The 72,089-nt window shown below is 36.9% G+C and overlaps 3 protein-coding genes across 5 annotated transcripts; 2 read left to right on the top strand and 1 right to left on the bottom strand.

Annotated features, from left to right (window-relative positions):
* Positions 1-18,789: 18,789 nt before the first annotated feature.
* On the bottom strand, positions 18,790-24,419 carry TFPI2 (tissue factor pathway inhibitor 2). The gene is made up of 5 exons (XM_004045757.5): positions 24,028-24,419; positions 23,574-23,756; positions 22,467-22,655; positions 20,659-20,829; positions 18,790-20,294 (listed from the first exon to the last, which is right to left on the bottom strand). Exons 1-5 carry the CDS (start codon positions 24,113-24,115, stop codon positions 20,218-20,220), a joined length of 708 nt encoding a protein of 235 aa, XP_004045805.1. The 5' UTR covers positions 24,116-24,419; the 3' UTR covers positions 18,790-20,217.
* Positions 24,420-30,738: 6,319 nt separating this feature from the next.
* Positions 30,739-44,728, top strand: GNGT1 (G protein subunit gamma transducin 1). Of its 3 annotated transcripts, none has more exons than XM_055392206.2 (3): positions 30,739-30,755; positions 40,177-40,280; positions 44,255-44,383. In XM_055392206.2, the coding sequence occupies exons 2-3, from the start codon at positions 40,185-40,187 to the stop codon at positions 44,381-44,383; spliced, it is 225 nt and encodes a 74-aa protein (XP_055248181.1). In that variant the 5' UTR covers positions 30,739-30,755; positions 40,177-40,184. The 3 variants fall into 3 exon arrangements, with proteins under 3 accessions (XP_055248181.1, XP_063564366.1, XP_063564367.1); XM_063708296.1 differs by lacking the exon at positions 30,739-30,755 and adding an exon at positions 40,005-40,082 and having other exon boundaries at positions 44,255-44,728; XM_063708297.1 differs by lacking the exon at positions 30,739-30,755 and adding an exon at positions 40,005-40,082 and having other exon boundaries at positions 40,174-40,280; positions 44,255-44,728.
* A 10,393-nt stretch (positions 44,729-55,121) lies between these two features.
* Positions 55,122-59,982, top strand: GNG11 (G protein subunit gamma 11). Its single transcript, XM_004045761.4, has 2 exons — positions 55,122-55,675; positions 59,559-59,982. Exons 1-2 carry the CDS (start codon positions 55,580-55,582, stop codon positions 59,682-59,684), a joined length of 222 nt encoding a protein of 73 aa, XP_004045809.2. The 5' UTR covers positions 55,122-55,579; the 3' UTR covers positions 59,685-59,982.
* Positions 59,983-72,089: the final 12,107 nt, after the last annotated feature.

Here is a 72,089-nt window from a genome sequence, read left to right as displayed (position 1 = left end):
TTGGATTACAAGCATGAGCCACCATACCTAGCTAATTTTTTTAAAAATTTTTTGTAGAGATGGGGTCTGGCTATGTTGCCTATGACCAGGCTGGTCTCGAACTCCTGGGCTCAGGCAATCTACCCACCTCGGCCTCCCAAAGTAATAGGATTACAGGCGTGAGCCACCATGCCCAGCCCCATTCATTTATTAAAGGCCGTCTTGATTGCTTCCAATGTTTGGCAAATATAAGGAAATCTATTATAAAGATTTGTGTGGTGTTTATTTCATGACATAGTTTTCGACTCATTGGGTAAATATCTAGGAGCATAAATGCTAGATTATATAGTTAAACTATATTTCAGTTTGTATGGCTGGACATCTAGGATTTTTTAATCTCTCAAACTAGTCCATGCTCAGTCTCCAGCAATTAATCAATTACCGTTTAAGTGCTGGCTTCAGATGTGGACTTCTGCTCCTTGGCCTTTGCTCCTGGGAAACTGTGATTCTGAGTATCCGCCTTTCTTTTCAGTTGTCAAGGTGGCAATTTCCCCTATAACCTCAATTCTCTGCTCTAAGAAGAGTTGTTGATTTTCAGTTGTTCTTTTGTATTTTTATTTTTTCATCCTATTGTGAAGACAGATGAAATAACTTTCATGTTCTTTGTCAGAATGGAAGCTAGAAGTATCTTCTTTTTTATAAATATATGTATTTCACTGTGTTCTATAATCTTTGCTTTTTATTTCAGCTCTCTGGTATTTCAGAGATTTTCTATTTTTTTCTGCTGGGTATTTTGTAATTTCACTTTTATAAAGTGCTCTTGGTGCTCTCTTTCCTTAGGTTCTATGTAGCTGTTCCCTACTATGGGCTACAATAAAATTAACTCCTATCTTCTACCCCCTGCTAGTAGCTTACTGCATACTTTTATGTACTTGTATTTGTGAATGTGTTGAAATTCCAAGGACTTCATTTGTCAGCCTTAGGTGATATTCTTTGACTCCCAGCTATCACAGAAGATTCTGCCCTTTGTCTTCTCTTTCCTTTGCCTCCTGATTTTTGTTAGTCGTTTCATTTCTACATGAACTGAACATGTAATAAATCATTCCATTCTCTTATTCTTACCTTTTCTTTGAGTCTTACTTTTACATTTTAGTTTCATTTTTTTTTTTAGTCTTACTTTTCCATTTTACGGTTAATAACATGCATAGCTTCAACAATCCTTATTCTCAAGTCTCTCAGTCAGGACTTCATTGGCTGCAGATTCTCCTCTAGCACTGCATCCATTCAACTGAAGATTTCTGATTTAATGGCATAACAATTGTGGCAAATATACTTTTATTATCCTTGGAATATCTTCACATCTGTACATTTGTCGTTTTACATTGACTGTATTTGTCTTCATTCTGATGTTGTTAATCTTGCGAGAAGTTTATCAGTTTTACTAATATTTTCAATTAACCAGGGTTGGTTGGTTGGTTGGTTGGTTGGTTGGTTGGTTGGTTTGGCATTGTTTTTCTCTTCATTTTATCTTTGTTTCTACTTCATTAATTCTTGTATTGTTTTTTCAGCTTTATTCCGTTGTTCTGACTCTAGTTTCTTCATATAAAAATTGATTAAAATGTCAGGTCTGCAATGCATTTAGTCCTCCTGGCTGGAGGGGGAGACACCGCCATAAAAAAAAGAAGGTAGTCTTATCTCTCCTTGTAAATATACAAGTGACAGACTTGTATATTGTATACAGACTTGTCACTTGTATACAAGTGACAGACTTCATACCAAACTAAATGGTTTTGTAGAAAGAAAGGCCTTATCTACAAAAGGCTCAGCAAGGTGTCCTTGGTTGTTTAGAATTGCTTAAAGAAACTTGAAATCTATAGATTTATAGGATGTGAAAGCTTGGGGAATATCATGTAAGCTACAACCATATGAGTATAAAGCAGAGATGGTTTATGACTTAAATAACTCCTTTAGTGTAGGTATTCTGGGCCAGAGAACTTTGGATGCAGAAAAAAAAAAAAAAAAAAAAAAAAGCTGGTAGCGGTGGCTCACACCTGTAATCCCAGCACTTTGGGAGGCCAAGGTGCGCAGATCACTTGAGGCCAGGATTTGAGATCAGCCTGGCCAACCCAGCAAAACCCCTTCTCTACTAAAAATACAAAAATTAGCCATGCATGGTGGTGCACACCTGCAATCCCAGCTACTAGAGAGGCTGAGGAGGAGCATCACTTGAACCTGGGAGACAGATGTTGCAGTGAGCCGAGATCACTCCACTGCACTCCAGCCTGGGCGACAGAGGGAGACTCTGTCTCAAAATAAATAAATAAATAAATATTAATAAGTAAAGAAATAATAAAAGACTCAGAATGCCCAGCTAAGTGTTCTCGACCTCTCCATTATTTGACTGTATTCTTTATTTGTATTCTTGATATGATTAATAAAGCTTTATCTCTTATTCGTGGGAATCTTATTTGACAATCCAATTCTTTTTTAAAATAATCTCAATTCTTAGATCCTTAACTTATTAAAGTTAAGCCTTTCATATTTTCTAATATACGCATTAAACGCTAACAGTTTTTCTCTAAGTACCTTCTTAGCTGCCTTCTACAAGTTTTGATAAGTAATATTTTCATTGTTATTCCGTTCAAAATATTTTCTAATTTCCAAGAATTTCTTTCTGACCCATGAGTGTTTTTCTAAATTCCCAAACAAAAATGATTTTCTAGTTACCTTCTTATTGCTGATAATAAACCTAATTGCATTGCTGTCAAAGAATGTAACTTTTGTGATACCAATATTTTCAAATTGGTCCAGTCTTGCTTTATGGTTAGCTGATAATTTTTTTTTTTCTTTTTGAGATGGAGTCTTACTCTGTCGCCCAGGCTGAAGTGCAGTGGCATGATCTTGGCTCACTGCAACCTTTGCCTCCAGGGTTCAAGCGATTCTCCTGCCTCAGCCTCCTGAGTAGCTGGGATTACAGGCACATGCCACCACGCCCAGCTAATTTTTTGTATTTTTATTAGAGATGGGGTTTCACCATGTTGGTTAGGCTGGTCTGGAACTCCTGACCTCGTGATCTGCCTGCCTTGGCCTCCCAAAGTGCTGGAATTACAGGCGTGAGCCAGCGCCTGGCCTAGGTGATAATTTTATTAATATTCAATGTATATTTTAGAGCAGAGATCAGCCAACTATGGCCCACAGTCTAAATCTAGCCAGACACCTGCTTCTGTAAATAAAGTTTTATTGAAACAGAGCCACATACATTTATTTATGTATGGTTTTATTGCGGGATCTGGCCAGCAGCCCACAATGCAACGGGGCTCTCTCTTTGCTCCTAGGCGGATCAGCAGGTTGAGAAATAATAGACACACACAAGATAGTGAAAGCTGGGTACAGGGGGGTCACCGCCTTCTGGTCCCACGGTGCCAACAATGCACTGGATATACCAGCATTTATTATTAAGTTTAGTGAGGGCGGGGGTAGGTTAGTGAGGGATTTAGGGTCATTTGATTATGAGGTGAGATGGTCATATGGGGATGAAGTAATTCTTTAACATAACATTTGTATGTAGAAGTACAGTACATTTGTATGTAGTACAGTATACAGAGATAAGAATTTACAATGTAGTGTGTGCGTCAGTAATTTCTAACAGAGCCTTAGAACAGAAACACAGTCTATCCATAACCTATGATTAGCAAGATATTAATCAGCAGTAACAACTGCAACAAAAGCTGGTTACAAACAATCCACGGAAACAGGACGTGAAGCTAGACAACTGGTTAGACCAGAAATTCTCAGAAGGGAGTATGCCTTAAACCTAAAGAGGCCTAGAAGAGCCGTGGCAAGATGAGGGCGTTTATAGCCCTATCTTATCCATATGGACAGGCACCCCCCATGCATCCATTTATAGGCTTTCCACAAGGGTCGCATTCCATTCCCAGAGCTATGAACATCTGCTTTTCTGGGATAGGAATCTTGGTGATGTGAAACCTCCCTGACTGCACGTCCATTCATAGGCTCTCTGCAGGTGGAAGCACATCACGCACTGTTGGCTCGTTCTGGCAGTCCAACCTGGCATTGTCTTTACACAATCCTGCATGCAATTTTGTATTTACAATAATCAGGAGCATTTCATCTTTTATTCCATAGCAATAGTTTCAGGGGGTCTCCCTACATGGTCTGTGGCTGCTTTTACACTACAATGGTAGGATTGAGCAACCTATCAGAGACTGCATGTCCTGGAAAGCCTTTATCATCTGGTTTTTGCAGAGAAAGTGTGCTGAGTAATCCCAGCACTTTGGGAGGCCGAGGCGGGCTGATCACGAGGTCAGGAGATCGAGACCATCCTAGCTAACATGGTGAAACCCCGCCTGTACTAAAAATACAAAAAATTAGCTGGGCGTGGTGGTGGGCACCAGTAGTCCCAGCTACTCAGGAGGCTGAGGCAGGAGAGTGGCCAGAACTCGGGAGGCGGAGCTCGCAGTCAGCAGAGATCGCACCCCTGCACTCCAGCCTGGGCGACAGAGCGAGACTCTGTCTCAAAAAAACAAAAAAGAAAGTCTGCTGAGTCTTACTTTAGAAGAACATGTATTCTACTGTTTGGGGACAATGTTCTATGTATCCATTGGATAAAACTTCTATTAACTTTGAGTTATTTAAATAGTCAACATGCTCTTAGGGATTTTTTTTTTCTGTCTTGATTTATCAATTACTGAGAGAAGTGTATCAAGATTTATTGCTATGGTGGTATATTTGTTAACTTAGCCTTACAATTCTATTAGTTTTGCTAGAGATAGATCCATAGATAGATTAAAAATCTGTTCTTAGGTGGATAGAAATTCAGAATAGTTACATTTTCCTGGTGACTTTATTTTGCAAATTTGAATATTAAATGGAATTCTATCTATATTAGTGGCCTTTTAATGGTTGGCATTTGCCAACTTTTTGGTTTAGTATTTGCCTGCTATATATTTAATTACTTTTATTGTCAATTTTTTTTTGTTTTTTGTTTTACATATATCTCTGTTGAACAGCAAAGAGCTAGGGTTTATTATTTATTCCAGAAAAATAATATGTGTATTTAGAATTTCTTCCATGGGCATTTAATATAGTTGCTATTATATTTAAATTTATTTCTATAAGCTTATATTGTGCTTTCTGTTTGTCCTGGCTTTTGTATCTATTGACTCTTTTATTTCTCCTTTCTTGCCCTCTTTTGAATTGATTATATTCTAATTTTATTTTTCATCTTTAATAATTTAGAAATGACATGATATATACTTACTTTTAGTAATTATATTTAACCTAACAAAATCAAGTATCAATAAATATAATTGCTCTCCTAGAATCTCTCATGACAATCAGTTTCTTTTCCACTTAAACATTATTTTTCAATTTTAGTTCTATCATAATTTAACCTTCCTCCATAAAATTGGTATTATTGCTTATTACATGAGTTTATTTGATTTTAACCACATATTTTCACTTTTTTAGCTCGTTTATTATTACATTTCAAACTTTCAGTTGAGGCCACTTCAACTAAGAGAAAAACCAAGAGAACTTAAATAAACAAGATGGTGAATTTAAAAAGAATAAAATTTTAAATCTGCTTATAACAAAACTTAAAAACAGTAGAATTATGTTTAAGCATTTGTTTGTTTAAAAGTCTAATAAAATAGACAAAGCTATTATCCAGAATAAAATTATGAAAAATTCGATTTAAAAGGTATGACATAATTTGAAAGTCTACTGATCTACTTTACAGAAAAAAAAAAAATTGATCACCAAAATCTACTGTAGAAGATATAGCAAAACCAAGTATATAAAGACCCATAAATAAAATGGAAGAAGTTAGCACAAAACTTTCTCTAAAATAGTACTATACTGAGCAAATCTAATATGTGAGTTATTAAAATCCACCAAAAATCAAATAAATAATTCTTAGTGTATTATACAATCCCAGAGCATAGAAAAAGATGGAATGTTTAGAATATATATATTTTTTTTGTCTAGCAATGGGCTAAAGCCAAAATTTGACAGAGCATTGAAAAGAGAAAAACTGAGATTCTAGGCCATATTTATTTAAAAATTAACAAATTCAACTCAGCACTATACTAAAAGTTCTAACCTCCATATAAAATTTACCTGAGGAATTTATAGATAAATCCATATTGAGATATCTATTAGTTGATTTGTCATTCAAAAGGTAAAAAAACAATCACATTTATATGCTGAAAATCTATCTAAATTCATGAGCTATTCTTGATTTAAGGAAAAACCTCCTAGCAAATTAGGAACATTATTATACATCATTGATCTGATAAGTAATTTTTATTTTAAACTTGTGACCAATGGCATAGTTAACTATAAGACATAAAAAGTATTTTTCTAAAAGTCAAGAATAAACAAAAATACTTTCCCCATTATTATGTATCATTATTTCTGGAAATTCCAGCCAATGTGACAAGACAAAGAAAAAAGAATAAGGAGTTGAGATATTGCCAACAGGAGATACAATTGTTATTTGCAAAATTTGCAACTCTGCCTATGGAAACACTAAGAAAAAACTGAAAGAGAAATATAACTTATAAGAAAAGTTTACTATTTGGCTAATCAGAAGATAATTAGGCCAAAAACATAGCTTTCTTATTTCATAGCAATCACCAGTTAGAGTGTATAGTTTACAAAACAGTTCTATTAACAAAAACAATAAAACATTAAACTAATGAAAGTTATATCTTAAATATTAAATATTTGAATAAAAAGTAATGTACCCAGGTGATATGATTTGGCTGTGTCCCCACTCAAATCTCATCTTGAATTCTAGCTCCCATAATTACCATGTGTTGTGGGAAGGACCCAATGGGAGATAATTGAATCATGAGGGCAGTTTCCCCCATACTGTTCTCATGGTAATGAATAAGTCTCACAAGATCTGATGGTTTTATAAGGGGAAACCCCTTTCATCTCACTCTCATTGTCTCTTGCCTGCCACCAAGTAAGATGTGCCTTTCACTTTCACCATGATTGTGAGGCCTCCCCAGCCATGTGGAACTGTGAGTTCATTAAACCTCTTTTTCTTTATAAATTATCCAGTCTCTGATATGTCTTTGTCAGCAACCTGAAAATGGACTAATACAGTAAATTGGTAGCAGTAGTGAGGAACTTCCGTAAAGATACCCAAAAATGTGGAAGTGAATTTGGAACTGGGTAACAGGCAGAGGTTAGAACAGTTTGTAAGGCTCAGAAGAAGACAGAAAAATGTGGGAAAGTTTGGAACTTCCTGGAGACGGAGGGCTCAGAAGACAGGAAGATGTAGAAAAGTTTGAAACTTTCTAGAGCTGTGTTTGGCTTTGACCAAAATGCTGATAATGATATGGACAATAAAATCCAAGCTGAGGTGGTCTCAGATGGAGATGAGGAACTCATTAGGAACTAGAGTAAAGGTCTTTGCTATGCAAAGAGACTGGTAGTATTTTGCCCCTGCCCTAGAGATCTATGGAACTTTGAACTTGAGATGATTTGAGGTATCTGGTGGAAGAAATTTCTAAGAACCAAAGCATTCAAGAGGTGACAAAGCATAAAAGTTTGGCAAGTTTGCAGCCTGATGATGCAATAGAAAAGAAAAATCAATTTTCTGTGGAGAAATTCAGGCTGGCTGCAGAAGTTTGCATAAGAAATGAGAAGCCAAATGCTAATCACCAAGACAAAAGGGAAAATGTCTCCAGGGCATGTCAGAAACCTTCAAGGCAACCGCTCCCATCATAGGCCCAGAGGCCTAGAAGGAAAATAATGGTCTCATAGGCCAGGCCCAGGGCCCCCCTGCTGTGTACAGCCTAGGGACTTGGTGCCCTGTATCCCAGCAGCTCTAGCCATGGCTAAAAGGGACAAGGTACAGCTCAGGCCATGGCTTCAGAGGGTGTAAGCCCTAAGCCTTGGCAGCTTCCATGGGGTGTTGAGCCTGTGGGTACAAAGAAGTCAAGAATTGAGGTTTGGGAAGCTCCATCTAGATGTGTGGAAATGCCTGGATGTCCAGGCAGAAGTTTGCTACAGGGGTGGGGCCCTCGTGGAGAACCTCTGCTAGGGTAGTGCAATTATCTCCCAGTTGGAGATAATTGAATCATGGGGGCAGTTTCCATATCCTGTTCTCATGGTAGTGAATAAGTGTCATAAGATCTGATGATTTTATAGAGGTAAACCCCTTTCACTTGACTCTCATTGTCTCTCTTACCTGCCGCCATGTAAGATATGCCTTTCACCTTCCACCATGATTGCAAGGCCTCCCCAGCCATGTGGAACTGTGAATCCATTAAACCTCTTTTGCTTTATAAGTTACCCAGTCTTGGGTATGTCTTTATCAGCAGTGTGAAAATGGACTAATACACCAGGAAAGATGTGGTTCTGAGAATGTGTCCTACCAGAAATGTTCATTTATGTTTTACCCCTTTCTTCACCTTTAAGACAGTAAAGAGAATTTGTGTTTGAAGAATGCAGGTAGGTATTCCAGTTGCCAGTCCTGGAAAGGAATAAGAACCATGGATTTACTGCAACCATCCTTATAATGTTGGGCCTAACCCCACTGCAGGGAAAGACTGTCAGCCTTTTATTTCCACAAGGCTTAACAAATAAAACATGGAATCCTGGGAAATTACTGACACAGGCAAAAGGGCAAGGGTTATAGGTGTTGTGATCAAAACATGACTCCTCTCAGACTTAGCACCTCCAAGACATATCTCAGAAGATGGTGGCTGTGAGTGAGTTGATAAGGCTCAGATGTGTCTGAATGAGGAACATCTTGGCAGCAAAATGCCAGGGAGAATATGGATTCAAGGTGGGCCTACATTCCTCTGAAGGACCAGCTGATTTAGAGAAGTGGCTTAGCAAAACAACCCTATCACAGCACAGAGGAGTAAAACTTCCCACAGGTGAAGGTAATTACTTGATAGTACATCCTATTTCATGAAAGAATAAAGAGGTACTATTGACAGAGAGAAGAGTTCTCCTTATCTCTAAAGCTGGATGTTCAGAGCTTTCATTTGTAATCAAAGATGTCTCCTAGCTCAAAGTAAACTATCCAAGTGAAGCAAAAGCATTATCCTACATTGGTACTAAACCTTCCATTGGTCTTAGAATGGCAGAATACAAAAGTTTGTAATTTGATAAATAATAAATAATGTGATAAAATAGAGAAGACAGAAATATAACCCTAACTATATCCTTTGTATTATTAATTTCTTATGTTAATGATCACTTTGTGAAGGAAAACATAGATATTATACACATCCATTTAGTGGGATGGTATTGTTTTTAACTTGAAAACAGATCATAAAGTAAACCTGAATGAATGTTTGCATATGGTTAAGAAATTACTCTTAAAGAGAAATAAAACACTGTAATATTGCAAAAATCAATACAAATCCTAGAAAAAGAAAGTCAATAAATAACCATTTGCTTATTTTTCAAAAAGGGAAAATACCTGTCATTAGCAGTTAAATGTTTGTTTTAACATTTGTTAGGACTATTAACTTAATAATTTTGAAATATCCTTATTTTAAACATAATTGCCTCCTTGGAGCATAACACTTAAGCTTAAGGTTAAACTACCATGATTATTAATTATGAGAAATGACATTTTCCCACAAAAGTCAGATTCAGAAAAAAATACTTTACCACATTTTATTATAGACAGAAATATTGTTAAAAAGTGATAAATTGCTTACTCACTTAAAACTGTAGACTGTATTCGAAACACATTTGTTTTTACTATGTAATAATTAAACTGGTGATATACTAACATTTATCTAGCTTTAATGAACTCAATAAATAAAAAAGGACTGAGACTATATTTTTAAAATGAAAACCTATAGCTAAGAACTCTACATGAAAAAAGAATTTGTATTTTACAAGTAAAAATAAAGTTATCCTAAAAGATTATTATTTTTTTTTTTTGAGACAGAGTCTCGCTGTTTCGCCCAGGCTGGACTGCAGTGGCGCTATCTCGGCTTACTGGAAGCTCCGCCTCCCGGGTTCACGCCATTCTCCTGCCTCAGCCTCCCGAGTAGCTGGGACTACAGGTGCCCGCCACCGCCCCCGGCTAATTTTTTTTTTTGTATTTTTAGTAGAGAAGGGGTTTCACCGTGTTAGGCAGGATGGTCTCCATCTCCTGACCTCATGATCCGCCTGCCTCGGCCTCCCAAAGTGCTGGGATTACAGGCTTGAGCCACCGTGCCCGGCTGAAAGATTAATTTTAATATGCAATGCATAATATCAATTTGTCATGAGAATTATAGTACAGTGATTCAGATAAAAAATTCCCAGGAGAGGATGGCTAAGAACAGAAGGCAGACCTCTTCATTATCAAATATCAAAAGAGCTGGCTAAGCAAACGATGCAAGATTAATATGAGATTAACCTCCATTTTAGACTTAGAGGGAAGCAGGTGGCCTCTGTTGAAAAACTCTAGTCTAGAACCATATCAGTTTGTGTCTTAGCATCAAATAACAGGTATGATACAGTTACAAATGCATGTATAGGTTAAGGAGCCTGGGTTCTAAAGGTAGTGTCAACATATAATTTCTATTTTGTATGCCTTAAGGGATATGAATGTAAAAATCAGATTAGGCTACAAAAAGAGAAAAATCAATCCATGGTCTTTAAAACTTCAAAGAAAATTTTAACACATTGTTTGAGACTTCCAATTTCCCTAAGAAAATAATGGATATATACAGTAATAATAATCTTTTCACGTAACTTTCCAAACCATACAGATTCATCAGGAGATCTTAATAAAACCACCCATAAGTTACTTATAGAGCAAAACTAAGAAAAAGAGGAAACACAGACTTCTATTTACACATAACTGAGGAAATAATATAAAAATTATGTGAAAAAGAAGAGAATGCAGTAGGGTCCCGGACTTGGTGAAACACAGATAATGTTACCCCAAGGAAAACACTCTTTTTCTTTGGTGTTTTCTTTGGGATAAGACAAGACCTTACTCCAACTAAGGTGTGTGGCCTGGTGGACCAAAGCAATGGCTATTGAGGAATTGGGGGAAATGGGAGAGGCATGAAAATTGCAGGACCAGAGAGGTGGCAACCTTGTGAGAAGGCATTGCTTAGGGTGGAGTGTGAGGCAACCTAAAAAAAGTAGATATCCCTTGGAAAGAGACTTGATAGTGAATGGAAAGAAGAAATAAAGTGGTGAAAAGTAAGGATCTCATAGAAAGTTAAAAAAGGAAATAATAGAAGTGGAAGACACATCAACTCGTAAAAAAGGCATCATTTATTAAAGGCATTGTACTTCCATGCACCCTCAGAAGAGAGTGCTCTTGAACTAAGCAACCTAGCAAGCTGCCGAAACCCCTCATAATGCACCACAGGAATGCTTGTTGTTGCTAATCCTGGAAAATCCAAGACACTTTAGAATGGACAGAAAGTCAGGCAACATTTACGTATAACTAGTGTAAGAAAAAGAAAGTGAAACTCAATTGTTTAATTTGATGAAAATAGTCCTAAAATATGCAACAGAGAAAAATGTTGATGCAACATTCAAATATAAAGTCTGTAATCTTTAACAAGCACTGGCAGATATATACATATTTGGATACATGTATATATATTTTAAATAACAAGTATAAAATTGAACTTAACATGTATAAATAATAAATATATATTCCAATGAAAGCAATATCATTTCTTTTCAATAGGACATGAAAATTTATCTTACATTAAGTCACAAAGAAAATCTCAATAACAACTTGAATGTAGAAATAATGTAAGATCATTTATTCATAAATTATTTATGTATAATTTTTATATAAAAATGATTTTATGTATAAATGTTATATATAAATGATTTTATACATAAATGAAAATAACATAGAAAACTTCTTTGATAGTTCAATAAAAAGAAAAATATAACAAATAGTAAAAACATAATGATAAAAGTTGCAGTTCACTTTGAATACATCTAACAATGTTATATATGAGTATAGATTCAATATACTTAAAATGTAACCAACAAAATCTAGCAATGCATTTATAAAATAATATACAAATAGGTCATATCATTCAAATACAAGAATGGTATAATATCAGAAGAACTTTTACATATTTTTCCACAGATTGTCTTATAAAAACTGTCTGACCATCTTGATTTCTTTTACAGATAGATCATTATTGATGTAAATAAATGCAACTGATTTTTGATGTTGATTTTGTGTCCTGCTACTTTACTGAATTCGATCATTAGTTCTAACAATTTTTGTGACATTTTAAGGATTTTCTACACAGAGGATCATATCATCTGCAAACAAAGATAATTTTGCTTCCTTTCGCATTTGGATGGCTTCTATTTATTTTTCTTATCTGATTGTCCTTGCTAGTATTTCCAGCAATTTTAATAGAACTGTTGACTAGAAGTGCAGAGGGTAGGCATCTTTGTACCTTGCCTTGTACTGTATCTTAGAGGAAAACCTTTCCATCTTTTAGCATCAAATAACAGGTAAGATACAGTTACAAATGCATGTATAGGTTAAGGAGCCTGGGCTCTAAAGGTAGTGTCAACATATAATTTCTATTGTGTATGCCTTAACAGATATGAATATAAAAATCAGATTAGGCTACAAAAAGAGAAAAATCGATCCAAGGTCTTTAAAACTTCAAAGAAAATTATGTTGGCAGTTGGCTTTTTATAAACGGCTTTAGTTATGTTGAGGAAATTTCTTCTATATGTATTTTGTTGAGAGTTTGTATCATGAAAAGATGTTGAACTTTGTTGAGTATTTTTCTGCATCTATTGAGATAATCATATAATTTTTACATTTTATTCCCTTAATATACGGTATTACCTTAATTTGTGTATGTTGGCACAGGTACATATAAAGACAATAAAGGATTTTTATTACTATAAATACAGTTAGTAAATCTATTAATGAAGGCAAGAACAACAAAGTTGGAGGCATCACACGTTCTTATTTCAAATTATACAACAAAGCAATAGTAATCAAAACAGTATGGCATAGGCATGAAACACACACATAGACCAGTGGAACAGAATAGACAGCCCAGAAATAAACCCAAGCACATGTGGTCAACTAATTTCCAACAAGGCCACCAAGAAGAAATGATGAGGAAAGATTAGTTTTTTTCAATAAATGGAGTTGAGAAAACTGGATATCCATACATCAGAATCAACTCAAAATGGATTAAATACCTAAACATAAGGCCAGAAACAAACAAACAAAAAACTCCTAGAAGAAAACATAGGGGAAAATCTTGTTGATATTGGCCTTGGCAATAATTTCCTGAACATCAACCCAAAAGATTAAACAACAAAAGCAAAAATAAATAGGTGGTGATACATCAAACTAAAAGGTTTTTGCACAGCAAAGGAAGCAATCAACAAAATGAAAAGTAAGCCTACAGATGGGAAGAAAATATTTGTGAAATATATACCTCATGGGGTTAATATCCAAAATATGTAACAACTCAAATCTATAGTAAAAATGAAAACCAAATAACCTAGTAAAAAATGGGCAAAAGAGCTAAACAGACATTTTTCCAAAGAAGACATAAAAATAGACAAAAAGAATATAAAAATGTGCTTAACATCATTAACTATGGAGGGAAATGCAAATCAAAACCACTATAAGATATCAATTCTGCTGTGCAGAAGCTCTTTAGCACTATTCACAATAGCAAAGACATGGAATCAACCTAAATGCCCATCAGTGATAGACTGGATAAAGAAAATATGGTACATATACACCATGGAATACCATGCAGCCATAAAAAAAGGATGAGATCATGTCCTTTCCAGGGACATGGATGAAGCTGGAGGCCATTATCCTTAGCAAACTAACACAGAAACAGAAACCCGAATACCACATGTTCTCACTTATAAGTGGGAGATAAATGATGAGAATGCATAGACACATAGAGGGAACAACACATACTGGGGCCTTTTGGAGGATGTAGGGCGGAGGAAGGGGAGGATCAGGAAAAATAACTAATGGGTACTATGCTTAATACCTGGGTGATTAAATAATCTGTACTACAAACCCCCATGACACAAGTTTACCCATGTAACAAACCTGCACTTGTACCCCTGGACTTTAAAAAAAATTTAATTAAAAAATAATAATAATAAATAAAGATATCACTTTATGCTTGTTAGGATGGCTATTATCAAAAAGTCAAGAGGTGTTTGGAAGGATGTGAAGAAATGGGAACCTTGTATACTGTTGGGAATTTAAATTGGTACAGACACAGTAGAAAATAATATGGATGTTCCTCAAAAAAATGAAAATAGAACCACCATATGACCAAGCAATCTCTCTTCTGGGGATATACACAAAAGACATGAAGTCAGTACTTCAGAAAGATACCTGCACTCCCATGTTCACTGCATTATTCACAATAGCCAAGATAGGAAAACAATCTAAGTGCCCATCCATGAATAAGTAGATAAAGAAGTTGTGAGATATGTATACACATACAGGCATACACTTACACATATATACATACACATGTATATATACAATAAAATATTATTCAGTCTTATAAAAGGATATACTGCCATTTGCAACAACAAGTATGAATCTAGAGGATACTATACTAAGTGAAATAAGCCAGATACAGAAAGAAAAATACTGCACAATCTCACTTACGTGTGGAATGAAAAAAAAAGTTGAATATATAGAAACAGTAGAGTAGTGGTTACCAGGGATAGGGAAGGGGAGAAAAATGAGACAATGTTGATTAAAAGGTACCAACTTGCAGTTATGTTAAGATAAATAAGTCTGGAGATCTAATGTCAGCAGGAAGACTACAGTTATTAATACTACATGTTGAGAATTTGCTCAAGAGTAGATTTTAGGTGCTCTTGCCAAAAAGTAAAGATAGAAAAGAGCAACTAGCAACTATAGAATGTGATGGACATGTTAAAATTGCTTACCTGTAGTAGTCATTTCACTATAAATATGTATATCAAAATACCATTTTGTACACCTTAAATTTACACAATTAAAAAAGTTCAACCTTTGTAATAATCTTGGAAATACCAAATAAAACAATGATAAAATAAAATACAATTTTATTAAAATGAAGTGATTTATTAATATTTTTCTCTTTATACCTAATGTATTGGCCATTTTCATATATTTTTAGTTGGGGATAGATTGATATAATTTGTAATGCACTTTCTCAGTGTAAACTAAGGACATTAAAATGTGTATATCTCTTTACTAAGTTATTTCCACCTTAAGAGATCAGAAATGGAGTTATTAATCACTTGGTGGTAAAATTCTGCATTGCTTTTATTTTTATCCTTATGTATTTTATTTTCTATACAGTATACAATTAGCTTAATAATATATTTTGAAATGAAAAAATAACATTAATTTTACATGAAAAACTTAGATCTCCTAAGAATAAAACTTCAAGGAAAATAATTAAATACTGCCAATAGTACAACTAGGAAGTTGCTCCAGGTTTAGGCAAGCCCATAGGATAAATGATTAAACCTGCTTCAGGTTGGGCAAGGAATACCTCATCAACAAGGAGAAGATTCAACTTGCCAAATAGTTGCAAGGAGGGAATGATATTTTTTTCAAAGAAAGAAACTTATGGTAAGGCTTAAAAAAAGTGTTCCTTAAAGTGCGATGTAACATCGATGTAAAGTGCGATGTAAGTTCCTTAAAGTGCGATGATGATTAGGATGTACATCCTAATCATCTGGAGTTGTTGTTTAAAATGTGCATCTTTGAGTGCCAACTCAAACCCACTAAGTAAAAACCCCTGGGCACAGGGCATAAAAGCCTGCTGTGTACCTGGCTCTACAGATGGTTCTCATGCACAAAATTTCAGAACCACATTGTAGAAAAGTAAAGCAGTATGACATGCTTTGGAAACTGCAGATAATTTAGTGCAACTGTATTATAGGTTACAGATAATAAGAGATGAATCTGGAAAAGAAAAGAATGTTATGGTACGTGCCTAAGAATTCTTAAATGACACACAAGGGGCTTGGACAGTATGTGAAGATTCCAGAGGAAACCACTGAAGAGTTTTAAGCAAAGGGGTAACCTGATCATATTTTTTTTCCAGGATTACCCTGGCATCAGTGTGGCTGACTGTATATGAGGCAGACATAGATTGGAAGAAAAACTCTGGAGTGTTCTAATTTTTCTGGTATAAGAAGAGGATTAGGAAAGGCTTACTTAGGTACACTTGGTGAATAATTGATTATGTGGATGAAGGGAGAAGAAATAATTTTGGATGATTCTGATACCCATGTTTGCCTGCTTCCATATCTAAGTTTATAACAATATATAGGGGCAAAAGATATTTTAAAGCTACAACTCTGTACTTTTCTACTTTTCCTTATTTTTATCACAGGACCTAAATTTTACTGGAAACATGAAGCTTATAAAGATAAGTTCCCGCCACTGCAGTAAGTCCATCAGGTCATAAGAAGGCTGATGAAGGATCAAGAGACATCCTTCTCACGTTGATTATTTTAGGTCAACTCCTTGGGGACACCCTAGAGATTTATCTCTAGATGCAACAGAGCTAAAATGTCTACAGACATTATTACAATATATGGACAGACATTCCATAGGATATTCTCTGACTGGATAAGATTGTTGGCTAAAAGTCTAACACGACTGTTGGGGGAGACAGCATGCACACTTGAGGGTGCTGTGATCCAGGCAATTTGGAGGCCTCCATTGCAGTTTCTATGGTTAAATATTGTGACAATGTGTGTGCACAGGGGACACATGAGTGATAGTCCAGGGTAATTTTAAAAATACTGTCTTATTAAAAGCCATCCCATTTCTATTTTGACTTTTTGTGTCACAGAATGAGACATTCCTTTTAACCACAGCTGTGACTTGCCTTCACATTGATTGTGGTAAGGAGGAATTTTCCCTTGACTGCAGAATGTCTTGTGACCACTTTATATATTTCTTAATTAAACTAACATGGCAGAGGTAATAGGGCATTAGAATAATTTTATCCAAAATATCTACTTCCTACCCATGCTGATCAAAGAGGTGCAAATGTAGGCTGAGTTGGATCCATGATCCCCTAAGAGCTTTGGCTACATGGGAGACGAAGGGAGCAAATACGAAATCCAGCTTCCCTTTGGGATTACTAGGAGCCCCCAGAATCCTCAAAGGCTCTGAATCATTCACTCTTCACCTCCATAACACACACGAGATCCTTCTCCTGTAATTATTCCCACCAAAAACAGTCATAAATTCAGGCCTTAACCAACCTTTTAATGGCATGCTGCTTTTTGTCATTGCTATCTATTATTTTTTCTTAAAGCACTGCCTCCTCTCTGCCATTTTTAAAAATTTTTATTGACTTGTATGGAGAAACCAAGGTATTTGTCCTGTAGAGTGCCCAACATTATGGATTTACTTTCCTTGGTTTCTTTTAACTTGTTCCTATATCCCCAGTATTTCTCTACAATCTGGCAATATGATAGTGATAGCTATAGGCTTGACTATCTTTGGGTTTACTGTGTTTTATTTCTCCAAGAATACTTGATGGGGAGGGTGCACTTATTATTGTATCATATCAGGAAGCAAATAATGTCTATGACTAAACTATTATGGATGTCAAAATGATCTGTGACTTCAGAGACATTAGCCTGATTTCCCATGAGACTGTCCCCAAAAACCTTTCTTTCATACAATTGTTTCAGCACCCAATGATGAGGGATGCCTATATTCATACTTTTGTTAGGAGTATTTCCTAACATTTTAATGCATGTATTAGGTGGAATTCTATGAATGACATCCATATACTATTTTCCCTGTGGTACAGTTTTTAAAAAATAAACAAAAAAAAGGATAAATGCTTTATTCTTTCTGTTAATTCATCGTTTTCAAATGAATGAGATAATGCCCTAGAAACCTCCAAAAGGTACCAAGGAGGTGAGTGTGTGTATATAATCATAAACTCAGATTTCTATATATTTATATACATTGTGGTCATTATTTGTTTTGATGGCCATATTGTCTCATTTTAGGTTAGTGGGAGCTCCTTAATATTGCTCTCCTGTTTTTGTGACATGATTCATTAGTCTTTGATAGCTTCCTTGATTTCTGGAGTAAGATGGCCCAAGCTTATCTTACATATTTCCTGCCCCAGACCTGGATTCAGCTATTCTCCTAAGAGCACTGGTTCTTTTTAGTGAGTAATAGTATGGAGAGACCACAGTCTTGATGTTCATTGTAACTACTGCTACTGAGTTGTCATTACTTCAAGGACTATTCCATGGAAAAGTGGGAAATACAGATTTTTTGATAGAGAAAATCAGTTATTAACTTATATGAATATTTCTAATTCCAATTTAAGTCAAAGATTTTTACTTAATTTCTTTCATTGTATACTTGTATCTCATTTTCTCTTAACACTGAAAATCCTGACTTCTAAAGAAATGTAACTACTTGTTTTCTTACAACATAGTATTCTAGATACAATAGGTTCAAAATAACACCAGTATTACCATTAACAATGAGACTACTAAATGCATTTTTACAGTGCACTAAAATCTCAGAATTCACTGCAATATAATTCATCCATGTAATAAAAAACCACTTGTAACTCCAAAACTATTCAAATAAAAAGTAATAACAAATTTAAAAATGCATTTTGAGATTTCTTCAGAATTTTTTGACCTTTATATTTCCCAAAAGACATTCTCATATTAATTTGTGAAGTCATTGAAAATAAGTATATATCTTTTGTGTAGTTTTGCCACTATTTGGTATTCAGTTGGGTTTGAATGCTTAAATACTTTTTCTTTTTTATTTAATTTTGATTATTAATTATGTCAAATATTTACATGGTCCAAGATAAAAACTATATCACAGGTATATTTACATAAATATTATCTCCACAACTGTCCACACTTCTGTTCCCTCCAAACCTCTATAGTTAAACATTTTTAATATCTTTAGTATCTTCTGTGATGTTTGTGTATATGTGTGTTTATTCATACTGTTCTAGGCCCTGTGTTTCTTATGTATCCTGGGAGTCAGAAGATATGCATATATAGATATTTTGCTAACTCCTCATCCATAAAATCTTCTACCAGTCCCTGACTGAAGAGTACCTGGTTTGCTTCTAGCTTTCAGCATCATTCAAAGTTCTCAGGCATATACCTATTTGTCAAAATAACTGGGATAAATTTTTAAATGAAAGATTGTTCAAGCAAAAGGTAAACGCATTTGTAATTTTGCCAAATAAGGGGCATACTTTTAAATATGTTAATCTTGCTATGAAAACATAAGAATTTAGAAAAATTGTTTTATTACAGAGAGAGAAAAAACCTATTTCATTGGAATGACCATATTTAATCAATGATAATTTACTGGTGAAATTTAAATTATTAAATTTATGCACGGTTTCTCATGCATGGTTTATATAAATAAACACCTTAAACAGTATAAACATTTGAAAAACTTTACTTTCCTTGGTTTTTTATAAGTTTAGTGGTCTCCAACCCACAATGTCTTAGGAAATAATTTAACAATAGGAAAACCCTTAAAACCATCTATCTCTGTGTAAACACAAACATATACATGTGAGTGGGGATTGGTAGATAAATAGATAGAAATTGCTTTCCCAGAGGAGAACATTTCTGGCTTTAATAAATTGATTAGCTTTTTAAATCAGTCAAGAAAGTTATGATCTTTTAAATAAATCCCCTTATTCATTCATTGTACTGCAATCTAACACAATAAAATGGGAGAAATATTTTTAAAGTGTTGTTAATCTGCAACTTTGTCTTCTTGGGACTAAAATATAATCCAACTTTCAAATGCAAAATGAGTTTTATTTGCTAGTCCTTTTTATTCTCAAATATGTTAAAAGCACATGATTATATTGTCTTATGTTGTTTCAGTTATGATCCTCTTCTGAAATCAGGAATACAACCCCAAGAAATGAGTGAGTCATATTTGCTTTTATATCTTATGCATTGCAAGAATTCAGTCTCACAAACAGTTGAACCATAAATTAAAAATGGTAGACTCACATTTGAATAGCAGCTAGTTATATATAAAAAACATCCAAATTTTTTAAAAAGTGACTTGTATTAATAAAAACTGGTGAATAAATCACTAATGATTTGTTTCCTCATGCTGTCATATTATTCTTCAGATATAACCATAAAGGCAAATAAGCCATAAAGACAAACAAGATGACATATTAAGAATGTTTAAAATTGCTTCTTCCGAATTTTCCGGATTCTACTGGCAAAGCGAAGCTTTGGCATCTTCTTTTTCCTTTTCAAAGCTAAAATCAATAAAACAACAATGAAAATCATACATCTCCAGTCTTCAGGCTCACTATAAATCACTATTTCTGATAAGGTTATTGAGCTCACTTCATCTTATTTTTAAGGACTGTGAAGTCAAAACTCATTATACACTCAGTTAATAATATTTTACCATTAAGATATGAAGATACAGCTACTGTCTACTGCAGCTAGCCAGTAAAAGCATTTTGACAAAACTGATTAACACTATGGAGATACTTATGTAGAAGTAGTCTAGAAACGGCAATTTGCTATTAGTAAAATGGATAAATAAAAATATAATTTTTCTGATAAGTTATTTATAAAGTTTATGTAAAGGTGGAATAAGAAAACATTCACTACCTTTTGCACATGCACGTTTGCAATCCTCCCTGCTAACAAAGTTATTGTCATTCCCTCCACAGCCAGTATAGGTGAAAGCATCACAGGTTCTGTATCTTGGATTAAAATAATAGCGAGTCACATTGGCAGAGCACAGTCCCTCATCTTTTGGACTGTAGCAAAATGATGGAACTTTATAAAAAAGAGAAGAAAATTAGAAATGTTATAATACCAGAATTTTTAAATTATGGTGATTACTGAAGTAACTGAAGAAAATCTAATCCCATAGAAGCCTTAGTCTGAATCCAAAATATCATACTAAACCTTTAAAAAGATGTGCTTCAAATTGCAGGTAAGCTTACATGCTATATTTTGGTAATTCTAAATTTTTGTAAACTGGATAGAATTTCTTCTGAAGCTACATCTTTGTATCCTTTAAATGTAAAAAGAAGTTAAACCCAAATACCAGATATGGTTAGGTAAAAATGGGGTAAGTTTCAAGGACAATATGTGGCATGATTTGGTAAATTTTGTCGTGTTGGTAGTTTTGCTTTAATGTTTTTAACAGCTCTCATTCCATTATTAATCAATAATATATGCATACTAATTTCCAGGTAACCACTGGGGCAAACATTTATATCTATGCAAACATTTATATCTACACAAACAAGAGAACATCCACAGTAACCATCACCACATTAACTCAAGATTTTGCATATTCAACACAGTACAGCTATAAAGCTTTATCAAATTCTCTGCCAAAGGAAGTTTTCCTTGTTTGTTGAACTTTTCAAAAATCTCTGTGTCTGGGGGAAATGCCTGTATTGTCTCCCTCTGCAAACATTAAATACTACTCAAGAGACTGTCATTTCAAGGATTCAGGGGTGGTGGTGGGAGAGGTAACACATAGATAGGACAGAAACGTGTGGAGATGTTTGTGCTGCAATTTGCAATTACTGAAGAATACAGAAATCTAACCGAAAACTTTAGAAAGAAATTTTCAAGTTTCACCATCTTAATTCTGTATATATTCCACTATCTCACATGTATAACTGATTGTGTACAAATCTGAGGTCATAACATTCATTAATGAATACTTTAATCTTTTATGCATAAATTGAGTAGCTGAGAAATAGTTCTAAAGAAACAATTCAGGGCTGGGCGTGGTGGCTTACACCTGTAATCCCAGCATTTTGGGATGCCGAGGTGGGCAGATCATGAGGTCAGGAGATCGAGACCATCCTGGCTTACACGGTGACACCCCGTCGAAAGAAAAAAGAAAGAAAGAAAGAAAAGAAAGAAAGAAAGAAGGGAGGAAGGAAAGAAAGAAAGGAAGGAAGGAAGGAAAGAAAGAAAGAAAGAAAGAGAAAGAAAAAAAGAAAGAAAGAAAGGAAGGAAGGAGAGAAAGGAAGGAAGGAGAGAAAGAGAGAAAGAGAAAGAGAGAAAGAGAAAGAAGAAAAAAGAAAAAAAAATTAGCTGGGCATGGTGGCGGGCGCCTGTAGTCCCAGCTACTCAGGAGGCTGAGGCAGGAGAATCGCTTGAACCCGGGAGGCAGACGTTGCAGAGAGCCGAGATTGTGCCACTGCACTCCAGCCTGGGCGACAGGGCGAGACTCCGTCTCAAAAACAACAAATCAGAAGAGGCAGAAAGCAAAAATTTGAATCATGGCTTTGTCACTTTCCAGTCCTAAGAACTTGACAAGTCATTAACTTGTCAAGGAATGTGAAATCATGAGAATGCACACGTTAATTTCGCATCAAATTGAGTTTTTTCCACCCAAATGTCTTTTCAAAAAAGTGAAATAGAAATGCCATAAAAATCGTATTTACTTTTCTTTGGTGCACAGAAGCCCATACAAGTAGCTTCATCTGGAAACCTGTTCTCAATCCGGTTCCGGTGACACCCACCGGATAAGAATTTTTCACATGTCATGGAACTTAGATTAAAGAAATACTTTTCTGTGGACCCCTCACACTGGTCGTCCACACTCACTTGCAGCCGGCAAACTTTGGGAACTTCTAGGAAAAGGAGGGTAATAGAACAATGTTAGTCAAAAGTAGCCTTCTTATTAATACTTTTAAACCATCACTGTATTTTCAGCAACATTTTGTTGGGGGAGAGAAGTTGTATTAGTGTTGGGATAGTAAATACCCAGAATACTCCCATGAATCCAGATATTTACTTTTTTTTTTTTTCTAACAGTGTATTCAGAGCTGACTCAGCTGTGATGTATCTTTCAAGTTCAGTAGAAAGACTTTTCTCTGGGTGTTCTCTGATTGTACATATGCAGTGAATCAAAGCTTATTCACATGAATACGCATTTTCCCCTGGCTCAGTTCCTTGAATGGAAAAGCCCCATGTTCTCTTACAGGCCTTAACCGATATAATTTAAAAATTAAAAATAAATTAAAATATAACAGTATTATGAATCTCCACCATATCCCGCAACTAATCCAACACATGTTTGGGTATCGGGACAAAAGTAGAGTTATATAATGAGCTAAGTCACACTTCAATAATAAAATCCACTAAAAATATTTCAGATTGATGGATAATCGACAGAAGGAAATGATGTACTCCAGGAGAGATAAGAATCATAGGTTTGGAATTAATGAAAAATACAGAGAAGCACTTACGTTGTACCTAACACGTTATTCTCTTGCATTTATTATACCCCATGGTGAGGGAACAAATCTTTCCCTGAGTCCGCACAGGCACTGAATTATGATCAGTGTCAGTTGGGAGACAGGAAATGTGTTAGTGGTTGTAAATTTGTGATTACTTTTGAGAAACTGAAAACCATGAGGTCTGCTTAACACTTGAGAAAACCCAGGCTAAAACTTCCTGTAGAAAGCGAGACGTGGGAAACTGGCGAAGTTGCTACCAGCCGCCGGCGCAAGGAGCGCGAGAGTCCTGGGTGCGCCCAGGACACTTACTTTCTATCCGCCAGCAAGCCTCGTCGCAGGCCTCCCAGGTGTCGAAATTGTTGGCGTTGCCCTCGCAGCCCCCGTAAAGGAACTGGCGGCAGCTCTGCGTGTACCTGTCGTAGTAGTAACGGAGAAGTAGGGCCCGGCAGGGTCCGTAGTCTAGGGGCAGGAGACAGATCTCCGCGTTATTTCCTGAAGAAGGGGCAGAAGGAAAGCAAAAGACAGGGAAAGTGGTCAGGCGTAGCTCCTAGGAGGAAAGAGCATCCCGCGGAGTTCTGTCCCCTTCCGAGCGGAGGGGCCTCTGCCGAGAAAGTGCAAACTTGGGAGCGAGTCCCCCCTGCCAGCGGAGCGCGCGGCAGGGACCTGGAGAAAGCGAGGCTTGGAGGGCGCCTACACGGGGCCCCATGGCCCGCTGCGCCCTCTCCGCCGGTTGGGGAGAGAGGCTCCTGGAGCGGCCAGATACCTGTTGGCTCCTGAGCAGCATCGCCCAGTGCAGCCTCCGTCAGGAAAAGCAGCAGAATCGACAGCCCCAGGGGGCGAGCGGGGTCCATGGTGCAGGGGGTCGGGCGGCCCGCTGGGCCAGGCGTCCGAGAAAGCGCCTGGCGGGAGGAGGTGCGCGGCTTTCTGCTCCAGGCGGCCCGGGTGCCCGCTTTATGCGGGGCGAGCGTCCGGCCGACCCCCGCCGGGGCGGAGCCTGAGGGGTGGCTGATTCATGCACGGGGACTGTCACCCCGCCGCCCCCGCGCTGCAAACTGTGTAAGAGGGAGAGGAATTCCCCGCCAAGTTGAAAAGTTGAACCTGCCTCCCAAACTTTCTCCTGTAGTCCAGACGGGGACGCCCTGAGGGAGCGTTTGTGTCAGTAATGGGAAATCTGCAAGCTAGACGGAAATGACCTGCTAGTGATTGCGCTGTAAAGAAGCCGGAATCCACCTCTTGAAGGCATGAAGTTCAGGTATTTGAAGGGCTGGTGGAGAGAAAGTGCGGAGTTCTTGGGTCAGAGCGGAGCGGGATTCGTTGCAATGGACCTTCAGATTAGATTAGAAATGTAAATAAGTGTATATTTATATTTATACACACAGATTTCAATCGAGTTCTAATTTACATTTAATACAGGCTTATAATATATCGTAGGTGGACAGTTTGATAAATTTTGACAACTGTGTAACCACCAATAAAGAATTAGAACATTTCGGCTGGGCGCGGTAGCTCGCGCCTGTAATCCCAGCACTTTGGGAGGCCAAGGCGGGTGGATCACCTGAAATCAGGAGTTCGAGACTAGCCTGGCCAACATGGCGAAACCCCGTCTCTATTAAAAACACAAAAAATTAGCCGGGCGTGGTGGCGGGCGCCTGTAGTCCCAGCCCCTCGGGAGGCTGAGGCAGGAGAATGGCTTGAACCCAGGAGGCGGAGGCTGCAGTGAGCCCAGATGGCGCCACTGCACTCCAGTCTGGGCGGCAGAGTGGAACTCCGTCTCAAAACGAAGAAAAAGAAGAAGAAGAAGAAAAAAAAAAAAAGAGTTAGAACATTTCCATCACTCCAGAAAGCTCCTGCAGACTTTTTCCTAAATCAGTCCTTCCATCCTTAGGCCAGGGGCAAACACTCTTCTCATTTCGATTACCATAGATTAGATTTGCCTATTCTTGAATTTCATATAAACGGAATTATAAAGTATTCACTGTGTAGTATTTCTTTCTCACACTTCCTGTTTTTGAGATACGCCCAGGTCATTGCATCAATAGTCTGTTTCTTTTAATTCCTGCGTAGTCCAAGGTATGAATTTACCAAAACGTATGAATATCCCACAATGTATAAATATGTTGCTGTGTGTATCAATAGTCTGTTCCTTTAAATCATTGAGTAATATTCTAATATATCACAAATGTCTTATTACTGGAATTCGTGTTGTTTCTAGTTTGTTTGGGGGCTCTTATGAAAAAAGCTGCTTTGTGTGGACCTGCAATTTTTATTACTCTTGGATAAAATACTTAGAAATGTTAGACACTGCCAAAGGATTTTTTCAAGATGATTGTACCATTTTACACCCCAACCAAGCATGTGTGAAGCTATGTTTTTGTATGTAGCTATGTTTTTGGAGATGAACCATAGCAGCCCAGAGAGACAGCCTTGGGGAGTTCTGAAGATTTGACCAGATCAGTGTATTCCCACACATTTCCTAACGTCAGTACATCCATTAAAGTTCCCTGTTCCTTTGACATATTAGCTTGTGATCTACTTTTTTTTAATACAAACAATTACCTACAGTGAAATTTTACATAAAATATTAAAGATATTTTTGAAGACATTTTAATATACTTGTCTTCCCTTCCCCTTTTCTCTTGTTGTATTCAACATTCTCAAGTAAATAATTATTCTTGACTTCTGAGGATACTGGGGGTAGTTTACAGAAGTTCTCTTTCAAGTTTTCAGGAAGCCCTGAAAAGTATAGGACACACTTGCTCAAAGTGGGTTAATAATCTGAGGTATTTTGCACATTATATCCTTGTGCCAGTTTTCAGTCATTCTGATGTCATGTTACAAGGTCACAGTCCTAGGAAAACCAGCCTGATCTGGAAATGCTGTCAGCTTTGATTAGCAGATGTCTATGATTAAGAATGATAGTTGAAACTATAAGGATAAATGTTTAATTATCACCTCTCCAGTAGGGAAAAAAAAATGGGATGGGGATGCTTTGTATAGTTAACTGATATCTGTGGTGTAAATGCGCTCACTAAGGTCAATTTCAAGCTGCCACTGCAGAATCACTGAATGCCAAGGTGGGAAAAGATCTCCAAGAGCCAGAGCTCCCCATGGCCAAAATCTGTGTGAGCTGGCTCTAATGCACCAACCACTGAGACAGACAGCCAGTTTTGGAATGACACATTCAGAGTAAAGTCAGATTAGACCCTCCCAGTTCCTTCAAAATATTATTAGGGGAGGGAATTTTACCACTCATTTACCGAGAATCATATTCAGGAGAAAAGTTGACTCAACTTCAAACTTACCTATATCTATCTTCTGAATAAAATTAAATATATCTTTAAACTAGACTAAAATAAAATTCAAAGACTGATACTCAGTTTTCATGGAGCACTGACTACTGCCATTTCTCTTTGTTCTCAGGTGCTGGACACTTTTTGATTATCTTTTGCTCATACAAAAAAAAAATGAACCACTGGACACAATGGCTCCTGCTAGTAATCCCAACACTTTGGGAGGCTGAGACAGGAGGATCGCTTGAGGCCAGGAATCAGAGACAAACCTGGGCAACATAGTGTGATTCCATCTCTACAAAAAACATTTTTTTTAACTTAGCTGGGCATGGTTGTGTACACCTGTAGTCCCAGCTATATGGGAGGTTGAGATGGAAGGATTGGTTAAGCCCAGAAGTTTGAATTTGCAGTGAACTATGGTCGTGCCATGGCACTCCAGCCTGGATGACAGAGTGAGACTCTGAATCTGACTAAAAAGAAAAAAAAAAAAAAGATTAGCCCTTTTGAATCAAGACAGACATTTTGGGAAATTGCATGGTGCCATGGAAAAATAGAGTTGGAATTCAGAGGATACCTGGATTTTATTCCTTGCTACATTGGACAAGTTACTTAAAACTCTCTGAGCCTCAGTTTCCTTTTCTAATAGATATAATAACTCTACCTCGCAGATGTGTTATGAGGATTAAATGGAAAATGCCTATGCATTCAAAGATATTGTTTTAGCCCCTCACACAATGGCACAAACTTCATCCAGATCATCCCATATCCTACTTCCCATTGAGAGCCTTGGCACACAATTTTGAGATGGAGCATCAAACTCCCATCAGGAAACAGAGCAACATGAAATGGCCTTATAGAATTGAAGCCCATGGCCTTGCTCCTGTCAGCTCTTCTCTTAACTAAGCTCACAGACCACCTCTCTGCCCATGAAGCTGTCACACTTTCTGGTAGTCTCTTCTAGGGAAATGAGCTTCAAGGGGATTTCAGAGCAGAATACTCAGCCCACTCAAGGATGCTGTATAAGGCATGTAGTGGAAATGGGAGGGGCGCAAAAACAGGCCTCTCACCCTTCTGTGGTGTGGTCTGTAGATGCAGGTTGGAATCAGTCCCGAGAGATGCTCTAGAAATGCTGGTTTCCTTCTACTTTTCTATGCCAAACAGGGTGCATCCTTAAAACCTCTATGACCATGGATGGAGAAAGGAGAATTAAAGAAGTGGAATTGGCAGAAGTTTGAGATTACTAACCCAGGTTATTACAAAAAAAAAGTATTCCTCTTAATTGCGTAAATAATTGAGTATTTTTATATCCATGAAAAAGACATCTTCCAATATAAGGGTAATCTAAATTTCCTGGAGACTACTTTGACGTTACTGAATTTACATTTAGAATATTTTGGAAGGAGCAACATGACCACCACAATCAGCCTCCAAAGGGATGTCATAGCACTTCCATCTCCTTAATCCAGTGTCTAGGCCAAAATGCTGCCTCAAGGCTGAGGAAAGTAATTCCTTTGTCCAAAGTCAACAGGAAGTGCAAGGCTAGAGATAACTGGGAAAAACAGTCATCCAGATTGATTTGTCATTGCTACACCAATTGACAATTAAATTGTCTGTGGCTAACGACAAAGGCTCAAAATAGTCTAGAGTTCTGTAAAAATAAGGCATGGAGTTGTTGTAATTTGAATGCCGAATGGAACTATAAGTATGTTCACTTTACACAAGTGTGAACTGAGATCTAGAAAGGTTAAGCATCTGGTCGTGTTTACCTGCCACGGTTGTTGGCAGACCTGAGACTAGAATCCACAGTTCTGGATTCTTAGTCCTATATTCTTTCTATCACACCTAGACCTAAGTTCTTTCTACCATACCAAGACCTTAAAGCAGAATATGAAATACCAGAATTTAAAAATGCGAAAGCTGCAGTGAGTCCAGGAGCGCCTCTGCATGTGTCAGATTGCTGCCTCTGATCTTTCTCACCACCACACCCCTGGACCCCACAACAAATGAAGTTGATTTTGACCTGTTTAGCCACTCCCATGCCTTGAGTATGATACTGTATCCTCTGAGAGCCCTGCCGTCTCGGTAGGTGAACCAAGAATTTAAGAAATGGACTGTGGCAGATGGTCTTCCTCTCTCTCAGACACCTTAGAGAGAGGGAGCATGTCTGGCTTATGAGTGAATGATGAGAATTAATTGAGCCCAGTGATTTCAGGATACATATTATGTAACATAGGTATTTAAGGAGTTACACTGATAACTCCTTAATAAACAAAGACAGTTTTTGCTGCCTCTTAGTTTAAGCCCTGCCAAAATAAAACTTGAAATGAGTCCAGCTGGCACTAATGAGTTTACACATCTGCTGAGAAAGACAGTTAATCTCTTCTGAGCAGTAAATGGTCATGAGGGTTTTGCTAAAGTTTAGGCAACTCCTTCACCAACTAGGTATTTTTCTAACCAGCTGGGCCATGTAAGAAACATTTATTCTAATGCACCCTCTGTCAGGCACAGAGTGCATTTGAGAGTGCTATATAATAAGATGAAGCCACATGAAAGGATGGGGTATCCTCTGTGCCTAATTTTATGAATCCCCTTCTCCCTAGAAAGGAAGAGATAATGAGGGTATATAACGTGTCTCTTACTGTGTTCATTCCTTCATTAATCTACTTTAAAGGGAGCTGATTAAATGTTTGAAGTGTGACAAACTTTATGCTAGACATTTGGGATACAAATATAAGGGACCTCATAACATAATAGGGTAGATGAATGAACACTGTATAACCCAGTTACATTACAATGTTCTTAGTACAACATCAAAAATATGTACTAGGTTGTATAAGATTATAGAGGAGGAAGTAAATAAAAGGTAAGCAAAGCTCAATTCCAAATGAAATCCACTCTATGCAAACATACCTGACACTATATCTTCTAGGCCTATGCAATACAGAGACTCATTCCTTCATCTATTTGTTTTGGTTGGCTGTTTTAGGTGCTGTGGTTGTAACAAAGTATTGCCTTCTGCTAGAGGAGCAGAATCTCAGAAACCACTTTTCTCTACTTCCTGGATGTACATTCCCTCAAGTGTCATTATGTCTACTTGCGATGCAGACCATCTTTTCTCTCACTCAGATTGCTACATCTTTAACTGTGTATGGCGTCCAGAAGATTATGGCAAATTTTAGATGATTTTTATCCAAGACCTCCCAACTCAGTGCTGCCTCACCACCTAGCCAAAATTCTAGCCTGGGTTACTAAGCCTCTGGCACATCAAGAGTGGAGAAAGGAAGAGGAATGTTCCCCTAATCCCTGTATATCATGTGGAAATCTCCTTGGCAATCACAATACTAGTGGACATAACAGTGAAAGTTTGCATTGTGCCTTGAATTTATTAGCTCATTAAATCCCACACAATAATGACTTGAGGGAGATACGTTACTCTCCCTAATCTGCAATGAGAAAGCTGAAACTTTTGATAGATATATGACTTTCCCAAAGCTATTCAGTTAGCACAGGCAGTCTAAATCCTGATCCCCTGGTCTCACTGACTGTATACACAGTCTTTTTTTCCACATTAACAGAGGCCAAAGTCAAGCTTATTATATATACTTTCATGACCCTGGTTCAGTACCTGGACAGCGCTAGATCAGTTTTCTTTTCTATGCAAACATAAAGTTCATAATTCATTCATATGGCAAACAGATAGCTACAATTTAAATACATTGCCATAATGCTCTAAGAAGAACATCTGCCAAAACTGATAATCAGATTAGAGGATTGAGAAATTTAATCACTAAAGTCCTCATTTTCACGGTTATATTTAGCAGAAACTAATGGACCTTGACCTTTCAAATGTAAAGACACATTTTCTTTCAAATATATTGTCTTTTTATAAAGTGGCCAAAATCTCATGTTAATTATACATTGATTACTGCAGTGCCATATGCTCTCCAAATGCTCATTTTTTCTGGCTTACGTTGAAAAGCTTTTGTATCTTAAATCACACATGAGGGACAATCTGCCAGTTGGGGCAGGAAGAGGCAATAGCTGAAGTTTGACAGGAACACACATCTCCTAGGACTCTCACTATGTGTTTTCTCTTATTGACTATTAGCTGAGGAAAAACTGAGTGGAGCTGAAAAGTTTACATTAGAAGAGAGTTGAATATGTTAACCTCGACTACATATTCTGAACCAGCCAGGGAAGGGTGAGTTAGTTGTTTCTGTTGGCCAACTGAATCTCAGGTATCTTTGGTCTTCCTTTCTCTTACAATGGAAGTAATGTTCAGGACCTATCTGAGACCAATCCCTTGTCTACTGCTCTTCATCCTTTTTTCTCTTGTTTTCTCAATGGCTTTACTCCTTCCTCTCTTCAACAGCATCAGCTCTGCCCCCTCTTACTCTTTGGCAAAGACACCCAGATTTTAATAATTTCCATCTGGAATGCTTTATCTCTGACTTTTCAACCCAAAGTTAAAATTTATATTTGACTCTATATCCTTCTCCTATTAGTGTTCCCACTTCACTGCTCCCTTTTCTAGCCAAATTTATCAAAAATTTTACCTCTACTATCTTCCTCCACTTCCTCATCTCCTGTTTTTCCCAGATCACTCCAATTAAACTTCCTTTTGGGAAGAGGAAGAACAGGAAGTGCTATTGTCAAGAGCAAACTTGACACGTGCTACTAGACCTCTCAATATATGACACCCAAAGCAACTGTCCTTTAAAATCACCCAACATCACATTTTCCATTAACATCTTATCTAAATTCTTTTTAGTATTTGACAAATACTTCCTCGTTCTTTAAATATTTTCTCTCAGTCTTCATAACACCACATTCTTTTGTTTGTTTCCTGCTTTGTTGACTGCTCCTTCTCAATCAATCTGTCCTTTTCTGGCTAACCATTAAAGCCTAGGTGACTCAAGGCTCAACCCTGAGAATTCTTTTCTAACCATATTATTTTCTGATTTCATTTCAAATACATATACATATAAACCTTGCACGCACATATACACATGCACATACATATGCATGTATTTGTGTGTGGTCTTGATTTTTTCTCAAAATTTCAGACATTCATGTCTATTTAGTATCTCCACTTGAATGTGTAATAGAAACTCAAACATTTTATGTCCTAAACTGAAGTCTTTTTTATATATCTCCAGTCTTCCTCCTTTCTGTAAATGACCCTTCTTCTTAGATTCTCAAGGCAAAATCTCTGGAGTCATTCTTGAGAGCTACCACTGCTTAATTATGCAATTCATCAACAGTCCTTTCAATTCTACCTCCAAATCACTTTTTTTTTTTTTGTTAAATACGGAGTTTCGCTCTTGTTTTCCAGGCTAGAGTGCAATGGCGCAGTCTCAGCTCACTGCAACCTCTGCCTCCTTGGTTCAAGCGATTCTCCTGCCTCAACCTCCCAAGCAGTGGGGATTACAGGCACCTACCACCATGCCCAGCTAATTTTTGTATTTTTAGTAGAGACGGGGTTTTGCCATGTTAGCCAGTCTGGTCTCAAACTCCTGACCTCAGGAGATCTACCCACTTCAACCTCCCAAAGTGCTGGGATGACAGCCAAATCACATTTTTAATCTGCTCATGTCTCTTTATAGCCACAACAGCCAATGTAGTTCAAGTCTGCAATTTCTAAGGAACCATTACCTAAGCTCCTTGTTTTCACCTTTGTTTCCCATTTAACCCCACACAGAACTTGGAGTACTTTTAGTATATCAAACAAGTTAAAAAAATTGCATGTTTTACTTGTCTGATCCTCTCACTGTTACATAAGCTCTGTGAGAGCATAAAGCTTACCTGTGTTATTTACCACTATATCACAGAGCCAAGAATGAGACCTGGAAAGTAGGCTGTCATGAACATCTGTGAAATAAACCAATGACTTTCTATTACCACTATCCTTCTTCTTTACAAATGTCTTGAAAACTCAAATGGCACAGTGGAAACAGAGAAACAGAGTTGTTCTGGGAAAGAAAGTGAGTTGTCATAGAATATATTTGGTTGTCTGTAGTCACGTGCACCTTGAAAATAAGCTAACATGTTGAGAAAGAATGGTATCCATGTAATAAAATAGCAACTGATACAAAAGCAACTGGCTTTCAAAAAATGAACTATGATAAAATTTATGATCAACCTGACCAGTTGGAAAAAAATAAATAAAACTACCTTTTATTTGACCATAAAAATTCAACTGAAAAAAAATGATATATACTGAGGAGTTATGGGCACGGCAAGAAATAAGAAAGCTGAATTTGCTGCTTTAACCTCAAGCAATCAAATGAGTGCCTAGCTTATGGTAATTACATAATAAATATTTGATGAACAAATGAATACTATGTGAGCTTCTATCACATTATTGGCGCTGGTAGAAAGACAGAGAGAAAAAAGAGTAGATTCATGGAGATAAAGGCATTGCATGTTAAGTATTTATCAGAGTGTCTATTACATGATGAATGTTCCAAAATAGCTAATATCATCTCATTTAGTCCTCAGGACAGCAAACTCACTGTCCTTTGTAAATTTCAACTCATCTCCCTCACTTTCAAGTGCTACAAAGTTTAGTCCTTTGTTCTTTTCTCTTTCCTATTTACCTTTGGTGTTCTCTGCTGTTCTCATGGTTCCCCCCAACTCTGGCCGCTCCCATAAACTCCAGACCACCTATTCAATGAATGGCTAACAAGTATCTGAGACTCGGTATTCCCTTTTTATAGTCTCTGATCTCAGGAAACAGCAAATCCCTTCTTTTGGTTGCTCAGGCAAAAAAAACCAAAATAGCGTCATCTCGATTTTTTTCTTTTCTCTTTTTTTTTTTCATTCTATATCTGATCCGTCAGCACATCCTGATGTCTCTGCTTTTAAAATGTATTTAGCATCTCAGCACTTGTCCCCACCTCCACTCGCACCACACTGGTTTGAACCGCCCTCATATTTCACCTTGACTGCAATTGCCCCTTCTCTGCTTCCACCCTTGCCCCCATGAGCTAGCCTCCAATGGCTGCCAGAGTGACCCTGTTAAATTATATGATAGATAATGTCACTCTGTTACTCAGAATCCTCCAATCTTCCCTAAGTCACTCAGAGTAAAGCAAGAGTCTTCACAGTGGCCTGTAAGACCTATATGGTCACTGGTTTCATATACTACTTCTCCCTTGAATTCACTGGGCTCCTTATATTCATACTTGTCTACTGTTGCTTGTACTTGCTGTTCCTCAGAATGATTTCTCTTTGATACCTCATAGCCCTCAGATCTTCACTCAAGCAGCATTGTCAACAGAAAGGGCTCCTTTGGCCATCCTCTCTGTAACTGAAACATTGCTAACACTGTTCTTATTCCTTTCCTGCTTTATTTTTCTCCTTAGCACTTATCTCAATCAAAATTTGGTATATTTTTCTTTTGTACCTTTGTGAGTGCCTGTCTCCTTTACTATAATGTAAGTTCCTTGAGGGGAAAGGTTTTCATCTGTTTATTTCCCTCTGCTCTACCTCAAGCACCTAGAATCATATCTGGCACACAATCGGTATTCCATAAAAATTCTTCAATAAAAAATCTTTTTATAATGCCAAGTAAAATGTCAGGATAAAAAAGAATAGTATAGAATAAGTAAGTTTACATCTATATGATTACAAGCTTATTGTGCATAATACAGTGGATTTGTTTCTGAAAAATTGTCAGAATTACATGTGTATAAATATAGTTTCATGTCAAACTACATGTTTATAAATCAAATAATTAAAGTGTGCTGGCAACATTGCTATTTCAAAGAATCTGTAATTAATCCTCTATAAAAACAAATAAGTTTTTTAAATAATTTGAATAATTTCTCCCTTATCTAGCCCTTTATAAATTAAATATTTTATTTATCAGGTATTTCTACTTCAAAATACACTTACGGATAATGTGTAAAAACAAACAAAAAAAAACAAGTGGCCTTTTAACTTTACCTCAGCTCATTTTAATTCTAGAATAAATTAGCAAGAAATGTAATGGAAGCTCTGAAAGACATCATGAGATACTTAACCTACTCTATAGAGTTCTGTCTTCCCAAAGTGTTTAACAAACACTAAAACGTGCTACATTTAAGGAAGCTTCCTACCCCTCTATTTATGACCTCCATGATGTGCTTGCATTGCTAAGCATATCTACCTTTCTTTTTTACACTTTGTCAATGTAACAATGTTTTCTGAGAATGCTCAATGTATTGAGATGTAAGCATTAAAAGTGATTTATGTTTTTACAGAAATTGCATCAGCAACTATGCTATGTTGAATTGCCATTTCCTAATGAGTAGCTACTCTTTAACAATCATTTAAACTGATATCATCATTGTGGGTCATATTTGGCTAATAAAAACTCATTCTAGTATTTAAGACCAAGAAAAGTCAAGACAATGTACATTTCCTCTACCACTTCTGGGGCTCTATGACCATGAATTTCATCTAATCCAGAGTCTCATTTGTACAAGAAATATTTTGTAATGGCCTGTTTAAAACCATCAATATAGTGAGGCTAAGGCAGGAGGATCACTTCAGCTCAGGAGTAAGTTTATGGATCTATGGATGGGATACAACTCAGAAATACTTCTCCCACTCCCGCCCTCTTCTTGCCTGATCAGCCTGGGCAACATGGCGAGATCCCATCTCTATTAAAAAAAAAAGTAAGTTAGCTGGACTTGGTGGCATATGTCTGTAGTCCCAGCTACTCAGGAGGTGAGGTGGGAGGATCACTAGGGCCTGAGAGGTCAAGACTGCAGTGAGCAGTGATTGCACCACTGCACTCCAGCCTGGGTGACAGAGTGAGACCCTGTCTCAAAAAAAACTCACCAAACCCATCAATATAGTACCTGTATTAGTCAGGGTTCTCTAGAGGGACAGAACTAATAATTAAACTAAATAATTAAACTAATTGTTTAATTTATATATATATCATATATATATGACATATATATGACATATATATGATATATATATAAAGTGGAGTTTATTAAGGAGTATTAACTGACACAATCACAAAGTCCCACAATAGGCTCTTTGCAAGCTGAGGAGCAAGGAAGCCAGTCTGAATCCCAAAGCTAAAGAACTTGAAGTCAGGTGTTCAAGGGCAGGTAGCATCCAGCACAGGAGAAAGATGTAGGCTGGGAAGCTAAGCCAGTCTAGCCTTTTCACCTTCTTCTGCCTGCTTTTTAATCTGCCTGCACTGGCAGCTGACTAGATTGTGCCCGCCCAGATTAAAGATGGGTCTGCCTTTTTCAGCCCACTGACTCAAGTGTTAATCTCCTTTGGCAACACCCTCACAGACACACCCAGGATCAATACTTTGCATCCTTCAATCCAATCAAGTTGACATTCAGTATTAGCCATCACAGTACCTAAATTATATTTATAAAATACAAAAAATCGGCAAATTATATAGACTAAATACAATATGAAAATATTCACCATGACTATACATAATGAAATAGATTTATGTATAGAATTACCATGGACATAGCTGCCGAGAATAGATACACATATATCAAGCCCATGCCTACATAGAGTGATATGATTTTCTGAAAGAGAAACAAAAATTATTGGTTAATGGTTTTCCTTTTATTTATATGCATTATTGTAAAAAGTGTATATAATAACCAAGAAAAATATTTTGTTTCTATGTAAAATGAAGTGAGTTTCAAGGTTCAAAGAACTATAAATATGGCTTTTGCATATGTGGAAGCCTGGCATATCTGACAGTCATGCTGAATGTGTCACATTTCATCTTATGCTGCAGGATCCCGGAAAATGCAAGATATCTGACATTCCTTATCCATACCCACAAAAATTATGGAATACTGTTATAAACAAGCTGACATATTTTCATGAGGGCCCCTAGGGGGCAGTATTGCCCCCATTGAGAACCAGGGATCTATGGATGGGATACAACTCAGAAATACTTCCCCCACTCCCACCCTCTTCCTGCCTTTTATTGGACCTTAGATACTCTGATGGTAGTGCAGGATGGAGGAAGAAGTGAAAGGGCAAACATCTCCTTAACTAGGGTATGCTTTCCCCCAGGCTGGCTGTAATAGCAGTCTTAGCTTGTTTGTCTATAGATCTTCACTCTTCCCCTTAAATTTTGACTAAAGTTGGGGTGGGGATGGTTGGCAATAGGGATAATAATCTGACCTAGTCTCTTAGGACTTTTTTGTGGAGAAGTGGACCAACCTGAAAGCTTAGAATATGAGGGGCAGCTTTAGTGCTATTTGTCATCAACTCTGGACTTTCTATGTAATTCTGGGGTATGAAGAAAGAAATCCACTCCTTTACACTAGTTTGAGAGAGACGTGCTGGAATGAAAAACACCTCAGTTCAGACATGCTGGAATGAAAAACAAACACCTGTATTGTAACCTCAGCTCCACTGCCTCTCATTGTTTAATTTAGGGCATTCAAACTCCCTGGAATGCCTTTGCCTCATCTGCAAAATGGAATAGGGAGTAAAGTAGATGATATTAAATTTGAATTATTTGAACCATTGACTTCAGTATAACACTAAACATTTGGATTCTCCATGCAGACAATATTCACTGTTCTTCTTTGTGTCCTTGAAATAAGTGAAAATTTTGGTCCTCTTTTTTTCTCATATAAGACTTGTGCCATCAAATTTGGTAAGAATTCTAGAATCTTCTAATAATATGTTTGCCCTAAATAAAGTGTTTTAAATGTTTAATATTATTGAGCATGGTGAATCACAGCATTTTAGAGTTAAGAAATCATTTATTGATAAAATGAAGTTAGAAAAATTGGATGTTTTTCTATGTTTAGGTAAATGCATATGACATAGGTTAGGTGACTTTGTCAATACTTCCTGATCTCTTCTATATACCAAACAATATACAGAACAATAGAAAGTAATGAGGACATAAAAGTCATGCAAGGTATGACCTCCCTTGTAAAGGCTCTAAAAATTCACTGTGTCTTGGGTTGGGTTTGCTAGAAGCAAAGCCTAAGACAGGAATTATTGGGTAAGAAAGTTTTCCAGGGCAAGCTCTCAGGAGAAACTGCTAAAGGAGTAAGGCTAGGGCAAGAGGAGAAGTTAGTCAAAAGTGGTTTCAGAAGTCTAGCATCATTCTAAACCCATGGAAAGGCTCTGGAAGTTTCTCAGTTACAACAAAGTTTTTCAGCCCAGAAGCAAGGGGGCTGGGCTGATAGGACCCCACATTAGCCAGCCTTTTGCTCCAAGTCAACCTCAGGGGTCAGATGGGAGCATACTCTCCCAGGCATCATCAGGAAAAGTGTTGCCCATCAGACAAGAGCCAACCTGAGCAAAAGGTTTGCCCTTGACAGTCAACACCTGCAGCTGCTGCGGACTAGGTATCTTACCCTGGAAAAAAAGGAGAGCTGGGCAGTAACATCTGGAATGCATGATATTAAAGGAGCCAAATTATGTACACATGATCTCCTTTAAGTGTATCAGTAATATCACCTATCTTCTTTAGAGCACCTATAAGATCACATATATTATATGGCAAGGGCCATATAAGAAAGTACGGTTTGAAATTCTGGAAGCACAACAAAGTGAATAACACCAGCTAACACGTGCAAGTGCTTGCTATGTACTACACGCCATTACAAAGTCCTTACCTATGCTACCCCCATTTAATACTCTCAACAAATCTACAAGGTAGGTAATATTATTGCCCCTATTTCCCTGTAAACTAAGGCACAGGCAGGTCAAGTAATTTGGTCAGTGTCACATGGCTAGCAAGTACCAGTAAACGATTATTTTGTTGGTAAGTATATGAGAGGGCTTCCTGGAATAGAGAAAATGAAATTCTAAACCCAACACAAGATCTACTAAATTAGAATCTCTAAGGTTGGACTCATAACTTTAACGAGTTTCCTAAAGTGATTTCTGCACACACTGCAGTGTGAAGAGCCATTACCTAAAGGAATTTAAAGTTTTCCAAAATGAAGAAAAATTGTGCAAAGAACAACGTCAAAAGGTAAAAATGATCATCAAAAATACTTAATGAAGTTTTATATTTAGTCTAAAAGACTGGGAAGGAAGATGAGAATAAAATTTGGGTTCCCAAATGCAAAACAGGCTTATACAGGAAGAAATAACCTTTGTATAGTCATAGTGTTTCTTAAAGAACAGAATAGCAAAAATAAAAACATAGGACACATTGGGCTCAAGTACCCACAGTGTGTTATTTTCTACCTCTATGTTGGCCTATGTAGACATTTGTCCCTTAAAATTATCTTAAACTCGAGACCATCCTGGCCAACATGGTGAAACTCCATCTCTACTAAAAATAAAAAAATTAGCTGGGCATGGTGGCACACACCTGTAGTCCCAGCTACTCAGGAGGCTGAGGCAGAAGAATCGCTAGAACCCAGGAGGTGGAGGTTGCAGTGAGCTGAGATCGCGCCACTTCAGTCCAGCCTGGAGACAGAGCGAAACTCCAACTCAAAAAAAAAAAAAAATTCTTAAACTACTACTTATCCGGAGAAGAACAAGGTATTTTAAGACTGGGAAGGGAAAGAATCTTCCTTCAAAGGTTTTGGAAACGAAAACACCATTTAAATTCAAGGAAATAAGTTAATTGCTGATAGATTATTAGCAGAGTATTTTCATGTAGATGTACAATGTTATTTTGTTCTCTGAAATAGTATGTGATCTAAATACACTTACTTTTATAATAATACTTCATTACAAAAATTGGACTAGGGAGAAGGAGGAGACACTATAGGTACAATGCCATTTGGCTACACTGAAATCTTTCCCAGGCAATTTCATAGGACTATCACCAGCTATTGAGCCTTCTTCCCCATTACTCACTGGTCTAATTGGGGAGAAGAGGAATTGCCAAAAGGGCAGAAGAAAGAGTCTGTTCTAGTAGGAGGTTATTGGTAGATCAGACTTGCTATGTCCCCTTTAGCCTGCTAAATTTTCTCATCATTGTTACCAGATTCATTGTGACAGTTACAGGCAAATTTCATGTGTTGTTGGAAAAACACTTACAAGTAATACACTGGTATATTTCTGATTAGTAAGACTGTTTACTATATTTCCATTCTACGGGTACACATTTAAACAATCCATTATTTATAATGAAATTATAGTGATACTTTTTATATGGTTCCCTTTTAATACCAGGTTAAATACTCTAGATATTTAGGGAATTAATGGACCGTCATCCAAATGACCTCAAAGTAAGTTAAATGACATAAAACATATGGTGGAGGGTTTTGGAATTGAAAGTAAGGATTGGAAACCCCAAATTTTACACTATACAAAAGACCAGGGGCAAGGAGGCGCTTTAAGTATTTTAGATTATATACTGACAAAACTCAACCCTCCCAACAAACCTGCTGAACAGGTGTTTAGGGTCAAATGCTTGACTTAATCATATTAGTGAAGATTAGGAAGAAGCTTTAAAATCCCAAGGCTAGTGTGCATTGCTAGAATTGTTAAGAGAGAGAGCTCATATGAAATTGGTTATCGTGGGATATTTGAAATAAAACAAAGAACAGTTTACTTTGTAAGTTAAGAGCTGAGGGAATTGTTGGCTAAGACTGACTTGAAATAACTCCAGCAATTCATGCATAGCTGCTAACCTTCTACATCTTCAGCAGGCAAAAAGATGCCAGTAATCAATATTGAGGACCTGACAGAAAAGGACAAATTGAAGATGGAAGTTGACCAGCTCAAGAAAGAAGTGACACTGGAAAGAATGCTAGTAAGTTGCTGCTTTCTTTGGAATTTTATTTTAAGCTAGAGATACTGTGGGAGTACCAGGTTAGAAAACATTGGCTGGAAAGGCTCAATGTAGTTACAAATAAATTGTCCATCCAAAAATTTATCAAAGATTAAGAAAATTGATAATCAATCATAACTATCTCTTGATTTAGATTCTAAATCAAGGAGGTTGGCAAACCATTTTCCTCTGGCCAAGCCCAATCCTTAGCCTCTTTTTGTATGACCACAAAGATAAGAATGCTTTTACATTTTTAAAGAGAAGGGAAGAAAGAAAGAGAGAAAGAGAGAAAGAAGAGAGAGAAAGAAAGGGAAAAAGAAGGAAAGAAAGAAAGAAAGGGGAAAGAAAGAAATAAGGAGAAAGAAAGAAAAGAAAAAGAGAAAAAGGAGAATATGAGACAAACACCATATTTTAGATAAGCAATAAAATAAATACACGCATGCAATAATATAGGCATTTTGTTTTTACTTTTCTAAACTTCTTTTTATAATGCAATATTTTGATATTGATATTTTGATACAATGTTTTGATATTGCTGCAATACTTTAAGCTATGATGTCAACCCCTCTCCACTGTCATGGTCAGTAATACATAAGTACATTCTACTCTTCTTTGGCAAATAAAGATGAGTTCAAACATAAGAACTCACTGGTTCCTCCTAAAAACTTCTGACAAATCTTGGAAAGGGTTACCAACAGTTCACTGCCATTAGAAGGAGAAGAAATGGCAAAGGAATAAACCACCAAACAAACAGTGATGAAAGCTTGGAGAATGTAGATATGTATTTTAGATCACTTCATTTTAGGAAAGTTATTAACAGTAGAACAAAACCTCCACAAGTGGTAACAGCAATCTTATATTTTTAAAACATCTCATTTTATCAGGACAAAGTAAAAAAGGATCTTGTGTTATCTTCATACTTTGTTCAAAATGCCTGCTCCCAGTCAAAACTGGGATTTTGGGCTTCGTCTATGTTTATAATAATCTCAAACTCCCCTGTTGTCCTTTCCATACAGGCAAAACGTTTTGCTGTAAAGATAAAATTAAATCATTACTAAGGCTTAGAACATACACCAGACAAGTTAAAGTCCTTATTTTTACAATTCAGGGTAAATAAAATGAACTTTTAGGATAAAGGAAAGTTTTCTCTTCTTAAGTTGAAATATCCAAAAGCTGTTTTATTATTTATGTACTCAAGATTATTATTTTGTAGGCAAGGTGATTGTCTTTGTGTTTATTATTCACTTGTGGTAAGTTCACCTTGGACTTTTTATTTTGGGTAAACATCGCATACATCATCATTAATCAGGCTTTGGGGTTCCTTTTCCCCATTATTCAATGTCTCTCTGCTCTTGGAAGTCAAACCAACTTAATATCAGACTGCAAAAACTCCATATACATACACACACAAACACACGTGCATATAGATACACATACATATACATGTACTCTCTTAGTCTCCTCAGGGTGCTGTACCAGAGTATCATAGACTGGTGACTTTTAACCAACAGAAATGTATTTCTCACAGGTCTGGAAGCTGGGGCATCCAAGATCAAGACATCAGCAGATTCAGTGTCTGGCGAGGGCCTGCTCCCTCCTTCATGAACGCCTGTCTTTTCATTTTGTCCTCACCTGGTGATAGGGATGATGAAGCTCTCTGGGGTCTCTTTTATAAGGACAGTAATCCTATTTATGAGAGCTCTGTCTTCATGACCTAATTACCTACCAAAAACCCCACCGAGGGAGTTAGGAGTTCAACAAATGAATTTATATAGTATGTAGAAATATGTATGTAATATATAGAAATATTATTTCTCTATAAAATATATAATAATATATGTTATATTATATATAAAATGGAACTTCCAGCTCCTGAGCCCCTAGCTCTGATGTATAATCAGTACAGTATGGTTAAGTGGATATACTCAGTATGGGTAAGTGGTTAAGTGGATAATCAGTACAGTATGGTTAATTGGATATACTCTGAAACCATATTCCCAGCTCAGATTCTTGCTCCACAACAAATTTTTGCCTGTGCAACCCTCATCTATGTTATCTAACTCACCTGTGCCTCTGTTTCTTCAAAATAGCGATAGTAATAGCATTTAATTCAGAGGATAATAGGGAGGAATAAACAAGATAATATACGCAAAGCTCTGAGAACAGTGCCTGGTAATAGCAAGTGCTTTATGTCATTATTATTTTTATCTTAAAATTATTATTAATTCTATGAACCAGACTGATTCATATTATAGTGATTTTTTTTGAGTACGACAAGTCTTTGCATCCAGTTTCTGAAGCTGATAGATTTGCAATGACTATAAGTCAATGTAATAGGCCATGACTAAAGACAATCTTTGTAGTAATAGCTAAAAATAGTTACTATTTGATTGTGCATCTTCTTGTGCCAGGCACCTCTTAGGCATTTAAGGCAACCAGTGCAGCTATTCATATTTTATACATGAAGTAAATGAACCTTAGATGAATTACCTTAACTAAGACTAAATAGCTAGTAAATGAGAAGAGCCTTGCAATCCTATGTTAAACTACATATATTTATATTAAGCCTCACTGAAATAATTTTTAAACCTATACACATATATAATTTTAGGTAATTTGTTGCTCCTTTCATTCTCATATCCTCAGATCCCAGCCAGGCACCTTCAAAACCAATCCCTTATGGACTACTGAATTAACGACAGCAAGTTACACCTCTGTTCCTGTCATCTGGGTGAAGCCAAAAGTAGTGACTTTTAGAGAGAGAGTGTGGGACCACTGAGGAAGAGGGAAAAAAGCGAATCTAAATTAATGCACATTTCAAAAGTTATGTGAATCTGCAAGTATCATCCTTTGAAGGAAGAAACTAACCTGACAAATGCTTCCTGGCTCCAGTTGAAAATAATTTGTTCTAATATGTAATTAATGAGTCTGCATAGTTATAAAATAATCTTAAGTCTTATATCAAATGTTCCTTGGAATTTACATAAAAGCGGCCTAAAGATTTCATTTGAAAAAAAAAAACAGTAAATTGCTTAAATGACTTATGGAATGGCCACTTAATAGACTGACAAAAATAAAGTAGCTTAGTGTTACTGTCATGAAAGATACACTAACTGAAAACAAACAAGTTGCAGCTAAAAGAGTTTGAATAATTTGATTTCGTGTGTATGTATATATATATATATGTATATTATATATGTATAGAACATCACCTCTCTCTACAAGGAATGTTAAGTGGTACCTTAACAGGCTATAGCTGAAGCCATTAAAATATTAAGGCCTGATTTTTTACTAAATCATTAAACAATAATGGTGCAGATAAGTGAAGAGCAAACTCAAAAACAACATGAATAATTCAGTCCAGCAAATTATTCACTGAGCACTAAAGAACACAGCCTCTGTTCTAGATGGCTGGGATACACTGAACAAATCAGCCAAAGGTCCCTGACCCCCTGAAGCTCACCTAGTGCACCACCATGCTCAATCATTGTAGATGAGTGTAAAGAAAAATTACATGTGTATACTTCTGAGAATTTAGGGATGGTGATAAGCCTGGAATTTAATAATTATTCATTCTCTTCCACCTTTACTAGTCACATTTTTGGGATGAGGAAAAAGATTTAATCAATATGAACTCTGGTGACACCCTTGACTTCTGTTGCCAGCTGTGTTCTGATCCCTGGGTCTTGTCTCCTTTGATGTTGGAGGCAGTGTCTGCTGGGAATCTTTAGCTGGAGCGTGACCAGATGTTTTTCCTTTGTCTGGAGATATATCCAGAAGGAGTGGGAAGGGTGCAACTTTCTTCTTTCCTACAAAGTAAATATGCATTGGTGGAAAGTAGAGAGAATCAAACTGAAATTATACAACCTGAAAATTTATTGTAATAAATAAATTCCTGGCATCTGGAGTATTCTGTTTTAAACCAAATGAGTCATCCCTTTTTCCTTCCCCTTAAGGTTTCCAAATGTTGTGAAGAAGTAAGAGATTATGTTGAAGAACGATCTGGCGAGGATCCACTGGTAAAGGGCATCCCAGAGGACAAAAATCCCTTCAAGGAGCTCAAAGGAGGCTGTGTGATTTCATAATACAAACAAAAAGAAAAAAAATTAAACAAATTCTTGGAAATATCTCAAATGTTAATAGCAACATGGATTTTTCTCATGCATACTATTACTACTAAGCATGTACGTGAATTTTTAAATTTATAGGTAAACTTTTAATAAAAATTGGGGTGTGGTAACCCATCATTCTATGTTTTTCTTAACATAGCTGGCACAGGGTTTAACACATAATTGCCAATAAATATTGCTTAAAGTTCTTTAAAAAGAACTATGTTTAATAAATGATTCTATATTATTCTGAGTTGTCAGCATATATTTACTGTTTTATGTTTTTTCACTTCCCTTTCAACACTTACAATTTTCTACCCAGAAATTGTATGGTTAAAAATTTCTATTTTCTTTCCCAAACTTTCTCTTGGTTAAGGAATTAGGAAGCTTATTTTTCTGATAGGCAGTTCACCTGTCCTGTGACTTTTCCCCAGAATGCCAACTGGGTTGAGGGTTCAGTCTGTGGTCACAGAGCACGGTGAATTTAACCAGCACCAGAATCACGGTTATAAGCATGCACTTAGGAGCAGACAGTTCTGGCTCTGCCACTTTACTGCCCAACTCACTTTGGATAAGCTACTTAATTCTTTCTAAATTTGTTTCTCCTAGCATAGGATGAAGACAATAATGGTTATATCTTCTGTTTTGTGTAGGGGTTAAGTAATACACTAATGCAACTATAACACTCAGCATATTACCTGGCCCATGGTAAGATACAATAAGTGTTAACTAGTATTATTACTGAGAAAGGATCTAGACAAAATTTCCAAAATCCTTTAAGATACATGATGTTTTACCCTATCCTCATAAGACTCTCAACAACACAGTCTTTTCTTTGACAAGGTGAGCACACATGAGAGAGAAATCTCCATCACCTACATCAGGTCCTTCTGGCATCCTATTGAGTTTACATGAGTCACATTTCACTACCATTGTGTTAATAACTAAGAGAAAACTTGCCTCTGCTTCTGTAACAAATGACAAGTTGTAATTACCTAAACCAGAAACCACTTTTGTGGTCAGTGTTTTCTTGTTGCTGTCTCACATTTACAGTGCTATTTTGTATACTTCAGTGATCAGAATACTCAGAAATACTAATTGATTGTCACACTTTAAAAAAAAACATTAAAATTATCTATTATTTGGTCTGGAAGGGAGTCTGAAAGTTGTACCACAGTTTGGCTTCTAGCACAATGCCCTCCCACTCTGATCATCATAAATGCTCAACAAATATCTGTTGACTCTTGTCTAAACTCTTCATTTTGAAATGGAGAAAATAAAGTTTCAGAGAAGTCACCTGACAAATTTCTTCGGTCAAGACTCTGGGCTTCTGGCTGAACAGTCAGCAACATACCCCACCACGTGTCTTCATCAAATATGCTCTGAGTATTAAGGGATTCTGGGATTAGTTACTGAATGTCTTACCTATTTTTCCTCAAGAAAACCTTTTTATCCTCCTATTTAAGTTTACAAAACCCTCTCCATACAGTCCTCCCAACCTCCACCAAGCACTTCCTGTCTCTCTCTCGCAGTCTATTTTCCTCTGTAGCACCGTCACCATCTGGCATACTACAATTTATTTGTTTATTTAATTGTGGTTTGCCTCTAGAAGTTTTCCACCTGCAAGTTAGTACTTATTTAGTGAAGTGTTCAGTACGTCCCCTTTTCTCCGATTAAAATAAATACAAAGTAAGTATTTGCTATGACATTTAGTTTACCATTGGAGACAGATTCTGAAGCCCAGCAATATGAACTTAAAACCCCAACTCTTCCACCTTGTCATTGAGAACTTTGGACAAATGACCAAATGACTTCAACTCTTTGAACATTTTTTTTTTTGTATAAAACTAGTGATTCGGACAGATTATCTGAATACTTGTAATCCTTTAGATCACAAATGGGTATATAAAAGGAAGCCTAATAAATGTCCTCTATTATTATACTTCCCGTGGACATTTTCCCACCATCTGGAATTTGGTCATACTGATCCCTCCATCTGAAATCTCCCTCCACTCCAACCCACCCCATTTCAGCCTTTTGAAATCCTACTCTTCTATGAGACTTTCTCTCCCAATCTATCTCAAGAGTATTTTGTGTATCTCTTAAGCCATTTAACATTACTTTACTTTCTCTTATTATAATTTCTATGGTTGTCTTAATTTCAGTGCTGTATTGGAAATTTCCCAAGCCGGAAGATCTGTTCATCTTTGAAACTGTCATATCAACTAACAAATTGTCTGGACAATGAAATTGACTTTAAAAGCAGGCAAGAATAGTGCTTATAAAATGTTTATATTGGATAATTCAGAATTCTTATTGACTTAATTCACGATTAAATCACCAGTAGGGGACAATTCCTGTTGCTTAAAACACAGATTGTCAGCAGGTTTTGAGTAAGAGAGAAATCACAGTAAGGAAGTATAGAGAAAGATGGTCCAGGAAGAAGGAAATGAAATCATGACTGTCCCACAGGCTACAGAGCTATAACTGTCAGTGACTTTGGTTTGTTCAGAATTTGTTATTTCAGGACTGGGATAACTAGGTTAAAGAAAATGAAGTAAGACTACAAGGCAACAAAAACCACTCCCACACAACCTTAACATGTGACTCTTTAACAAAATTTTCTGGTGTCATTAATGAGAATGAGTTATTATAGATACTGCAATATATCATTTGAGCTACTTGGACTTTAAACATATTTTGCACACATAGATGAGTGTAAGCTTTAGTAAGAAAAAGAAAAAAGAAAAGAAAACACCTCGCTGTTGTTTTAATTTGTACTGGTTTTATTTTAGCCAAATTTTAAAACCAAGCTAATATCAATCTTCCTAAATTACTAAAATATGAGTTAACATGAGGAAAATAGTAAACTGAGTAATGAGAATGATCAATTATGTATGATGGGAGTTTAAGTCTTACAGAAAAAAATGGTGAGGGAAATCTGTTTTTTTATTTTTTATTTTATTTTATTCTTTTGAGACAGAGTCTCACTCTCTCGCGCAGGCTGGAGTGCAGTGGTACGATCTTGACTCACTTGCAACCTCTGCCTCCCTGGTTCAAGTAATTCAGTCCCACCACACCCGGCTAACTCTTTTTGTATTTTTAGTAGAGAAGAGGTTTTGCCATGTTGGCCAGGCTGGTCTCAAACTCCTAACCTCAAGTGATCCTCCCGCCTCGACCTCCCAAAGTACTGGTATTACAGGCCTGAGCCACCACTCCTGGCCGGAGAAATCATTCTGATACCATGAATTATAAGTAGTTGCTAAGATACTCAGAGCATCAGACACAGTTTATCTTTTGACTTGGCATTCTCTTCATCTAGAAAAGGAATCTTAGGGTCAGGTGCAGTGGCTCATGCCTGTAATCTCAGCACTTTGGGAGGCCTAGATGGGAGGATCACCTGAGATCAGCAGTTCGAGACCAGCCTGGCCCACATGGTGAACCCTGTCTCTACCAAAACAAAAACAAACTTAAATATACAAAATTAGCTGGGCATGGTGGCGTGTGCCTCTAATTCCAGCTACTCAGGAGGCTGAGGCAGGAGAATCACTTGAACCCAGAAGGTGGAGGGTGGAGGTTGCAGTGAGTGGAGATCACGCCATGTGTATACTTCTGAGAATTTAGGGATGATGATAAGCCTGGAATTTAATAATTATTCATTCTCTTCCACCTTTACGAGTCACATTTTTGGAATGAGGAAAAAGATTTAATCAGTATGAAATCCGATGACATTCTTGACTTCCGTTGCCAGTTGTGTTCTGATTCCTGGGTCTTGTCTCCTTTGATGTTGGAGGCAGTGTCTACTGGGAATCTTTAGCTGGAGCGTGGCCAGATGTTTTTCCTTTGTCTGGAGATATATCCAGAAGGAGTGGGAAGGGTGCAACTTTCTTCTTTCCTACAAAGTACTTATGCATTGGTGGAAAGCAGAGAGAATCAAACTGAAATTATACGACCTGAAAACTTATTGCAGTAAATAAATTCTTGGCATCTGGAGTATTCTGTTTTAAACCAAATGAGTCATCCGTTTTTCCTTCCCCTTAAGGTATCCAAAGGTTGTGAAGAAGAGATTACATTGAAGAATGATCTGGCAAGGATCCACTGGTAAAGGGCATCCCAGAGGACAAAAATCCCTTCAAGGAGCTCAAAGGAGGCTGTGTGATTTCAAAATACCAAAAAAAAAAAAAAATTAAACAAATTATTGGAAATATCTCAAACGTTAACAACAATATGGATTTTTTTCACACATAATTCTACTACTAAGCATGTACGTGAATTTTTAAATTTATAGGTAAACTTTTAATAAAAATTGGGGTGTGGTAACCCATCATTCTATGTTTTTCTTAACATAGCTGGCACAGGGTTTAACACATGATTGCCAATAAATATTGCTTAAAGTTCTTTAAAAAGAACTATGTTTTATAAATGATTCTATATTATTCTCAGTTGTCAGCATATATTTACTGTTTTATGTTTTTCACTTCCCTTTCAATACTTATAACTTTCTACCCAGAAATTTTGTGGTTAAATTTCTGTTTTCTTTCCCAAACTTTCTCTTGCTTACAGAATTAGGAAGCTTATTTTTCTGATAGGCAGTTCATCTATCTTGTGACTTTTCCCCAGAATGCCAACTGGGTTGAGGGTTCGGTCTGTGGTCATGGAGCACGGTGAATTTAACCAGCAGCAGAATCACGGTTATAAGCATGCACTTAGGAGCCAGACAGTTCTGGCTCTGCCACTTTACTGCCCATCTCACTTTGGATAAGCTACTTAATTCTTTCTAAATTTGTTTCTCCTAGCATAGAATGAAGACAATAATGGTTATATCTTCTGTTTTGTGTGGGGGTTAAGTAATACACTAATGCAACTATAACACTCAGCATATTACCTGGCCCATGGTAAGATACAATAAGTGTTAACTAGTATTATTACTGAGAAAGGATCTAGACAAAATTTCTAAAGTACTTTAAGAAACATGCTATTTTACCCTATCATCATGAAGACTCAACACCACAGTCTTTTCTTTAACAAGGTGAGCACACATGAGAGAGAAATCTCCATCACCTACATCAGGTCCTTCTGGCATCCTATTGAGTTTACATGAGTCACATTTCACTACCATTGTGTTAATGACTAAGAGAAAACTTGCCTCTGCTTCTGTAACAAATGACAAGTTGTAATTACCTAAATCAGTAACCACTTTTGTGGCCAGTGTTTTCTTGTTGCTGTCTCACATTTACAGTGCTATTTTGTATAATTCAGTGATCAGAATACTCAGAAATACTAATTGATTGTCACACTTTAAAAAAAACATTAAAATTATCTATTATTTGGTCTGGAAGGGAGTCTGAAAGTTGTACCACAGTTTGGCTTCTAGCACAATGCCCTCCCACTCTGATCATCATAAATGCTCAACAAATATCTGTTGACTCTTGTCTAAACTCTTCATTTTGAAATGGAGAAAATAAAGTTTCAGAGAAGTCACCTGACAAATTTCTTCAGTCAAGACTCTGGGCTTCTGGCTGAACAGTCAGCAACATACCCCACCACGTGTCTTCATCAAATATGCTCTGAGTATTAAGGGATTCTGGGATTGGTTACTGAATGTCTTACCTATTTTTCCTCAAGAAAAGCTTTTTATCCTCCTATTTAAGTTTACAAAACCCTCTCCATACAGTCCTCCCAACCTCTACCAAGTGCTTCCTGTCTCTCTCTCGCAGTCTATTTTCCCCCGTAGCACCATCACCATGTGGCATACTACAATTTATTTGTTTATTTAATTGTGGTTTGTCTCTAGAAGTTTTCCACCTGCAAGTTAGTATTTATTTAGTGAAGTGTTCAGTATATCTCCCTTTCTCTGATTAAAATAAATACAAAGTAAGTACATGCTATGGCATTCAGTAACCTGTAGAAGATGGTCCTAACCAACATCTCTAACTTTCAGTTTACCATTGCAGACAGAGTTTGAAGCCCAACAATTCAAAATTAAAACCCTGACTCTTCCACCTTGTCATTGAGAACTTGGACAAATGACGTGAACTTCTTGAATCTGTTTTTTTTTTTCATATAAAAAATTAGCGAGTAGGCTAGATTATCTGAATACTTATAATCTCTTAGATCAGAAACGGGTACACAGAAAGAAGCCTAACAAATGTCCTCTATTATTATACTTCCCGTGGACATTTTCCCACCATCTGGAATTTGGTCATACTGATCCCTCCACCTGAGATCTCCCTCCACTCCACCCCATTTCAGCCTTTTGAAATCTCACTCTTCTTATGAGACTATCTCTCCCATTCTACCTCAAGAGTATTTTGTGTGTCTCTTAAGTCATTTAACATTACTTTACTTTTTCTCATTATAATTTCTACAGTTGTTTTAATTTCAGTACTACATTGGAAATTTCCCAAGTCAGGAGCACTGTTCATCTTTGAAAAGTGTCATATCAACTAACAAATTGTCTGGACAATGTAATTGACTTTAAAAGCAGGCAAGAGTGGTGCTTATAAAAGTTTATATTGGATCAAACTTCCTAAATGCCTCAATAATGTGTTTACATGAGGAAAACAGTAAACTAAGTAATGAGAATGATCAGTTATATATGATGGGAGTTAATATAGAAACAAAATTGGTAAGAGAAATCATTTATTTTTATTTGTATTTTATTTTATTTTATTTTTTTGAGATGGAGTCTTACTCTCTCGCCCAGGCTGGAGTGCAGTGGTACGATCTTGGTTCACTGCAATCTCTGCCTCCTGGGTTCAAGCAATTTCGTGCCACCACGCCTGGCTATTTTTTTTTTTTTTTTCATTAGAGAAGGGATTTCATCATTCTGGCCAGGCTGGTCTCGAACTCTTGACCTCATGTGAGCCTCCTGCCTCAGCCTCCCAAAGTGCTGGGATTACAGGTGAGAGCCACCACTCCCAGCCAGAGAAATCATTTTGATACCATGAATTATAAGTAGTTGCTAAGATACTCAGAGCATCAGACACAGATCATCCTTTGACTTGGCATTCTCTTCATCTAGAAAAGGAATCTTAGGGCTGGGTGCGGTGGCTCACACCTGTAATCCCAGCACTTTGGGAGGCCTACGTGGGAGGATTACCTGAGATCAGGAGTTTGAGACCAGCCTGGCCAACATGGTGAAACCCCATCTCTACTAAAAAAGAAAAGAAAAAAAGAAAAACAAAATTAGCTGGCTGTGGTGGCACACGCCTGTAATCCCAGCTACTCGGGAGGCTGAGGCAGCAGAATGACTTGAACCCGGAAGGCGGAGGTTGCAGTGAGCAGAGATCGCGCCATTGCACTCCAGCCTGGGCAACAAGAGTGAAACTCCTTCCCCTGCCCGAGAAAAAAAAAAAAAAAGAAAAGGAATCTTAGGTAGGTAGTTACAGGAAACAAATGAGCTCCTGAAAATTGCCTCATGATTGTTTTAACAGATTAAAACAAATATCAAATGAACCAAGAGCGTGTGAAATGTACTTTCTTTAAAGAAACCATAATTTCAATGGTCAAAACAGTTACTATGCACTTTTTAAATTTATTTATTTATTTATTTATATTTATTCATTTTTTTGTAGAGACCGGGGTCTCGGTATGTTGCCTAGGCTGGTCTCAAACTCCTGAACCTTTGGTCTCACGTGATCCTCCTGTATCGGCCTCTCAAAGTCACTCTATAAATTTTAGAAGAGCAGACTTTGAAAGGTAACCTAGTTTACTTACACGAAATAAAAAAGCAGAAATAATGTGTTTCTTGCAAAAATCACAAGATAAAATAAGACCAGAATCCTGATCTTTTTTGAGTTCAAGTTAGTATTAGCTCAATTCCAGTTTAACTCCCTTCAATGTTTTATTTTTCTTTATATAGATTTTTAACAACATAATAAATCACAAAAATTGTCAAAACCTTGTTTTTCCTATTTTTGCATACCAAAGTAAAAATTTCATGGTTGTTACTCTTTTATAATTTAAAAGTGAAAATGGTTACTTTTATTTTTATTAACTAATTTCTATAAAACATTTGTGAAAAGACAGTGGGCTAATTAATCAAAGTTCATTGCTGGTTGCACCTGTCATTTTTAGTAAAGAATGGTTTCTACTCATACTACTTGTAAAATAAATTTTACTGGGGTACTATGTAAAATATAAGTAAAAACTTAACAAAACATTTGGACACAGCTAAACAAATTTTAAAATTTATTTATTCAAAATTTTTGAATATTGCTGATAAACTATTTCTGCAAGTATACATGAGAAATTGCTTAACATGGTTCTTCTCTGGGAGGTAAATTCAGTGTCTAGGCATAGAAGACTACACATCCTTTTGTTTACAAAAAAAAAGTTCTCATCATTTTACTATTTAAAACCAAACAGGGCCAGGCGCGGTGGCTCACGCCTGTAATCCCAGCACTTTGGGAGGCCGAGGTGGGCGGATCACGAGGTCAGCAGATCGAGACCATCCTGGCTAACACAGTGAAACCCCGTCTCTACTAAAAATACAAAAAAATTAGCTGGGCGTGGTGGTGGGCGCCTGTAGTCCCAGCTACTTGGGAGGCTGAGGCAGGAGAATAATGTGAACCCAGGAGGCGGAGCTTGCAGAGAGCCGAGATCGCGCCACTGCACTCCAGCCTGGGCGACAGAGCAAGACCCCGTCTCAAACGAACAAACAGGAAACCAGCAACAATAAAACCTTTTTCAGAATCCTGTGTGATCATGCAATTTCAACATTTTGCAATTCACTTCAGTTTAATCAATTTACTTAAGATATTAGAATATGAATTATTTAATAACAATAAAAAAGACTAACAAGTATTTTGTTTCTAATACGTCTCACAATACGATGGGAAAAGTTAAAGAACCAATATGGGCTTATAAGTATTTATCCCTCTAAGCAACTAGATGATTTCATGGGAAAGAAATTTCAAAGCCAAAATAATTATATTTTTATGACTTAGAACAAACACACGTTAACAAAAAATTAGCCGGGCGTGGTGGCGGGCGCCTGTAGTCCCAGCTCCTCCGGAGGCTCAGGCAGGAGAATGGCGTGAACCCGGGAGGCGGAGCTTGCAGTGAGCAGAGATCGTGCCACTCACTCCAGCCTGGGCGACAGAGCGAGACTCCGTCTCAAAAAGAAAAAAAAAAGAAAAAGAAAAAAGAAAAAACACACAATAATTTACTTAATCAATTTATTTAACTTAGGTGCTGAACCTATTTAATTTAGGCCACATTCACGTTGATTACTTTCACTAATTTATTTAAGGTATTTTTAACCAACTTTTAAAATTTAAGTAATAGAAAATTTTAAAAATGAATTAGTGCACAAGACAGATATGGACATTTGTCTCGTCTCCCTGCTTACTTACAAGTAAACTTCAGCAGATGCTCTAACTACTTTGAGCCTGGAAAACCCTGATATTTCAAATATTGAAAGTGAAGCTCTTAAACATTTTCTTTGTGAAAATGATTTATCATATATAGACATACCAACACAATTAGAGATACAACATAGCTTAGCTGATTCACTACTTCCCTGCCTTACTATACATTTTACAAATTAGAAAACCAAAACTAAGAAAAATTAAGTGACTTCTTCAGTGATGGCCTATGGCAGAGCTGGAATTACACGCCAGGAGTATTCATTAAGTGGTTCATTGCTTTTTTTCATTCTAATTTATTCATTGAGGTTGAGCGGAGCGTGGTAAGAAACTAGGAACAAACAAAAACTGCTGCTTCCTAAACAGGGAATGGTCATGAGTGTCTTGGGTCAGCTACTCTGAAATATTAAGTTAATATTTCACTTGCATTTGACTCTGTGAGGCAGGAGGTTATCTCTGGAAAGAAAGAGAAATATCCAACTGCTAGGGAAGGTTTCTTACATTCATGTTTGATTTTTCTTCTATTCTTTTGACCACCATCAACAAGACTTTAGTTACAGTTAAAGGGAAAGTTTTATTGCATGTAAACTTTTTTCACCTCGGACACTTTTCCTGGCTTTCCAGAGCAACAGCTAGATAAATAGTGCTTGCCAGAAAGTGGAGAAACTAATACTAAATGAATCCACTGCCTACATCCAGGAAGGTTCAGGAGCCAGGAATTCAAAATCCTTGGTGTCAAGTGTCACCCAAAACTTAGGGTTGGGGAGTGGAGAAAGGCTTTCGGTTAAGAACTTTAAGATTCCTGCTTCTGTCTTCTCTTATATCATCCTTTGATGCACCCCTCTACATAACATTCCCCCAGAAAAATAAAAAAATACAAACTCTGCTGCTGTTGAGGATGCAGATGATTATTTAATAACAGAAAATGTTCTTGCAACTTGTAAACGATATTCACACCCTGTTGCCCCCTCCTCGCCCAAAATGTATAAACCCATATTAGGCCTCGAACAAGCCGGATGGACACAAATGAGCAGAACACTGGTGGGTGTTTCTGGGATTGGGGCTAAGCTTCATTTTCTTTTCAGCCTTTTCTTAAGCGTCCGCATTCCCCACTATGCATTTATTACGTTGGTGCAAAACTAATTGCAGCAACCTATATATGTAATTAGAGAAAAGTAATTACTTTTGCACCAACCTATGTATGTAATTAGGGAAAAGCTATATCTAGCATATTTTTAAAACTCTTTGAGAGGTGAAGGGTAGTTATTTCCTGCTGGGTAGTGTACTCCTTTTCCTAGCTTCACAAACAAAACCCGGATGTGACTTGGAAACGGAAAAAAAAAAAAAAAAAAAAGGGGGGGGCGCGGAGAACAAAAAGTAAAACTTCTGCTGTTCCCAGTCCTGCAGCCCCAGCCCAGCGGTCCCCCGCGGGCGTGGCAGGTCCTGAGTCAGGGCCTGTCCGTGGCCAGCATCCCTGCTGGGCGATTGAGCAGCGGGAAGCTGCTTGGACCCAGTCTCAAACTTAACCCTAATCTAGCACCCGGGCAGGCCTCCTGGGTTGCAGGGACTTGGGAAAAGGCAGAGTTCTCAGGTCCTAGGAAGCTGGGGCACGCTGGCGTGACAAGCGTCCCGGAGAAAGCCAAGCCCTCGGGGAGCTGGGGACCGCAGCAGGGCTGCAGTCACATCCTGCGCGGGTGGGCGGCGGGCCAGGCCCCGCAGTTGTTTCGGGACGCGCCGAGCTTCGCCGCTCTTCCAGCGGCTCCGCTGCCAGAGCTAGCCCGAGCCCGGTTCTGGGGCGAAAATGCCTGCCCTTCACATCGAAGATTTGCCAGAGAAGGAAAAACTGAAAATGGAAGTTGAGCAGCTTCGCAAAGAAGTGAAGTTGCAGAGACAACAAGTAAGTTGGCTGTTCCGGAACATTTCCTTCTCTGAAATGAAGCAGGGTCCGATTTTTCCTGCTTAGTAACAGTAAAGCAAATAGTTTAGCTTATTTTTTCCCCCTTTTTGTAGCTTCTCTTCTCACCACCCTTTGGCAGTGCCTGGGGACTGCCAGCTGATGTGGGGAAATCCTAGGAGGTAGAGGAGGGAGCTAGGATCTGATAAGTAATTTAAGGCCAAATGTCCTAACTTTTAAGATGCCTAGGAAGGGGAAAATAGACAAGAAATCTTGCTTTCCATTAGACAGCTGTTTTTCAAAACTCACTTGTAGGAAAAAAGCGGATAGCTACTTTGTTCTTTGATCTTTTACACTACTAGAAAGGATGATATTTGAAAGAAATTTTCTAAAACCGTATTTTAAAGTCTTACAAGTACATTATTTAATTTTGAATTTCACCAGTGGCCTTCAGTGATATGCAAAGAACAGTCCACCGAAATTTGGGAGCAAAATATTAGAATTTCTATATTTATTTGTAAATCTCATCCCTTTATAATTTTCACTTCATGTTTTATTAGTATGCGATTAATACAGTAGTATCTGTACTTATTTATAAATAATTATACATACACTGTGGTGCATATGAAAAATTTTTTTAGTGATCACAATTTTAAAGTTTTAGAGACTACTGATAGAGATTACCATTTCATTGAGAACATATGACCCAGTATTCAATATTCTCCACTGAAATGTCTTGGGAGTTTTATAAGTTTTACTTCAGTTTCTTACTGGTCATCAGGACCTTCCTTCAGACACTAATCCCTCTTCCTGTTTTAACTCAATCAGGCATCCTGTAGACTAGGAAAGGTCTTTGAATAGATATTGTTTAAAGATAATTAACCTTTCCTCTTCAGCAAGAAAATTTTGAACTGATCTTATTTATTATGGTTTAGCACTAGAAAAAAATTAAGAAAAACAATGGAAATGAAGCATTATAATATGCTCACTTGCCTTCCTGTTCTAGTTATAATAAATCTGTTAAGGGCAAGAGTCTTCACTGTTGAGTGATGATTAGAAGATGCAGGCATTTTTGTGTTTTACTTTTTACATATTTCTTTTCTCAAATTTAACCTTTCACATCCAAATCCCGGCGCTTCCTAGCTTTTATAATGGGATGTCCCTTCTATCATGTTAAGGGTTTGTAGCTTTAAAAATACCAATGCGTTTAAAGGGGAAAAAAAGGAAGTTACACTACCCAATCAATAAGCACGCTTCTTGAAACCTTAAGGGACCCATTTTATGGATGGCGAAGTTCCCAGTACAGCAAGTGCTGGCCACTTAGATATGTTCACACAATAAACCTTAGGAGTTACATATTAAACAGAGTTTCATATGCTGAAGTACAGCATTGTCTACGCAGGGTTCTAATATCTTAATATTTGGTATCACTGTGCAGAACTTAGGAAAAAAGACAAGCGTCTTCTACTTACTCAGAGTTTTAAGTTAGCTATTGCACAGGGATGTGGATGCAACCGACTATGTAAAAATTGACTGTATCGTTCATTAGCAGTTTCTCCCTGCTAGCCAGCCTGACCCTTTAGGACACGGCCTGTGGCATCAACTTCCCACCTCCAGAAACCTCAAGTGTATGCCAGAGGGAGAAAAAACTTTGGGTATATGTAACCTTAGGAAATACAGAAAGAGGCATCTAAATATCAACAATAATATTAAGACATTTGATTATACACTTGGAATTATACATTATTATTGCTAGGCAAGCATTGGAATGCTTTAGAGATCATTCATCTCCCTCACTTTAAGGATTAAAAAAAACTTGAGTCCCACAAAGGCTAACTAGCTCCACATTTAAGACCACAGAGATAGATAGTGATAGGGTAGGTACTAAAACATTCTTCTTCTCATGCCCAGTCCATTATTCAGTCAATAAATAGTTAACATCTGGGCTACGTGTTCAGTCCTTAACTTAGGCCCAGACAAAACTTGCAAGTTGCATTCTGGCTGTAGTTAAATGTTTATCAAACATATCCTCTTGATTATGGAAGGAAATGTATCAGAGGAGTAATTACTCACATTTGGAGGTTACAGACCTCTTCTGAAACCTAATGAAAAAACCTTGTAAGAAAAGATTCAATGTAGGGAGCATGTATCTTGCTGAGAAATTAACCTGGGACCCCAGACCCTAAGTTATGACACGTGCATTATCAACTCTAAAAATTCACTTAAAATGCATGCACTCTGAATGTCAACAAACGAGAGCAAATGTTACCTGAAAGAATTGTATTTGAAAGATTTTATTTTGCCAGATTTTAAGTCACAGAACTACATCAGCTAGTTTTCAATTTGAGGTCAGAGGCTTCCACACTGATTTGCAAAGGATAATCATTTGGGGTGTGGAAGTAAAATGTTAACATTGCTATTTCTGTTTAGTTTTAAACCTCACCCATTTATAATTTCCAGTTTGTGTTTTATAATTTTGCATGATGTATTAACAAAGCAGTGTCTGTACTTATTTGTAGTTAAAAATTATATTCATTTTGGGATACATATGCAAACATGTTTTAGTAGTAACCATTAAAACAGTTTGAGGTTACTAATTTAGATTACTAATTCAATGGGAACATTTGCCCAGTTTTCATAGGTCTCCATTTAAATTTGCTGGTGCGGCCCGGCGCGGTGTCCTACGCCTGTAATCCCAGCACTTTGGGAGGCCAAGGCGGGCGGATCACGAGGTCAGGAGATCAAGACCATGCTGGCTAACGTGGTGATACCCCGTCTCTACTAAAAATACAAAAAATTAGCCAGGCGTGGTGGTGGGCGCCTGTAGTCCCAGCTACTCGGGAGGCTGAGACAGGAGAATGGCTAGAATCCGGGAGGCGGAGCTTGCAGTGAGCCGAGATCCTGCCACTGCACTCCAGCCTGGGCAATAGAGCAAGACTCTGTCTCAAAAATAAATTAATAATTAAATTAAATTAAATTAAATTAAATTAAATTTGCTGGTACTTCTGTAATTTTTACTTTAAATTTCTTACTAGCAATACAGGCCTTCATTAAAACCCTAATTTCTTTTCCTTTGTTTTTATTCTTTTTTTAACTCATTCTTGCAACTTGTCTTTTAAGGATAGATAGACTTTTTGAAGAAACTATTCTTTTAAGAATAGACTTTTTGAAGACACTATTCAATTTTTTCTCCATCGCAGAAAAAAATTTATTCTCAGATAAGCCTAATAAGTCTCAGATAAGTCTTTTATTATGATCATTGCCCTCATGCAGCAGGAAGAAATTCTGAGGAGCAACACAGAGTGCGATATTTGGACAATTCCAGTCTTTCCAGAATCAGGCTTTTTCCAAAGCTTCTATCATTTCGTGAAATTTCAGAACATGGCACACACCCATAAGTGAGAATCGTGGCATTACACACCCCAAAACATTTGGGGATTATCTGCTGCTGCACCTGCTCATTAGCATGGAAAACTAAAATAAGAGTATATTTCAGTTCCTAAAATATTGTAGACATGGCATAATTGTATTTTAGCAGAGGAAGGAAATCATATGAGACACAATGGAAAAAAATTGTTGGAGATGATTTATTTAATGCAGTGAATTTCAAACATTTTTTAATTTGACCAACGACCAACAGTAAGAAATATATTTTACATAGGTTGCATCATAGGTATAGTAATAGAATAAAAATATTAGAGTGCAGAGCCCAGATTTTATATATGTATTATATATATAACATATACACACACACGCACATATATATATAAATGTAAAAAAAATGTTTAAAAACTTCTTGTATTCAATTATACTTATTTCATTAAGGCGTAGGGGCAAAGTTTAAACAACCCTAACCTAATGTATTCTCTTTTTTTCTGTACTTAAGGTGTCTAAATGTTCTGAAGAAATAAAGAACTATATTGAAGAACGTTCTGGAGAGGATCCTCTAGTAAAGGGAATTCCAGAAGACAAGAACCCCTTTAAAGAAAAAGGCAGCTGCATTATTTCATAAATAACTTGGGAGAAACTGCATCCTAAGTGGAAGAACTAGTTTGTTTTAGTTTTCCCAGATAAAACCAACATGCTTTTTAAGGAAGGAAGAATGAAATTAAAAGGAGACTTTCTTAAGCACCATATAGATAGGGTTATGTATAAAAGCATATGTGCTACTCATCTTTGCTCACTACGCAGTCTTTTTTAAGAGGGCAGAGAGTATCAGATATACAATTATGGAAATAAGAACATTACTTGAGCATGACACTTCTTTCAGTATATTGCTTGATGCTTCAAATAAAGTTTTGTCTTGGGAAGATGAGTGTTGGTGATTTAAGCAGACACTTTTCATGCATTAACTTTTATATTTCTCCCCGTAATCTTTTGGGTGTGGAGTATGATTGGGTTTGGAATATGATTCAGAAGATTAGGTGGTTCGACAGATCACATCTCCAAACTCTGCATCAATGGTTTAGAGTGCTGAGTTCTGACCTCTGGAATGTGTTTGATCTAACCTTAACTATTAAGAAACTGAGCAGGTAGAATTCCTATAACATTGACAGAAGTCAGATTATCTGAGTCAGGAACAAGGCCAAGCCACATCTATGTTAGTACTTCCCTAGTTTATCATCATTTAGATCTTCTTAATAGTGTTCCTGTAGTAGTAGCCTTGAAGAAAATACTGAGTTGGGGTTCAGGAAGAGTGCCCTGCCTCTCCGCAGTGTAGTGGCCAGGCCAGCCCTGGCTTTGAGAGCCAGTACTTATTCCTGCACAGAGCTACATCTCCCATGTGCTCTCCAGGTCTTGGGCATGGCACTACTCCAGTTCTGTGGCATTGGTGCAGACACTTGGACCTCTGCACTCATGCTTGCCAGCATTTTCCAGCAGGCCTGGGCCAAACATGCCTTTTTTTCTTCCCCTCCAAAGGAACCAGTGAATCTTTGCCCACTTTAAAGATTAGTTGGTCTTTTTCTTACTGATTTGTAGGAATTCTTCATATATTCTGGCCATTTATTCATGTTTGGCGATATGTGTTGCGAATACCTTCTCCCAGTCTGTGGCTTACCTTTTCACAGTGACCTTCCCTTCAGTGGTTTTATCCTGCAGGGCAACACATCAGAGTATAACTCCTGCTCAAGTTCATAACAAAGGTACCCGAAGCCCAAACCTCACAAAAAGGGACCTTTCTTTCTCTCCTTGAGCATTCTCCCGCTTTCTTCTCCGTCTTTTGGGTCAAAATTGCTCCAAGTTTGAGCCAAAAGAAAAACGTGGAAAAACCCTTGCTGGTTAGCTCTAGCTCAAATGGACTTAGTTATTAACTTGACCTGCAATTTTCATTGTGGCACCAGAAGCCAATGTTTCTCCTTGACTAGCTCTTTTCTCCCACTTACACATGTAGGTATACCTTACTATCAAGCGAGAGAGGTGCCTGTAACCTGTAGCAGCTTTCTAAAGTATATCAGCATCCTCGTTCTGAAATTCCTTTCCTTTCCCTCTCTGGGAAAGAACAGAATACCCCAGGCTTTTGAAAAATAGTTTACACAGACCAAAAGCAGGAACTATTTCCTTCAGTTTCCTGACACTGTCCAAGTGATGACATCAATTGGCATTACTGAGAGCCCAGGGATAATTTTAGCCCAAAACTACTACTCCTAGGAAGTAGTAGTATGATCTACTACTCTTAGGAAGGATTTAGGAATAGTAAAGGTGTATTTCTTCCAAACAGCATAGAACTATTAGTACTATTAGTCATTTAACATTTAACATGGCATGGGATTTTAGAGCTTTGGTGCCTGTAAAGTTTTTACTTTTATTAGCTGTTTCATTTCTTTGCACTCATAAAGTTTTCTTCTGTTGCTTATAAAAGCAAACATTTATTCCGGTTACTGGCAAGGCAGATTAAATCACCTGCTTCTTTCATGAAAGGCCAAGACAATACATTTATTCCCTAACTTGTTGGGAGTTGTGATTACAAGTCTATATCCTGATTTCTATTAGCACATTCAGCTATCCATTCGTGTACACTCCCAAGTCCTAGCTTTTGCTCTTCATGTCTCTTTCAACCATATGATCAATCAGTCAGACGACTTCTGGTTTTTCCTGAATAAATATCTAATCTTGTAGGTGCTTCTATTAAATATAATTCTATTTCTTTTTCTTACCATTTATCATTATAACCCAGCCAACATGTAGAAGTGCAATAAAAATATTTTAATTTTCAACTGTTCAACTGCTAAAATTATTAGCTTGTATTAAAAAAAGAAAAAATACATCCACTACATATTTAGATATAAATGTAACTTTGGTGACTGATAATTTGTTAAGTAGAATTTAAATTATGTATCCAATTTATTCAAAGTGTATAGTTGTGTAATTATTTACTATTTGATTAAAAATAGTTATCATGCATTGTGTAGTGAGACTTAGGTTCTATAAACTCATATAGAATTAGAAAAATCAGGCTGGGCAGGGTGGCTCATGCCTATAATCCCAGCACTTTGGGAGGCTGAGGCAGGTGGATCACGAGGTCAGGAATTTGAGACCACCCTGACCAACGTGATGAAACCCCGTCTCTCCTTAAAAATACACAAAAAAATTAGCCAGGTGTGGTGGCACGCACATGTAATCCCAGCTACTCAGGAGGCTGAGGCAGGAGAATCACTTGAACCCTGGAGGCGGAGGTTGCAGTTAGCAGAGATCACAGCACTGCACTCCAGCCTGGGTGACAGAGCGAGACTCCATCTCAAAAAAAAAAAGAAAAAAGAAAAATTGGGCTTTTCTATTTCTAGGCAGAAGCTACCTTACAAGCTCACCCACACTTGGTATTGTGAGACCAAATTTTTTTGTGTGCTAGATGCAAATTAATATCTCACCATTGTCTAAATTTGCATTTCTTTGATTTCCAATGATTTTTAGTCAGTTTTCGTGTGTGTCAATTTTCTCTTTTGAAGTTGCCTTTTCTCCTCCTTTGCTGGCAACCACTAATTTGTTCTCCATCTCTATAATTAGGTTACGACTGCTGCATAAATTAAATCCTACAGTAGCCATCCTTTTGAGGTTGGCTATTATCATTCAGTATAATTTCTTTGAGGTTCATCCAAGTTGGTTGTGTGTATCAATAGTTTATTCCTTTTTATTGCTGAGTAGTATTTTATGCTACAGAGGTGCCACAGTTTACCAATTTATCCATCAAAGAATGTCTGGGTTGTTTTCAGTTCTCTGCTAATGCAAGTAGAGGTGCTATGAACATTCATGTACAGATTTTTGTATGAAGATAAGTCTTTGCTCATCCGGAATAAATTTTTAGGAATACATTTGCTAGGTTCCATGGTAAATTTATATTTACTTTTTAAAAAAACTACCAACCTGTTTTCCACAGTGATTGTACCATTTTACATTCCCATAAGCAATGTATGAGCAACTCAGTTTCTCTACATCTTCATCAATATTTGGTGTTATCACTATTTTTCATTTTAGCTATTGTGGATAGTAATATCTCATTATGGTTTTAATTTTATCTCTCTGATGGCTAATGATTTTGAACATTTTTGTGTATTTGCTATGTGTATACCCTCTTTGATGAAATGTCTATTCTTGTGTTTTTCTTATTTCTAATTTGTTTATTTAATGTTGAGTTTTGAGGGTTCTTTATATATTTGGGATATAAGACCTTATTAGATATGTGATTTGTAAATATTTTCTTCTATTCTATAATTTGTTTTTTAAACCTTTTAATGCTTTTTTAAATCTTACAGAGTAGATGTTTTCAATTTGGTGAGGTCCAGTTTATCAATTTTTTGTCTTATAGATCAAGATTTGGGTGTCAAGTCTAAAAAATACTTATCTATTCCTCATCCCAAAGACTTTCACCTGTGTTTCTTCTAAAAATTTTATTGTTTTATGTTTTATATTTAGGTCTCTAATCCATTTTAGTTAATTTTTGTATGAGGTGTGAAGTTTAAATATAGGCCTGCCCGCCCCTTCCTTCCTTCCTTCCTTCTTTCCTTCCTTCCTTCCTTCCTTCCTTCCTTCCTTCCTTCCTTTCTTCTTTCTTTCTTTCTTTGCCAGTAGTCTAATTGCTCTAGGATCACTTATTGAAAAGGTTATTCCTTCTCCATTTAATTGCTTTTGCTACTTTGCCAAAAATTAACTGGGCATATTTGTGTGAATCTATTTCTAGGTGTCCTTTTCCATTTTATTCATTTATGTATTTATTCCTTTACCAGCTCCACACCGTCTTGATTTCTACCACTATATAATAGGTAGTAACATCAGGAAGAGAGATTCTTCATACTTTATTCGTGTTTTTCAAAATTGTTTTGACTATTATGTGGGCTTTCTCTTTTCATGTAGAATTTTACAATATTTATGTCTACCAAGTAAATACATGGTCTCAGCAGTAGAGTGGAGATGACAGATAATAGAATCATAGGCCTGAACATAAATGTATAGGATTTTCTCAATCTGAACAGCAGAAAGCAGATAGGTTTTTAAAAATGAACAGATCCACAGTAATACGTAGAGTAGTAACAAGAGATCTAGCACTGGCATAATCAGAGTCCAGGAAGAAAAGGAGAAGAGTGTGGGAATGAAAAATAGTAAAAGAAAAGTAGTGGATAAAAATGTACAGAATTTCATAAAAGATGTAAATCTACAAATTCAAGAAGCTTAGCAAACTATAAACATAATAAACCTGAAATAATTCACATTTAGACACATCATAATTAAACATTTTAAAACTAATGACCAAGTAAAAACTTATACAAGGCCAGGGATAAATGACCCATTATGCATAAAGGAAGATGAATTTGAATTAAGTGGATTCCTCATCAGAAACTCTAGAGGCCAGAGGAAGAGGCATGACATTTTTAAATGCTGAAAGAGAAGAGCTGTAAACATTAAATCCTTTATCAGTGAAAGGATTCTTCAGGAATTAGGAGGAAATAGACATTCTCAAATGAAGGAAAATTAACAGAATTTGTTGCTAGCAGAACTTCTCTTGAAGAATGGCTAAAGGAAACTTTCAAAACAAAAATAAAATGCCAACAACAAAATGCATATATTCTCAGGAAAAAGGAAAAATAAAAGATGAAGGATAAAACATTGAAGCAGACATTATAGACTATCCTTGAACTTGTCAGTTTATTTAATCACACTTCATGGCTGAAGCAAAAGATTTAATACCATCTGATACAGTGTTCAATATAAATAGACATAAAACAACTATATTTAAAAAGTGGAGTGAGTAAAAGGACTTAAATAGAACAACTCTAGTTCTAAAAAAACAGTATTAGAAAAAAAGAACTGTAGGTAATAAATCTATGTTCCTGCCTAAATAGCCTGCCCTGGGAAAGAGAGCTGGGTTGTTTAAGGTAGAACATGCTAAGTACATAGCAAGCTGATTCAAGTCATGGGAGGTCCAATCAAGTAGTGTAAAGATGTGATTAATCAGGATAACTACTTGGCAGAAGAGTGATTGGTCCTGGTTCATATGCTCTGGAACCAATATAATAATAACAATTTTAACCTGTACCAACCAAGTGGGTGAATTTTGCTTTCTTAACAAAAATCATATCACAACTTGAAATTATTATGAACATGATTGTAAACTCTAATTATATGTCAAATAGCTTTTTACACATTTATTCCATGACGTAATCTCTCAGTTTAGCATCAGAAACTATCTGATAGAAGCTACATGAATTACAGAAGAGAGCGTAAAAGAAATCAATCAGACCCTGCAAGGAGTTTTAAGTGATAGTCAACCAGCTCTAAAGAATTGCTTACGGGTACCAAATAATATTTTCTAAGAAGTGATCAATTTGATCCACTGTAAAAACTTGTATGTTTTCTTTAATTGTTCTTTAATAACGTTAGCCATAGGCTTTAGCTTTATCTCACTCTTGTCTCATCACCAGTCTGAGACAGATGATTTTAATAATCTACTTCACAGAGCTGGTTTGGGAGTTAATGGGCTTGTTTCTCTAGGCTGTGAACAGAGATCTTTAAATCCATAAAAAATACTCATTTCTTGCCACTCATCACTGTCGGTAAGTGGCTTCACATCCTTTTGGGAAGTAATCAAAGTAAATATCAACATATAAAAATATATCTATTCTAAAGAATTTGTATACTCACACTTTCACAGCTCTGTTTAATATAGTACAGGAAAGAAAGAAAAGGGAGTGGTCCTGCCTTATTAAGTTTTTTGAAATGGTATTGAAACCTATACAGGTCTTAATCTAGGAGAGAAAAATGAAGAGAGAAGAGAAATATTTAAACTTATATCCAATATTTGAAAACTTAACCTGAAAACTCTGATATTGATATAGTTCACTGATTACTTGAGAACAGTTCAAAGTCCGTTGTCGTTAATTGTTCCTTCCTTATAACTAAAATTATGTGTCAATGAGGAACATTACAACATGGATGTGTATGCTCTTTGTCAATATCCAGCCTTGTCTTTTCTCTTTTTTGTTTCCATAAATCTTTGAAAGACTGTATGCAATTTAGTTTCCAACTGATTTTGCTTACATATAATATTTGAATATAAAAGTAGATATGAGGTAGAATAAATTAATATTTATTACTATTTAGATTTTTCAATTTGGGATGGGAAGTAATTTAGACATTTAAAAACCATTCATTTCAATTTTCCCAAACACATGGGTCAAAGATCTGTAAATGTTACCCTTTATAGACAAGTTCAGCCAATTTTTTTTTTGTATTGGCAGTTGAAACAAATGGAATTGGCAATTGAAACAAATGGTAGCAACATTTATTAAGTTCAATTAATTAAACCAATCTTATGTACAACGTGTAAGGGGATTAACTTTGCAAAAAGGAGTAATAAGTGAATGATTACAGTAAGACTAGGACATTTCTAACTTCTGGTGACATTTCATAGGAGGATAGACAGTATCTTAAATGAAGCAGAAGAATTTGTGAAGTATTAAACTAAGAAGAAAAAAATTAACTTATTGGGTGCAGCTTGGCAGCCCAAGAAGACATTTATCAAGTTTATATAGGAACAGGAGGAACTTGCTAATTAATTGAGTACACTGTCTTTGGTAAAAAAGCTTTGGAATATCTTTTCAGCCACTGTGAGTAATGAATTACCCCAAATTCAATGACTGAAAACAATGCATTTATTGCTTGTGAGTCTACCAGCCGGCTTATCTGGGCCTGACTCTGTTGAGCTTGGCTGGATTCACTCATTTGTGGTCAGCTGGTAGATCAGCTTGGAGTTGACGGGTTAGTTGGGTGTTGGCAAGAAGATGTTTGGGGCAAAGGGGGTGATGGGGTCAGGTGTCTTTCATCCTTCAACAAGATTCCTTGGGCTTGTTCTCATGGCATGGCAGGCTTCTAAGCAAAAGAGATTAGAAGCGTGAAATGTGTCTGAAGGCCTACGGAAAGAACTGGCACACCATTACTTTCACTGCATTCGATTGCCCACATCAATACTCAAATCCAACCCATATTCAAGGGGAAGGAAAATACATGACCCTTCTTGAGTGGGGAAGCTGCAAATTCACATGGCAAGAAGCATGAATACAAGGAAGGGTGGAAAGTTCAGGTCATTTGCAATCAATCCACCTCATTAGATAAGGAATTTTGTCTCAAACATGGGCTGTGGAAGCCAATTAGAATGACCTAGGAATATGTGGGAGTGGGGTTGAAGGATATTCCATTAGGATAAACTAGAAGGTTCTGATGCTAAACACAAAAAGTGGGGATGGTCAGTGTACAGATGTATGATAATTCAAAAAGATTGGTAGGGGGAGGATTTGAAATCTATTATTAGAGAAGCATCAAAATGAATTAGTTTCAGGAACTTGACAAACCCTCCCAGCTAATGTAGCAAAGCCTAATTTAACCTAGGGGAAAATAAGCAGCCTCCTAAAAATTAATTTTACTAATAGACATATCAATTCCTGGAAAGCAGGACTGCAGGATCTGATCATATCCCTTTTGTGTCTTTTGTTATTGAGTAGAAATAATTCTTGCAGCTTGATCACCTCTTCATGCTGAAAGATTCGTATTTAATAGAGCCAGACTCAGTAGAGTACCAAGTTTTCATTTTTTCCCAATACTAGTCAGTCACTTTGGTGAGGGTAAATACTACAATAGGCAAATTTTGCTAGTATTACAAAAACTGATATATTGTGCCCCTCTGCCTTCCACCCATCCCTAACTCAACCTTTGGAACAGTCTGCATTGCTTTCTAGTCTTTTCCTAATATTCGGTCTCAGGTAGCAGAGATGAGAAAGATGCCCAGAGAACTGGGGTTTGCTATTTAATCTACCCTTCATTTCCCAAATTTGCTTCTGTTTCAGTTCTGTCTGAATGTGGACTTTAGAGAGACTCCTATTGATATTTCTTTGGATGCATGCCTTTATTGGAAGATCCTACTCCCCTTGAAACAATACATTTCTCTTAATAAGACTGAACTCTTTCTCTGTAATCCTGATCAATATTTCTCAGGCTTCTGCTTCCTTTTACTGTGCTGAGAGTTTTTCACATAATTCCTCATATTTTGCTATAGTGAAAGGTACAGTTTATCTAAAAAAGGAGTTTGCTAATACTTTTTGATTAATAAGTAACACAGTCACAAGTTTGAGGACACAAATCATGAGCTTAAAGCATTACATAGCCTTGGTGCATCCATTGACTTGGTAGCTGACCCTGGAAATACGGGATTCTTTTCACACTTTTAGAAAGACATTTTCCAAAACAGACCTCTCTTTGAAGAATTTAGTTGAGTGTCTGGAATCTAAAATTTATAACATTATCATGCATTTGTATAAACTAAAAAATAGATAAAAGGTTATGCATTTGTCATCTACTGGAAGGGAGGTAAGGTAATATTATAAATGCATTTTGCTGAAGTTATAAATCATAATGGTGTTACTAGCTCAGGGGCTGCCAAACTTTTTCTGTAAAGAGCCAGATAGCAAACATCTTAGCCTTTGCAGGACTACCATCTCTGTGACAACTACTTTAATATAAAAGCAGCCACAGGCAATGAAATACATAAGCCAATGGGTGTGGTTGTGTTCCAAAAAAACCATTTTTTATAAAAACAAGCAGCAGGCTGAATTTGGCCCACAGCCATAGTCTGCTGACTCCTTCGCTAGATCAGTGTTTTTCAAACTACATATTAGAACCCATTATTAGTGGTCAGTTTTGTGAAATGTAACAAATATTTTGAGTAAGATAAAATCAAATAAAGTAAAATATCAGCATATATTCCATCGAATAAAAGGACACATCATGTGAAATATATGTATGTGTTTGAGTCAATATTCAATTTTTTTTTGTAGGCTCCAGTCATGGAAGTTTGAAGGCTGCTGGTCAAGAGCAATGAAACTGAGTCCAGCTTTGGATAGTGTGTAGTAATGAATTAACCTTGCCCGAAGAGAGATCCGGCCTTTGCCCTTGGCCACTGGGGAGTAACCTCTAAGCCCTTTGAAAGTTCTGCATGACAAGAATGCCTTTGTTTACCTGGGGCTTTGGGCCATGCAGAAAGTCTATCATGCAGTTCCAGTTTGATTTCTAGGGCCATGTGGTAACAGCTTCATCTGAGAGACTGGAGGCTGAGACCAGTTGACCAGGGAGCCCCAGTAAAGACTCTGGATACCAAGGCTCAGGTGAGCTTCCTTGGTTGGCCATAGTTCATGTACATTGTCACACAGTGTTTTCAAAAGTGTAGTGCTTTCCATGACTCCACTGAAAGAGGATAACTGGAACCTCCATGTTCAGAACTTTCCTGGACTCCACTCCATGCATCTCTTCCCTTGGCTGATTTTGATCTGTATTGTTTGGCTTTAATGAACTACAACTGTGATTATAAAAGCCTTCAGTGAGTTATGTGAGTCCTAGTGAATTAGTGACTCTAAGGATGGTCTTGGGGAATGCTGAACCTGAATGGGTATCAAAAGTGAAGTCAGTCTCATGGACTGTGTTCTGTTTACCTTCTAAGATAGGTGAGGAAACCATAAGTCAGATGCTTTCATAAAGGTTGTGGAGCAAATTAGCAGCAAAGCCACAATGAGAATATTAGGTTTGTAGTTTCCATATTTAGAGGTTTCTTTCTTCTCCTGTGCATCTTAATGCTGCTTGTCCACATTTGTGGAGTGTATCTGACTTTGTGTTGAAGGCTTTGTACACATTATCTCATTTTATCCCCACAAAGACCTTATAAAATATGTACTAGGATTAGTGACAAAACTGAGGCTTGAAGAGCTTAGGTAATTTTCCCTAGGTCATACAGGTTTTAAATGATGGAATAAGGATTCAAATCCAGGGAATCTGATTCAACTTGAGTTACTTTTTTCACTGCTTGATATTGTTTCTTTTGGGTGTTGCACATTTCCTTCTTTAAAGAAGCTGAATTTCTTTCATTTGAAACCACCAGGTTACCTGATATATGTGTAAATAACAAATAATTGGCCGGGCACGGTGGCTCAAGCCTGTAATCCCAGCACTTTGGGAGGACAAGACGGGCGGATCACGAGGTCAGGAGATTGAGACCATCCTGGCTAACACGGTGAAACCCAGTCTCTACTAAAAATACAAAAAATTAGCCGGGCGAGGTGGCTGGCGCCTGTAGTCCCAGCTACTCAGGAGGCTGAGGTAGGAGAATGGCGTGAACCCCAGGGGGTGGAGCCTGCAGTGAGCCAAGATCGCACCACTGCACTCCAGCCTGGGTGACAGAGCGAGACTCCGTCTCAAAAAAAAAAAAAAAAAAAAAATAGAACAACAACAACAAAAAAAAACAAACAAACAAAAAACAAATAATTGGATCGCATATATAATATATATCTTTTGTATTCCCCTCAGTACACAACATAATTAACACTTAATGAAGAGAGGTTGAAATAATGAATAAGATATAGGGTAAAGGGTTAAAGTCCCACATATCTTCTTGGTCTTCCACATTGCTGTTGACACCTTGGTTTTCTTCCTCTCCATCTTTGCCTCCATTATCCTCCTCTTCTTTCTCTTCTTTCTTCTCTATTCTCTCTCCTCCTTTCTCTCACTTCTTCTCATTCTTATCCTTTATATCCATCATCATCATGATTATTATTGCCAAAAACTGATTAGGCTAACTTCAACCTCCTATATTTCCTAAAAGCTAAGTTAAAACAAAATTTCTGCTGAATGAGGTATTTGGTTGGGCTTTGCTTAAACAGATATTTGCTATAATGCTGTCTCTGAGTGTTTTACTGCTATTTACAATACAATGCAACCCAACATTTTCTCGTTCCTTTCCTTTACATATTAGAATAAGGATACCTAGATGATGTCTGGAATTAGAAAGAAATGGAAAAATAGGTACAGTATAATTTCTATTAGTATTATTTATAATGGACTTAAATCTGAAGTCAAAGAACTATTCGGACTACATAATTTACAGTTCAGGAAAACTCCTTTTTGATGAAACAGTTTTCTTATTTTTTCAATCTTGATTACAGAATATAGATAAGGAGATTCACCCATTTGGTCACCAGTGGGAAGAAAAACAATGCTTTCCTGCTCCTCTTTTGTTTAATATTCTAGTAAAAGCTGGATACTTGGGAATGAATAAACCAACAAGTAATAGGTAAGCATAACACTGATAGTGACTTCTATTTGTATGGTCTTTTGGATGTTTTCTATGCACAGTCACATTATTTCATTTGAACCTGAGAAGTAGGAAGAAGTACATATTATACCCCATGACTTATTTTCATCCTGGAAATGAGCAAACTAAGCCCCAGGGTTAAGGGACTTGCCATAGGCATTCATCTAACCAGGACTTCTAACTCCAAATACAGCGCTTTTCTCACCACACCCTGTTTTTACTCTGTTTAAATAAATATTCTCAGTCGGCTTGCTATTTTCTCAAATACACATTTTCCTTGAACCAAGAGTTCTTAACCTGTAATATACATGGATCTACATGAATGAGTTTCAGGAGTCAGATAACCCTCTAAAATAGAATTTTAAATGTTGTGTGTATGTGCTGCTCTCTCCTGTGCTCCTCCTTGTGACAATCTACTTTTTTCACCTCAGAAGTGTCAACAAGACAAACATGGTTAGGATCTCTTACCTTAGCAGAGAAAGTGCTTATATCCTTTTCCCATATGAAAGGGATCACTTTGGGCCTTTAGTTTAGACCTTGTTGCTGTTTCACTGTGTTGGAGACTTGCAGAAGATTAGGAATACCCTCCACTGTGCCTTGTCTAGCTTCCATTCCACCGTAATCAAACTGACTCATCTTCCCAATCATTTCCTCCTATTAGCTTTCCCTGTCATCACAATCGCTCAAAGAAGCTGCTCCTTCTTCCACCAAAAAAAAATATTAATGGATAGAAGGGCTCCATACTGCCATATTCTGATCACAACTTGTTGCCTTTACTTATTGACACTCGAACTCTAT

Source organism: Gorilla gorilla, chromosome 6 (genome assembly GCF_029281585.2).
Source record: "Gorilla gorilla gorilla isolate KB3781 chromosome 6, NHGRI_mGorGor1-v2.1_pri, whole genome shotgun sequence".
Lineage (NCBI taxonomy): Eukaryota > Metazoa > Chordata > Mammalia > Primates > Hominidae > Gorilla > Gorilla gorilla.
The sequence above is the reverse complement of the archived record's forward strand: the minus strand, read 5'-3'. Positions and strand labels throughout refer to the sequence as shown.

What these genes read in the sequence shown, in the direction of transcription:
- GNG11 (XM_004045761.4), top strand. Translation starts at nt 55,580, where the DNA reads ATGCCTGCCCTTCACATCGAAGATTTGCCAGAGAAGGAAAAACTGAAA. An exon ending in TGAAGTTGCAGAGACAACAA is followed by an intron (nt 55,676 to 59,558) that starts GTAAGTTGGCTG and finishes TCTGTACTTAAG; the next exon opens with GTGTCTAAATGTTCTGAAGA.
- TFPI2 (XM_004045757.5), bottom strand. Translation starts at nt 24,115, where the DNA reads ATGGACCCCGCTCGCCCCCTGGGGCTGTCGATTCTGCTGCTTTTCCTG. An exon ending in GGCTTGCTGGCGGATAGAAA is followed by an intron (nt 22,656 to 23,573) that starts GTAAGTGTCCTG and finishes TCCTTTTCCTAG; the next exon opens with AAGTTCCCAAAGTTTGCCGG. An exon ending in CAAACGTGCATGTGCAAAAG is followed by an intron (nt 20,295 to 20,658) that starts GTAGTGAATGTT and finishes TATTGATTTTAG; the next exon opens with CTTTGAAAAGGAAAAAGAAG.
- GNGT1 (XM_063708296.1), top strand. Translation starts at nt 40,185, where the DNA reads ATGCCAGTAATCAATATTGAGGACCTGACAGAAAAGGACAAATTGAAG. An exon ending in TGACACTGGAAAGAATGCTA is followed by an intron (nt 40,281 to 44,254) that starts GTAAGTTGCTGC and finishes CTTCCCCTTAAG; the next exon opens with GTTTCCAAATGTTGTGAAGA.